The sequence below is a fragment of the Osmerus eperlanus genome, chromosome 7 (assembly GCF_963692335.1).
Source record: "Osmerus eperlanus chromosome 7, fOsmEpe2.1, whole genome shotgun sequence".
Lineage (NCBI taxonomy): Eukaryota > Metazoa > Chordata > Actinopteri > Osmeriformes > Osmeridae > Osmerus > Osmerus eperlanus.
In genome coordinates, this window is record NC_085024.1 from 5,616,625 (window position 1) to 5,685,973 (window position 69,349).

The window sequence follows — 69,349 nt, forward strand, 5'->3', positions numbered from 1 at the left end:
GATCCAGTATCCACAGATACTTCTCTGACCTGCCCCACCAATAACACAGCGGCTAACAAGCTCTAGACAGCCCTCCTTACAACACAAGAACACTCACAGCAGAGAAAGCCATTACCGCCTTCTCACCGAGATGTGATAGCAGCTCTTAGTCAGACGATTTAGCGATGATCTACCAGTTCAGACGAATGCAACACACAAAAAACCTGTGGGATCAACAACATCAAAAAAGATGTAAGCAAATATTTGAGCTCTGCCACGGCAGAAGGAACAGTGAACCTTTAAAGCTCTCAAAATAGCTCCGAAAAAGTCAGACACCAAGAAAAAGGCAAGACATCAAAAAGGCCTTTAGTCTTATCATGTTTCGGGTCTGCTTGCTGATGTTAACTGATGTTGAAACGCACTGCATACTTGCTGTTTGCGTAAACCTTTCTTCTGTCCTTTCCAGTTATTTCTGAGGACTATAAACAAAGCTCCCCCTTCTCCAGTGTGATTGATTGACATTTTGCTTTGCCTTAATGTGAACACGATGTGCCACCCCTCCACTCCCTCCCCTCGTCCCCCGTTCCCCCCGAAACTTCCGTCCTGTCAGTGTCTCTCCCCAGAGGAGGAGCGCGCAAACGGCCCAAGCTAAAAGGGCAGAATTCCGAGTATGCTCCGAGATTGTCACCTCAAAGGCGGCGCGATTTTTGTTTGAGAAGCAGATGGGACGGTAGCCCCTTTCACACCTATCTGAGCACGCAGAGGCCTTTACAAGGGCCCTGTCCTTGGATCTCCAGCCAGTGTGTCCAATCCCCGTGTAATTCCCGGGCACGTTTGTTCTGCACATTTCACGCCAGGTGGGGAGGGGAGCACAGCCATGCCCTCCCACTGCCCCATAACTCACGGGATGGGCCGAGCGAGGAGGCAGGTACCCTGCACATGAAAGGCCACAACAAAGAGCCGTTTGGACACGGAGCACGGCAGCCCAGGCCCCAGAGGATGATGGGATAGGACGGAGTGACACCTTGTGTGTCTGTGAAGTGAGGGTCTGTTTCTGCCATCAGGGAAGAAGGTCGAGCTCCACCTATTGACACCTCGGAGACAGCGTGGCCGTCAGGCTGAAGCTCAGCTCATCCATCAGACTGGCTGTGTTTACTATGCCATCTGGGGCAAGGCTGTTCTTCAGCGTCACTTCCTGTCAATGGGCTGGCTGAGTGACAGGCAGCCCAATAAGTATGAAGGCTAGTAGCAGGACAGAGGATCCAAACGGAAAACAGCATACTGGTAACGTGTTTATGTCGATGTTTTAACAGTAAATTGAGACAAAAAACGGCACTTTCCCAACCCCCCAAAAAGCACATTAATCTAACTTAAATACTCACGACAGCCACTTTAATTTTGCAATTTTTCATCCACACAGGAGGCCTCTCTGAGACATGAATGATTCATGGCCCAGCCTGCACTTGGACGTGAAGTGGAAACAAATGGAGACAGCACACCTCCCTCCCCTCCCCTCAGGGCTGTGGAGTCCACTGTGGGCCTAGATTGACAGGCTGGGAACCCCAGCCTCAGAGGTCCAGGTTCATCCCACCAGGCTCTGCTCAGATCAGCCGCAACAGGAACCAGCAGCCCCTTGGAGCCTCCTCAGTTGTAACTCCTCACAGTACGTACAACCGGGAGACTCAAGCCCCTATTACTCAAACATGCCGTACTGTACCGCCCACTCATATCTTTTAAGAAAAAGCCAAAGTAACAGCAATGGCCCCTTTTTAAGTTATGCTGTAGAGAAATTGAGTGGAGAAGAAAATGATTTGGAATGAAATTAGGTCTGAATGACCTATGAGCTAAACATTACACAGAATGTCCTCCGCCATTGGGGTGGAAAAATGAAGCCTGTCTAGATGTGTGTGTTTTGTTATATTGTTGGACAAAATGTTGTAATCCTGAGCAGAGGTCTGTCTAATGGAGTCAGGGGTCTGTAACCAAACCCACCGCAGTGAGAGTGGAGAAAGGCTTATATAACAAACAGAATAGTTTTGTGGCACCAGGGGTATATTCAGATTGTCTGTACAGTCTCTCCAGCTCTCTCCCGTCCAAACCAGCAGCCAAGAACAGCAGAATAAGTAAAGGTGTGAACACGTCTCTGGTGTTCTTTTTCAAGACAACACACCGAGATAGACTCCAGAACAGGGCGCCACATGCTTCTGTTCAACATCCAAAAACACACATGGGCCTAAACACACCTCAGCACTCAACAGTCCAAAACTAAAAATGCATAGCGGGCATAGGAATACATATAATGCACACGCACCATTCACAGGTTTTCACAAGTCATTCATCAGTCTGGAACATTGGCGAGTGGAAACCTGGTGAAGAAACTAACCAAGCAGACGCCATGTTTGAATGAAGGAAGTTGTTCGAAAAAATGCATTTGAAGTACAGTATGCTTTGGCCAACCGTCATGTGACATGAACACATGAAGTCTTTTTCTTTTTTTTCTAAAACAAACTAGAGATTTTGAAACGGGAGAAGAGTGCTTCCAGCCCGGCCTGTGCACTCTCCCTCACCATAACCTTGTTCCGACATAGAGCGGGCCATAAACAGGACCAGACCAGAACTGCTGGATAGCTGACCTCTCTCAGCCTCTTGGTCCGTGTCCACTATTCTCTGTTGAGGCTATTCTTGTTTCCTGCTATATAACCACTTACCACTCAACCTCATGACTAAATACAAGGAAATTACACCCAAGCAGTTGGGTGCACTCTGTTGCCTGGTAACATAATATCATGCTGAGGATTCATCTTGATATAGAACACTAAACACTTGTAGCCAGAGCCAAGAATAGACATACAACAACATCCACTGGTTTGCCATTTTATCCTGCGTACATTTTATCACGCAGTCCACTCTGAAAGGAGATTAAAGGATTGATTGATGGAGATCAGTCTTACTTTTGACAATCCTATTCTTTGGTTTTGGTACAAGCAAAGAATCCTTACCTTAACATAATAAATTGACAGCACAGCTTCTCAGCGTGAAAAATACAACTAGCCAATTGTGTTGTGTTGTTTTACACTGGAGATTGGCTCCCCCAAATGTACGATTATTTTCACATCTTTTTCCATTTGCAATTTATTTCTCCAAACTGTTGTGGAAAGAGAATTAATTCAGGGACGTGAATCATCTTGTACATTACATGACCATGCACTGTGGAATTACACTAGCTTCCTCTTTCCTCTAAAATGGTTTCAGATCCAGTCATCTCTAACCACTGACTGTTCTACTCCAACTGTCATTCCTCATATAGAAGGCAAAAGAAAAAAACACCCAAATGCCCAAATGTCAATTTAGTATTTATGGAAACGACCAAATACAGTAAATCAGAAAAATACAATGATGATATCATACCCTACTATTCTATTAGAGGGGTCAATTCATTAAGAATACACACACAAAAAATCTTAATTTAAACACAATCGGGAGCAATGATCAATGGTCCAATCGTACTGTATCTCTTACTCTCTCTCTGACCAAACTCAAGCAGTCTGGGCAGGCAATGCTAATGTTTTCTCTACTGATAGTTTTAATTGAGTGGCACATTCTGCTGAGTGACACATAGTCTGCCTACTTCACACCCCAAATGTGTGAAATGGAACAAGAACATTTGAACCGAATCAACACAGCAACAGCATGTGCTTTAACACTTTTTGTATTTTATGATTAGAAACAACAATGGATTAGGCTGCTCCAACTAACAACAGTAAACTCCTTAAATGCTTCGGCCTTCTTCCTATAATGGATTGTTCTCCAAACCCCATGAGGGAGAACACCACAGTACGACCGCCTAGTCCATAACCTCACTGCTGGCAAAACATTGCATTTATAAAATAATTAAATCCACTGTCAAACGAAACAGAAACCAGGAACTATTGGTCCAGTCCAGAATATTCCTTCCAGCATGTAAGACACATTTTGTCCAGTCAAGGAAAGTATTTTATGTCCTGCATCACTGAACACAAAGTCACTGCTAGTTTCTGTTAATGCAACTGACAATGTAAATAATTCAGCAGAAACATTGTGTACCTGTCTAAAGCTGTGTTTGAGCATCTCATTTAAGGCATTCTCATTGAAATGAACAAAATATAATGTAATTACTGGCTAATTGCTCTTACTAATAAGGGCCTATGAATAATTCAGCAATGACTAACAATACTTGTGAAATAAATTCTATCACACACGATTTTATCTACAGTAATCAACACATTTGGCACTATGAAATGACGTGTCAAACACAAGTGTAAGGAGCTGTTGAAATGACTCGCTCCCTCCCTGACATAGCTCAGATGGCACCTGCCCCCTCAAGCCATCTGAGCAGTGTGTGGACATCTGGGAGCCCACGGCGTGCCAAGAACAAGTCTGATGACAAAAATTAATAAATAAAATCTATCATAAATATTCTGAAGTGGGAAGAGGACAGAAGGGGTTATCTGCACATGGCCGCGAGGGGCTTTGATGTCAAAACATGAAGCATTTTCCCTTGTTTTGCTGTCAACGTGAAAATGTCATGCGTAGACTGGCAGTTTCCTGTTATCCCCCATTACAGCGCTGTAGTAATAGTCAACTGTGTCACTATTTGACATCTCTTGGACAGAACATTGGCAGGCGTAATCAATTGGGCTTTTCCTTATAAAGCCAGGCGATAGAGTATGGCCAATGGATTACCTTTGGAAACCCTACACTGGTGCCGGTCCACCCAACTGATAACTATTGAAAACATTCAGGATTCTTTAGTTGTAACTCCAATATTTTAGTTTGATTAGTTTGAGTGATCCAATCAGTATTGTTCAGGAGATACAATTTCAGTGAACAGGGTGTATTTTCAGCCAATGCTAGGTGCTATTCCTGGCCCATTTGCTCATAGTGTTTTGAATGAATACTTTTATTTATTTATATTCCACTACGTAGTTGTTGCTTGCCTTGTCACCAAAAAATTGCATTATCCAGAATAACCTTTGCACTATACACATGATAAATCACTCTTTGACTTTGACTTGATTAAATGTTTGTTACCTTTGTCAGATGCTTCAGGATGTGTTTTCAATGATGATGTTTCACTTGCTTGAACCGCAACTGCAAAAGCAAACACAGACATACTACATCTGTGAGATTAGTCTCAGGCTTACAGAAGCCAAAACGTTTCAGCTGCTGTAATGCAGATTATTGAATATTTTAGGTGAATCTATTAATGTATTACTAATGCATAACCTATAGCCTAACCCTATTCGTGCCAGCACATCTTCTAATTTTAAAGTTGAGGCAAATGAATGAAAATCATAAACCTACGGGCCCCCACTGTGTCCTTTATTGCTTATATACCATGTCTATCTGTGGAGTGAAAGAAACTCTCCCAGCTCATTGTTACTTCTGTCACGTCTGGTGAGATCATACATGTGGGCTACAGACTATTTTTAGATGGCAGCGGTATTGCTTGGTTGGAGCCTCAATCACTGCACACTGAATTCAATCTGTCCACAAGTGTAAAACAACAGGGATATCAAGCAGGCAAATATAATAATATTGCTATCCCGTGGGATGTGACAGTTTCATTATTGTGAGAACACTTCTTTAGAGTAGTCTACGTGCAGTTTGAGAAATAGATATGAAAATAAGGTTACATTGCGATTTAGTAGAACAACGTCAGTCAACTGACTTGTTGATATGGTGGGCTGCCGATTGTTCATACAATAAAGGACGAATGCACTGGAAACACTATTTAAACACTGGCGTGAACCACGTTTCTCATTCTTGGTATAATCGCATCATTCCAAATAGCTAAGCTACCTACCTTCTGTCAAATAAATCAACGCTGTGAGTGAACTCGATTGACCAGTAACGTCGGGAGTGAACTGGTAGGGCTCAAGGCAGAGTACACGTCAGGCGCTGGCGCGGTGTTTTTATGCTAGTGAGGATGCGATCAGTGTCTGAAGCTGTATGACGAATGTACTATAAATAGCTTTGGATAGAGGGCTGGAGAGATGCCACCATAACCAAGGTGCAGGCAGACCTAGCAACAGTAGTTATTAAATCGGTTTTACTGTGTATGCGCACAGTTACATTTTCTGAACTATTAGAAACGTAGGCTTCGTAGGTAGGCTACTGGGCATATCAGTATACTCTCAACTAACCTGTGATTGATTGCTGCCAAATCTTGTCTTTTTATTGGACAGTGCATTTAACTTTATTGTAGTAAACGTATTGTATTGTAGTGGAAGCATCTCTTGTCCAATGTGAGGTTCGTGCAATGCAAGTCTCACTCTCTCTCTCTCTCTCTCTCTCTCTCTCTCTCTCTCTCTCTCTCTCTCTCTCTCTCTCTCTCAATTTCTGCGACTGTAGTTCACTTTGAGGAGGAGAAAGTGTTCTTCGTTGTCGCCAGGAACAGTTGACGGAACATTGAAGCGGGGCTGGGGAGGCTGTGGTTAGCCTCGGGGTCACTGAAAAGACCCTCCCTTCCCCCCTCCCCCCTTCCACAGACTTTACTGTTGAGTCCCCGTAGTGCGGGGGAGAGGAGGCCACGATGAGGGATGGACTTGACTTACAGATTCTTATTATTTATGCGTGTAGACCTATTCCAGCGTCAACAAAATACTTTCAAGAAGATTAAAGTGTACCTGAAGGCTTGACATGAACACTTCATTGAATCCATTGAATTATTTACACAAATGACCTGTTGTTGGAGAATAAAGGACATCTAACATTTCTGTAATGCATCATACGCAATAGAATGATATTCATAAATCTATATCACATGTTGGTAAGGGACTACAATAATAACATCTTGCTCTCAGAAGAGCCACTAACACAGGGGTCTTCAACCTTGGTTCTCAGGGCCCACTGTGCTGTTTCTTTGAGATGTTTCCCTGCTCCAACACACCTGATTCAAATGAATGGTCGTCACCAGGCTTCTGCGGTGCTTGATAATGACCCATTCATTTGAATCAAGTGTGTTGGAGCAGGGCCACATCTACAACTCATAGAACAGTGGGCCCTGAGGACCAGGGTTGAAGACTGTCGAGCACTCTTTTTTAATACCACTGGGGTCCACATTCGGTGTGAAATGAAAGGAAACAGTGCCACCTCCTGCCACAACTGAAGCTACAGCAGTACGCTGCACAAAGGATGTCCCTATCATGTCGAGAAACAAAACTGTTTTGAAGTCCAGATTTTCTCCCACTGAACCTTTGAAGTCATGTAATTTCATACAGGGATGTTTATGCTCTTCTCCTGTGTTTTTAGTGCTAGGTATCAGTGCCGAGGTCTCTTCTTGTCCCTTGGGAGAATGGGTGGTGTGTGTCATAACAGCCGGTAGCACACTTCAAAGACAGGAGGGAACAAGAAGCCGTGAGCCTTCAGCCCAAACACTTTCCCACTCTTCTGATTACATCACTGGTCATCGGTGAGAATGCTGGAAAGGAGAGATGCTTTTATCTCGCCCAGGAGCATAGGCATGTACGATTAGTTCAGATTATATGCAGATTTGTCATCGTCATAAATCCACAGCTGTCTAGGACCTCACATTTTTATTTGTCACTTCAAAGCATTCTTTGCTGTCTCCCCTTGGTTTATTGTTTGGCCCGGTGGACAAATGTCTTTGGGGTTAGAATGGAGTAAGGGCCTTCCTTCCTTGATTTGCTTCTATTGTAAATACTAACATTTGACATCAAATCATTGACATCTATTTCAATGCAGCTTTTGAGAGGGAATGCATGGCTCAAAATGTTATCAGAATTCAGACATCAATCTTGCATTCAGGACGTGGCAAATGGAGGGAACAGCCCCAGAGCAGAGAACACACAGAACTCTGCACAGCACATGTCGATGGGAAGTTTAACACCTGGAATATTTCAACGGGATTGGCCACTGGCAGCGGGTGAAAAGGTATGGGACGATGAACCACTGCAGCTCCTGTTCTTTCCAACTCTCTGCCACTGTCCTGCAACAGCTGGGAATGACCCACCAGGTCACACCGCTTTCATCCTGGGATCTCCTCTGGCCAGCTGTTCGCCATTCCTCATTCTGACTGCCTGAGAGACAGAGGCAGTGGCAATGTGTGCGTGCGTGTCACCGTGGCGATGGTTGCCACACAGGACAGCACAGCTGGCACCTGGAAACGAAGCAGCCATGGCTGAGACTTGGAAGCAGCGCCCTAAAGAAAGCCGTCACTCCGCTTTACAGCCGGCGTACAGTGTTTCTGGAACCCTCCTGACAAGTTGACCAATTGAAAAGCCATTGTCATATGAAAGTTGATGATAAAATACCCCTGGTGGTATTGTGAACAAAAAAAAACTATTATTCCATTCCACAACAACAAGAACAACAAGAACAACCTGTTGCCAGTTTACTCGTGGCACTCCGGAATGAATCCTGCAGATCTGTGGCATTAGCAGAGTAAATAACCCATCCTGGCTTCCTTGGTAGGTTAGATATGTAGTTCCTTGGTAGAAAGCACAGGTGCTGCAGGTCAGCATGCACAGTTTACAGGGTGGGGAGTGTGGGGGTGGGGGCAAAGACAGGGTCAGGCTGCTCTTTAGGAGCGTGAGGTGCGGGGGGGGGGGGGGGCAGGGGGAGATGGGCGCGGTGAGAGAGGGCATCTGTTTTTTCCATCTTGAGGTGTTTACTCGCCTCTCCCTCCACTTTCCTCCTCTTAATTCAATTTGTGGGAACCCCCCTCCCACCCAGCTGCCCCAGTGAGACTGCATTCCAGCTGGAGTTACTGGGGCCTTGGGGAGGCTTAAGGACAGATCCAGGAGGATTACCTCCAGCAAAGGGGACCTACCCACCCAAAACCATCAGCACACCATGGCCGCCGTTCCACCGTTCGCCCCCTCCTCCCCGTCTCCTCGCCTTGAAACGCGAGAAGCTGGTGACCATAATCCACCTTCTTTGACAAGGATCCTATCTTCCTGTCTTACCCCCACTGTTCTGTTGGAACTCTGCTGGAACAGTTGCTCATTTACCAGAGAGTGATAATCACTGGTGTCTCTGTTCAGTCCTCCTACACAGCCTGGGGTCAACACCACTGCAGGGTCCAAGACTTCCAGTAGCTGTTCATGCTTCAGATGTTTGAGGAGGGAAGAAATGTGACCGTATCTGTTACGACCAGTCGATGGGACTGCAGAGGAATGTGACTAGATAGAACATGTCATTATCTTTTCTGTTAATTAGGATTGTGAGTTTGCAGCAAAACAGTTTTTCCGCAAACTATTTTCAACATATCTGTCTATTATAATATGAAAGATTCTTTCCAGAAAGCTATTAATTCAGCTGTTTCAACAAGAAAATGACAGAAAACCACACATCACAAACTGCCCAATTATCAAATATCCTTCAAATTCTTTTCCCATGGACAAAAATAAGCCAACGACTATTGGGGACAGGGGTTTTCGGCCATGCCTGGAATGTGCCACGACCACTGGAATCTCCATGTACTGTGTTGGCCTGTGAGAAACCATCCCATTGTGTGCGCCGCAGAACTCCAGTCTTGTGTACGAGCCTCTGGCTCTTTTCCACACTGGCATCTCCGCCAGTCCTGTCTGTGGTATTTCCACCATCCAGAGAAGATTACGCCTCTGCATCATCAGCTGTTGTCAGTAACATTCCATGGCAAGAGACAGCCACACTATCATTGCTCCTAAGACCCGTCATCCTCCTGAACTCTCCTATTTATCAACATAATCAACATTATCCTAAACCAACCGAACATGCTGTGCTCGCTAAAAGCCCTAAGGCAATATTGATTGTTTTACACAGATGTCTGTGCTGACACTGCACAGCAGTGAAGGACTTTGGGCCTCTCCAGAACTGTGTGTGTGGTAAGCACACACAAACTGTTTATGTTTTACGAACGTTTGTTGACTCGAGAAGTGAAAGTGTTTCTTTCCAGTTGTGTTTCCATCTGGAATCACACAGAGACATCTCTGGAAGCAATGACTCCGAACTGATTTTGTACAAGATGGATTTACAGTAACAACTATATCAACAACGGGAACATATACAAGAACAACTGTCTATGACAATACATGTTTTAGGAAACAGCTCAGTCATTGCAAAGGTTACCTAAGGAATATATAATCCACATTACCTTACTCCATGCATAATGTTAATTAAATATATATGTGGGCCTTAAGAATAAATGGGTGCTGTTTTGTAATTGTCTTTCAAGGGAGTAGTCACTAGGGGGAGGTATAACAGCACAATTCAGAGTATCCAAAAGTAAGTCCGAAAATCTCGATGACTGCATATGGGCTATGTAAAACAGTAGATCTAGTCTAATCCTAATTACTGGTTATAACATTCCAGGGCGAAAGAGTATAGGACTTATTGCCCTGTTCACACCCCGGACAATTACTCATGACCAAAGCCTAATTCCTGAGATAAGAGACATTTTATCAAAAGGACAAATGGACTGCGGTTTATCGAGAGGTAAAGCTATCTTATGAATTGTTGTTAACAAAAGTTGTTAAGACAGACACCATCCTCTGACCTTGTCCAATCAGGGAACTATACGGGAAGCATTTGCAGCAGCATCAGGAGATTCCAGGAACCAAGGTCTAATTGTCTGATGGTGATTACTGTTGAGGGCTGAGTAAGCTGCCGTTAGGTGGAACTGCTAAATTGCTGTGTGGAGCTCGGATGAGTCTTCGAGGATGGGCTAGACATGATGGATGAGTTTGGCTTAACCCCCCCTGTGTCTGACCTCATACCTCACAGTCTATTACTCTTTTTAAGTCATGTTGTATCTTATATCTCATTACTAACAGTTACTTAGAGGCTGTAAAACATTTTCTGTAATGGATATTTTATGTATTTGCTCAAACGGTTCGATAAAGACAAACAAAAGAACTAAAAAATTAAGCTTTACATCAAACTGTGTTTGAAACTTGGCTTTGTAGCCTATACTGTACAAAACATAGAGCCATACTTGAATGTTCAGGAGCTAGAACATCTAGATAGCTAATGTTGCTACAGTAAGATTGTCAAAAAACTGAGAACTTTCTCACGTATGATGTTAGACTTCATTTAAAATTTCTAATTTCATACACCTGAAATTGGATCGACAAACAATGAACCAAATTGTTCAATAATTACGTTTATACAACTCTCAATAGCATTATTTTTTACAGAAGAAATTAACCATAAAGTTGACTGATTATTGCACTTGTAGCCCAAATAGGCTCAGTTTTAAAAAACAGTGCTACATTTGAGATTTACCTCAATTAAAAGTGCAGTATGATGTAAATGATGAAAACCTTCGTACATCAAAATAGATATTTTGACCAAAACCCATCAAACATCAATTTGAGCTCATTCAGCCTGTTATTTGGTCAATGTTTACTATTCAAGGTGGAATAATTATCATCACTGCAAGTTGCATACGTTGCAAAAAAAAGAAAGGGTAACTGTAACGTGAGTACAGTTGAGTAAAGATTTCAATTTAGGCCTTCTGGAAATTGTAAGACCTCGTACTGTGTGTGCTGTGAATCCATTATAGCTTAAAAAATACATTATTCATTTCTTAATTATGTTGAAATTGTTGCACTTGGGAAATTGAGCATTAGAAGACAACAGAGAAAACGGATGACTTACGAATATTGTACAAAAATCTAAAACATCAAAGATCATTTGTTTTTCAAACTGGCATGTAGCAATATCCTATACCAGATCATATATTTGGATTGATAATGTAGTTTAAGCCTCCATTCTGTAGATTAAATCTACATTAAAGTGCTTCAAAGACAAAAAGCATAATTAATATTTGTGACATACAAAACTTGGCTTTCCTCATTGTCTATGGTCATAATGCTACAAGAAGGTAAAGAACATTTGACATCTCATCTTAATTACCCCAAGGGAAGGTAGTGCATTGTATAGTATTCACATCTCATTGTCCGGGACAGTAGTTCATCAATAAAACAACACCTTCCAACATCACATTCCGTTAGTTGGCACGATACATTCCTAAAATCCAGTGCCTTTCTGCTTCTCTGTCTTGGCTCCGTTTGCAGCCGTGGGTCTGTGGGGCTTGCCCCGGCTCAGGCCCCGGCTCAGGCCCCGGCTCAGGCCCCGGCTCAGCCTGGTAGTGATAAGCTGGCCTTGGGACAGTTTCCACAGCCTCTCTCCTCTCCTCTTCTCCGGGCCCTGGGGTGGAGCATCTGGTCTTTGTATATGTGGCTCCAGGGCCTCAGGCTCATCCGAATCCCCTCAGAGAGCGGTGTGGGCAGGGCCAGCTGTTAGCAGGGGCCTGGTGCTTTGGCTGCTCTGGAAGTCTAGTCTCCTTCTGTTGGGGATGCAGAGCTAGTCTCCTGGAGGATCCCACAGCTGCCATTCTGAAACCAAAGAAAAAAGACCCCCAAAATCTTAGTTTGACAAAAGTCTAACTTCCTATGATCCAAACTCTTCGTAAACATTTTTGTTTGAAGTCCAAGTAATACAAATGCACTGATTGTAGCAAGCCTTAACCCGTTCATAATGCTGGCCTGGTCTTTAACAAGTGTGCTACCCACCTGTATAAGGAAGGGCTGTTCTGTGCCCCTGACCAGACCGAGCACCTGAGGGTGGCTGTACGGAGCCGGGCCCGGGCTGGAGAGATGGGGGTCAGTCAGGTGGAGCTGGTACACGCTCCTGGCCTCCAGACCCCAGCATGCCTCTCCCCCATCCTGCCCCAGAGGCTGCCCTGAGTCCAGGCTGCTCAGCAGCTCCTCCAAGTCTTGAGGAGAGGCGTCCCCCACCACCCCCCGCCTCTGGGGACCCGGGGCCACACAGGTGGATAGCTGGGGAGGACAGCTCACTGACACCGTGTTCAGTTGATTGTTGAGGGGGAGGCCCGCGGTGGGTTCCCCCAGGCAGAGGTGCTGGCGATGGGGTTGGCTGGGCCTCAGCAGGCCCGGATGGAACAGCGGAGGGATCTCCAGGCTGTGGGCGGCTGATCCTGCCTGTTGGCTTTGCGAGTGGCCCTTGCTCACCTGAGCCTCGCTCACCTGCATGTGCATCGGTCTGGGACCTAGCAGCTGTGAAGGGATAGGCTGGGGGCTCCGACCCTCGACGGACCCTTGTCCGCTTAGGGGCGGCCGTGGGAGATGGAGTTCTTGGTGGGGTGTGTTCAGGGGGGATTTGAGTTTCTGAGGCCGTGCCTGGTACTGTTGGTACTGTTCCAGAGGTTGGTGGACCATAAGGGGCTGGGATTTTTGGGGCCTCCATTGAGGGTCTGGGAAGGGCTGTGGATGCTTGGCTGACGGTTGCTCCCCGGACAGCTGGTTTAGCTGCATGGGGATCTGCTGCTCCAGACAGGCAAAGCTGGGGTCCTGATCCCCTACCCTGGCGCTGTAGGACAACACACAGTCGGACCTCCCCAGAGACTGCTGCACGTAGGTCAGGATCTCATCCGTGGCGTCCGGACAGCCGCCTCGTCCTCCCAGGTCCACGTTGAGGAACACGTCGTCCTGCTGGAAGATCTCCAGGTCCTCCCTGCCGACGCCCAGGGTTCTCATGAACCTCCAGAGCTCCCCGTCCATGCTGTCCCCAGACGGGACGCCCTGGGGCTCCTGCTTGAACAGAGCCATCTCAGGCAGGGAGAGGAAGCTCTCCTGCCACCTGCTGGAGAAGATGCCCCCCCCTTCCTCCTCGGGCAGGCCTGCGGGCTCCTCCTGAGGAGAAGGAGCCCGTGCCGGCTGGTTCGCCGTGGCGACGCACACGTAGATCGATTCGTCCTGCTTCAGCAGAGAGCCCAGCAGCGAGTCTGGATCGAGGGGTTTGGCGGTCTGGCTGTTGAGGTCGTCGCTCCGTGGGGCGCCGGAGTCCCCCGAGAGACCGTCCCGGAGGGTCTTGGGGAAGGTGGTGTCGTAGAGCACGGCCTCGCCGGTGGTGAAACAGAAGGGAAGTTCCAGGGTCCGTTTTCGGAGGTCCTCCTTCCCCTCCTCCTCCCTGACATCACAAACCAGACATGGTTAGAAGTCAAATCAGGACTGCCTACTGTATTTTATTTTTTATACGTATATATATATTTCTTTTCTTTCTTTGATGCGGTTAACTGTGTGTATCAAAAGTGTCACAAAGCTACACTGAAGTGACGTACGTAAGGACTATCTGGGAAGCAATGATGCAGTCTGGCTGGCCATTCTTGTAGACCAGCCGGGCGTTGGCCTGAACCCACATCCAGCCACTGTTCTTGGTCAGCAACCTGAACACAGTCAGTCCACTCTCCCCGGTCTTCATCACTGTGCAGGGAGGGGGGAAACACAGCCAAACACACACACAAACAAACATTCAGTCTATCACAAAAACAGCTCTCTCTATCTATCACACAGGTGAACTTTATGAACTTCATGCCCAACCATTTTTGGATGATTAAGCAGAGCACACTTTGAGGATGCCCTTGAGTCCCTGAAACTCAAGCCGATGTTGTTTGCTTTGACAGCAGTTCAATGTGTTCAGCACAGGGCAGCAACATGCATATGCAACGTGACTGGAATTGGCTCGATCCACCGGTGCATGACAACGTGAGGAGAACATCGAGCTTACTTCGAATGTGGTACTCGGCGCAGTGCAGCATGTCTGCTGCGTGGATGAACTGGTACCCCGAGCCCCGTTCGCACAGCTCTGCCTCGGTGTAGCCCAGCACGATCTTGCCTCTGCAGGGGACGAGACAGAGCTGAAACCGCCTGGTCCAAAGGAAAACGTGTCCCTCGCCTTACGGATGGCATTATAAAACATCAACGATAGCAACGCAGCATACATAGCAACAGTCGCACGGCAACTGTGTACATTCGGCACGATTTCATCCTACACTTGGACGTGTTGTGTGTGCGTGGGCTTGTTTAGGGTTAACGGCAATGAGGCCCGCTGGGCAGCTACCCACCTGGCATCGCAGTCGGTAGGGGTGAAGTCCAGCTTGTGTTTGGTTCGGAAGATCAAGTTTTTGGTTCGGATTTCAAGGATGGAGGGTGGCTGCAGGGGGGTGGCCAGGGCAAACAGTGCAAGCTGGGGGGGGATGGGGGTGCCGTCCTTTGCCCTCTCGTTCTGACCGTGCAGGAACTTCAGATGTCCCTGAAGGTTGAGGGCCTGTAAAACCAAAAGCCGTCAAGCAGTCAGGCCCTGGGGATTTCGGAAAGGTCAGGGTGTCAGGTGGCTGAGCGGTTAGGGAATCGGGCTAGTAATCTGAAGGTTGCCAGTTCGATTCCCGGCAGTGCCGAATGACGTTGTGTCCTTGGGCAAGGCACTTCACCCTACTTGCCTCGGGGGGAATGTCCCTGTACTTACTGTAAGTCGCTCTGGATAAGAGCGCCTGCTAAATGATTAAATGGAAATGTATGCTCGCAGACAAAGACAATAAATGATAGGTAAACTAAGCTAACATTGGGAATCTAATTCAAATCGAACAATAGGGATGAGATGTTGAATGTGTCAGTCTGATTAGGTAACTTTGTTTTATGCAGACCATGTTTTATGTCAGTCATTCAACATGGTTCTTTTTTCCCCCAGTAGGGTTGAACAGGGGAAACTTGAGGCAATCCAGAGCACATCGCACACTTCTTCATATCGTTTCCCATTTTTAGATTTAAAAACCCGGTCAACCAGGATTGTGAGACTTTCTTGAATGGTAAAAAACAGTCTCGCCAACCTGAAAATACTGAGGTTATGGAAAAGAATAAAGATGTGCCGCTGACAATCTGAACTCTGAAATAAGTTATATCGCAGAACGACAATAAGCGAACACAATGTAGAGGTGCTGAATATGTAATAATACAATCATCTAAAAGCTGTAAAACTGAATCATGAAAATAAATTAAGAACATTCCATTTCAACCAAGTCCAAGTCAATCATTATTTCGGTTCTCTAACTCACAGTGTGAGGGAACAGAAAAGTACTACGATTTTGTGTGTTCTCCCAGCATGCACTATCCACTATCTCCATGATCTTCCAGATCTGGATTTAGCCTGTGTCCCTTCCCTGAACCCAAAGAGAATTAGCCAAGACTCTAAATGAACCCACCACATCCCCCTCCTCACAGCAACAAGAATGTAACCCCTTCCTAACTAACATGACTACACTGACTAATCCCAGACCTGGAGAGTGAGAGTCAATCCACTCAAACTAGATTACACTGCCGTGGCATCCTGTTTGGGACAAGTTTCTTTCCACCAACTTACAATGAATCCAGAAGAGTTGTCCAGCAGACAGCGTAACCTGCATACGAAGTTGCGCTCCAGGAAGGCAGAGTTCTCAGGTGGAAGGACCTCTGGGTCGTAGTATGTCAGTGGAGGCCCTGACTCGTCAGAACCTGAAAGATGGAAAAAAAAAGTATGCACTTCAGTCTTTCTTTTATTATAAAAATTGCAAGAAATTCCCATCCACAAGGAGGTCCTGTTTAAAGATGATGAATCATTATTCATATTGTTTTCATTTATAAATTATTCTGATCAGGGAAGCCATTCGAAGTGTGATCTACTGGGAGTTAATCACACAGAAGGGGCCACTGAAAAGCTGGATCTCTGCATCCAGGCTGATTATTGCCATGCATGTTGACCATCTGTACACAGCTGTCACACACACCCAGTGCAGGGGGCCTGCCATGCTGCCAGTCACTGGATCCTGTATGAAAGTGGATATGGTGGTGATGTATAAAAATGAGCCTGCTCAGGCCGCAGACTGGCTCATGTCTTCTCCCAGGCACCAGCTGTGAGGCACGGTGATCTGGGCTTGGCTGGGCCGGGCATGGGGGTGGGGGGTGTGGGGGTGCCCTGGGTTCAATAAGGGCTCAGACCCAAACAGTGGAAGTCAATCCACAGTTCCACGTGATGACATCAGAGAGTTAGGGGTTCTAGTGTCACTGAAAAGAGGACTGTCTAGATGCCAGTGATCTGATATCAAGGCTTTATTTTGATCGTGTTTTCAAATGATTCAGCGAAAACGTGAAAAACCTCGCCGGGAGAACGCTTACAGGTTCGTGTTTCAAAGACAGGCTACCGAATGGTAGAAGGGTGTGGATCAGGAGTGAGAAACTTCTCTCTTTTGGCTGACACAGAAGAGTTGAAAGTGTTCACGCATCATTTCTTTCCACACAAGTCACTTCCTTGTTTGGCTGCGTTCCTTTTCCTGTGCCATATCAGCATGCATGGCTTCGTCCCCTCATGTGCCCACACAGATACATCTGCTGCCCCTCGTATTTCTCAAAAGCAGCTCATCCATCCTGTCAACAACCGTGTTGTGCTCATGAACCAAAGTCGAGTAGAGTTCAAACAGATCACCCGTCTGTAGCCGTTTCACCGGACACTTGGCCTTACCTGTCACTAGCTGTCCAGTGTCTAGAGGGGCGGTAGGGTTTAGGGCCCAATGGAGCTGTCTCTGAAAGTCACCCCTGTCTTCAGTGTGGATGAGGTCGTAAGCACTCTGGTGGATGACATCTGACTGGGGGGGACAAAAACACATGGGACTTGAACCACATCCACATAGTGGTAGGACATGATGTTATATGTACGTTTACTTTGAATAGCCTACTGCTGTGCTTTTCACTGGCCCTTGGGTTCAACCTTAGTTTGGTCACATACCCCAAACAAGTCTATTAAACTTGCCATCTGTTTAGTTTCCGGCTTCCGTTCATGTTGAGGAAATACCACAGCAATCACGTTTGTCCGAGGGGACCCGAATTTCACACGCAAAACGTTAGGTAACACAAACAATGCGAATGATACCACCGAATGAGAGAGAGGGGTGGTGGTGGTGGGGGGGGGGTGACCTCAAGCTAATTTGGTAACTGAGGACAAGGAAGGTCTTTACCTGGTTGAAGCCGAGGTAATCCTGAATGTTTGAGGACACGTAGAACACGGTTCCGCCCGCAGTCACTACCAGTATGAACCCATTCAGCACCTGAGGAGGCAGACAGAAATGATGGGTCTGGGGCACAGGTACACGTCTACGGGGTTAGGAACCTGTAGGACACCTTTTCTTTTTTATCACAGAAATCTTTTATCGCCTTCATCTGGAATCCCCTTTTCTCTCAACGACAATGCTACAATATGTGGGTGTCATACTTTCCAGACACGGATCTTTTGAGAAGCTGAGAAGACTCAAAGTGTATGATTTACTTTGGGGATTACCCAATTTGGTAAATAAAAAGCTAAATATGTCATCTGAAGCCATGATCTAAAACTTAACTTGGTTTAAATAAATATGGGAAGGACAACATTTGGGAACATTCCTATTCCAACACAGCTCGGAACCTAGGCAAATATCACCAACCTGCAACAGAAGCTCTCCCTCGGGGAGTTCTGGTCCGACTTTTTTCAGGCTATTACCCTCTTTGGTGGTGGATTTTAGGGTCGCTGTAACACAATAGCATGCAATCTAGATCATGGTTACAGAACCACACAACAATTCACGACTATGAAAGAATGCAGACAAACCAGTTACCAGTCACAAAGACAAGCCACATGAAAACATAACAAGAATGAGAATATTAAGGCAAAAATAATTTTGTCTTTGCTTTTACGAACAATGTTGTGCAAAGATAAACGTTGGCATCAAAGGTGTTCATTGTCATCTCTATCGATAGTTAAGCTGTCTTGAGCCTGGAGTGTAGACGTTTTGTTGCATTTGTTTGAGGACTGGTCAAGCTTTCATTGCATTATTAAGGCTGTATACCATTACCAGACAAGTTGAATGAGAATTTTGATCCTACAAGCCTATATTGAATAGTAACTGCACCAGCAAAATTGTTTTATAGCTACAAATCCCCTGGCACTCCTTGCATGCAATACACCTCTATCGTGGTCCAAAGAATCGCCCCCCCCCCCAGCACTGGTTCACATCAGCCCTTGGCAAAGCCCCAAAAGCCACACTAAACAGGTCAAAGTTTGCAGTGTGAGCCAACAACTATCAAACTGTTTCATAAGCCTTTTCCAAGAGTCAAGAGTTCAACCAGTCTGCTGTAGATTACTCACGCAAGCCCCCCTTGCACATCCAAACATCCCCCCTCCCCCTAAGGAGTATGTGGAATCTGCAAAGTTCCTAAAACACATGAAACACAGAAACAAGCTAAACTCATGCCAAGCCCAATGAAAATGTGTGTGTTTAGTTCCAAACCCCCGCAAATGTAGAGAGTAAATATTAGTTCAAGTGTAACGAAGGAGGATTCTCTTTAAACAGTTATCTACAGCAGATACTAGAAAGCGTCAAGTCTTCTGCACCTTTCAGATAAATATTGCTCTGTAAACTGCAAGGGAGGATGTAGTCATGAGTACTACATGTCATTTCCCTTGGTAGAGGACCTCAATATCAGAATAACCACAGTATCAATTACAACCAATTAACTACATACATACTAACATTAATTATCAAACGAACAACACACACAAAAAATCCTTACATTTGTGCCCTTCAAGTACGATAATATAGCCTACATGCTACACCCTGGCCTTCAACCACAACAGACTGTCTACATAAAAACGTTTAGCCGAGTAGTCTCAAGCTTCGGCTAAGAAAGAGATCAGAGAGATTACACATTTATATTCTACTTTCCACAGGACTTCACACACCCTAATGGCATCCTGTTATTTCAGTGAGTTTCCTCTCCTCTTCCTTGCATAGACCATTGTCAACCCACTGTAGCACTGCAAACTGAGTAGGGGAAAACACACTGACTTGCAAAAAGAAATAAGGTATCACAATCACACTATTTAAGAGCGGTGAGATTAATCAATCTCTATGTAATTATGCTAATGGTGAGATAAGAGAATTAAGTCATGAAAAGTGTGGCCATAAGGAAATCATAGAATGCAATCAGGAGCTTACATCTATTGCCCATTGTGGCTCCTAAAAAACAAAAAAACACAACCAAACCACCATACTTTGTCTACCATCTTGTCTTACCATTAAAGAAACTCTTTGCACGCAGGTAGCTGACACAGAGCCTTAGGACAGTCAGTTTATCTAGTTTGGATATAACATCTCGAGGGAAAGGTAGCAGGTTGGCAATTCGCTCCAACTCCCCATTTAAACGATCCCGGTGTCTTTTAGAGGGATTAGTTGTAGCGCCTTCAGGAGCTGGCTTAACACTACAAGGAGAGAACGTCGTCAGTCACACTGTAGAATGATTAGTGAATATAAAGCTCGTATTTGTAATATAACATCGCTCTCTACTGAATATCTCAGACTGCACATGAAATGGGGAAAATAATCAGTTAGAAAGCTTGCCACTTCGACTATTAACTACTCCGTGCATTCATTTTTTTGTTACCCATCTTGATAATTTTGCTAGATAACTAGCTTTAAAAACCATAAAGTCAGTCTCAAAAATGCAAACCAACTTATTTATATTGACGTGGCTACTGTAGCAAGCAACTTGACAGTAGCAAGAATCCTACTTCACCTTTTCTGTGGCTTTTTCCTCTTGCGACTTGCATAAATATTGCCATTCGTATTCATTTTTCAAGTTCTACAGATGTGTCGATTGCCTCTTCCGACCTGCCAACTTTACAAATCTGTTTCCATAACACTTAACCGGCGGTGTTACATTTTACTTAGCTAATACTAGCAAGGAGGGGTTCTCGTCCTCTGCGTTTCAATACGCGTGCGTTAGTGGTGTTTACTTTCTGACGTAATGTGCAGGTGACAGATTCGCCGCGACCAATAAGTACTCGAATAACCTTGTAAATCAAAAGTGTAATTAAAAGGGGGCACAAGGTGAAATATGTTTTAACCTTGCCATATAAGATTGTTCACTATTATGTGTTAGTAGCACCATGTTAAACAGCATACAGGACAATTAGGCATTTTGAAGAAAACTTTACTAAAAAAAGCCTACTGTACAACAGTTTCCTCTGAATCCCACTGCTCCTCTAGACACAGTGAATTAAACTGTATCTGAAATGTTGTTTGTGTCTAAGAAAAAGCAATGCTTTGACGGAAAAATGAACAAATAAAATAAAAAGCAAAGCACATACAAATCCTGACATGGCTTGCCCTTTCCTCTTTAGCCCAATAACTTGTCAGTCTCGGTATTGCCATCTAGTGTCCAAATGTATTTTTTTTTCTTTGATAGAACTTAAAATAACGTTTAACAGTTTAGAATCGTATGGAACTATACATTTAGCAAGGATACATTCCTATCTAATTTTCTCTGTTCTTTTTACCTGTATCTACTACTATGGACTAATCAATTTATCGAATTTTATATATTTATTTTCTGCACAATGTAGGCTACAGTAGGCTCTACAATGTGCTTATCTGTGTTGTTTTTGTTGTGTGTGCGCTATCGAACCCCTCCTCGAATGAAATCCGCATAATGTAGGCTAGTTCCGAGATGTGATTTGACAGTGCTCTGAATTGAACACTCAACGACAGAGCTGTCAGTTGTGGGTAGCACGCAATTAACCACTAGCTGATCGTGTTATTGTGTTCCTGCCATTCTTTAGCCAATGAAATTGTGTCTCTCTGGGACGTCGAGTACGGTGGCGGTAATGTTATGGAGTTTCCTCTGCTTCATCTTCATCGTTGAAAAACACACAGCTAGCTAGCAAAGGCCTCGCAGTAGCGAACTGTTCACACGAAGAGAGTGTTTTGGGCATCAACGTACATTGAAAAGACGACGAACATCCATTTGCTCTGCATGAGATCATTTAAAACCATTGAAATATGGTGGTTCTCAAAATACGAGACCAGGTAAGTTACAAGTGTGCCAAAAGCTCGCTACTTAGCATAGCCTACTTCAACAGGAGGATGATTGTGCGACGGCTGTGTAGGGGATGACCCTACAGTACAGGGCTAGCAGACAACGTTTATAGTGTTAGCTACTGTAGCCTAGCTAAGTATCTAACTGAAAGGCAATGTGGTTACGCTAGCTAACTTGGTAGCCTGTCTTGTCCAGTAGCTAGCTAGCTAACTAGTTGCTCTAGTTTTAAGAAGCCAAGACCAGGTCATGTAATTGCGTGGCTAGGAAGCTAAAATTAAATAAGTGGATATCTAGTTAGCAACTAATGGCTAGCATAACCAGCTGTGAACTGGTAGCTAGCTAGACTTGAGCTTCCGTGCAACGTTTCAGTAGCTAGACCAGCTAGTTAGCACTGATGGCACGGGACAGTGCACAATTATTGGTAAAAAATTAACCGAATGTTACTAGTCTAGCTTGCTAACTAATAAACTGCTGAACACGAGCACTTGTAGACAGCTTTTTTTCTTCGGCCACCTTTTATAACTAGCTAGTGCCGATCACTAATGCCCACTGCACTGTCAACGCACTCTAGTCAGTTCACTAGTACTTGTGACGGATTTGTATTAGCCACCCTCACTAGTCTTAGTTGGCACTCCTGTTAATGTATTGTTACGGTCACTGAAGACTATTTTAGCTACCTTATAAATCGTGTTTATCAGTGGTGCCATGGGGCTGTAAGATACACAAATATCAACATGAGGGTATCTATTCTATTGTGTTTTACCCTCATCTAGCCTCATCTCCATCTAATGCATGAATGATCATGTGTTCAGACTCCATGAGAGAGGCCCAGCAGTTGCCAAAGAGATGTCTCCATGGTGATGGTATTAACTATGAGGTACAGGGTCGTGCTTAAAAGGCAAATACAATTGTGTACACTGATGCAGGGCTAGACCTCAAATGAACAAAATGTAGCTTTGTGTGTGCATTGCCTTAATCTGAAAGGGCTATACAGATATTTTTAATTGAAAGACTTACGGCACAACAAGCGCTTACTTGTTACACTGAATCAGCTTTTTAAGAGTTCAAACCTCAATTTTACCCTGCAGAAATTTGTGTATCGTGAAAACCGAATGAGGCATCTTAGGGACTGAATGGATTTTTATTCAACCATTGTTTGGAGGACAGTTTTCTTAGATCAAGCTGCATTTATCCTTGTATTAGATATTTGACATGGTATTGAGCCAAGTTTGTGTAGTCTGTCATGCGTAGGGTCCTCACAGCTCTCGTAAAGGAAGCATAAATGAATGTCCATTTCCTAAGTGTATGTGTATGGATAGTGTATAATAAGTTAGGGATTTGTTGTCAATTATTACAAATGTTTGTATAGTCTTTCCGTACAGGTCTAACTATAATATAAATATAACTGGCCTAGTTTTAGTTGGCTGTATTTTTTTTTGTCTAATCCTTGGGTCACTGTGAGCATGTGTTTCACAACACTTCAGTATGTCATTAGAAGCAAGCCTTCCGTTGGCTCAGATATGTGTGAATGCTTCTTTCAAATATCAGAATGCTCAGAACGTAACAGGCTCACAGTGTCAGTTTTACAACTGTCCTGCAAGGGAAGTAAAAAATGGCTGGCCTTATTCGGACAAGCGTAGAGGAGCATTGTCATATTAGGCTTGTGTATACCTTTTGATATTTCTGAGTTGCTGATTTAAGATGGCCAAGCATTTATTATTTCTTCTTCAGGCAGTTGCCCAGTGAATAAATCGTAAGCGATAGCTTTTCCCTTGTGTGTTTTCCTGTCAAGTCACGGGAGATGTGGAGCCGTCACTTCGAGGGCTTGGCTTAGTGGAAGGTTGCTCAAACAGCAGCATTAGCTTAATTAGCTGGGCTGCTGTTCAGTGAGATGTGCAGCCCTGAGGAAAACATGCCCTAGGTGGTTTGCACATTTATGTGAGTGTGTAGAAAGAAAAACAAATCCCGCTCACTGTATTGAATACTACATTGATTCAAATACAATTATATGAGATTGCTTTTTTCATTCGGGAGTCAGGTGGCTGAGCGGTTAGGGAATCGGGCTAGTAATCAGAAGGTTGCTGGTTCGATACTCTGTCATTCACCAAAAATTACGTTGTGTCCTTGTGAAAGGCACTTCACCCTACTTGCCTCGGGGGAATGTCCCTGTACTTACTGTAAGTCGCTCTGGATAAGAGCGTCTGCTAAATGACTAAATGTAAATGACTGTTAACTAACTTTCTGGCAACTTATTAGAAGTTGAATGCAGACTTAATAGTTAGATTCATGTTTTGTGGCGAGGCAGTGTTCCATTTGGCTAGATGGGGTTCCCTGCCTGCAGACTTATCATTTATGCCAGTCTCCTCTCCACCCCTTGGCAAGAGATGACAGCATGATCAGACACAAATTCTCCATGGGTGGCGTTACAGTAAAGATGCCAGAAATGACTCATAGCATTGCGTTGTGAGTTGGCATGTCCTGGAGCATCCTGGCATTGATCCTAAGGTGTCAGCATGTGAGTAGTGCAATGAGCTTCAGGCCTTTTGCAAGGAAATCATGATTCACCTTTATTCTAGGAAAAGGGCTCATCTTTGAGCGAGTTCCATTGTTACAGAGGAAAGGTTACACAAGGATTGTTCTCTGCGTTTTTTTTTTTTTGCGGAAACGTCTGGCGAGGGCATGCAAGGACGGGAAAGGGATGGTTGCGCTTGTGAAACGAAGCTTTTTTTTTCGGAATCATTTGACAATTGGCAGGGTGGGATGTTAAATATATGACCTAGAGCTCTCGACAGCGGTGGCAGTCTTTCAGCTATCTGATCAAGAGTGACCTCCTTTTCCCTTTCCCACCCCCTGTCGTGGATGCTGTCGTGACATGGGCCAGCTGGGACACAAGGTTACACCCCCGAAGAGGCAGATAATAGAACACTGTGCTAAAACTGTTCCATTTGATCAGAACTGAAGGTGAAATCCTACTCCCTCAGAGATGTTGGAGGCCGAAGTGCTTCAGGGATGTTCTCGCACCCTGAAGAGTAGGAATTCAGCTTTCTCCATCCTGACCAGTCGGATAAGTTGTGTGCTGGAGGGTAGTTCGTCAGCAGGAGGTCTGCGTGACCTCTGCTCTGTCAGGAGTCTGCAGATTGCTCTGCAGTGAGCTTGAACAGACCACAGATTTGGCCCAGTGTTTCTGCTTCCCTTCACGTGGCAAAGTGCATTTTTGTTTTGTGCAAAGAATAGCGTGTGTACTGACCAGCCTGATACCATTCAGATATTGTACTCCGTTACTCACTCTGTTGCTTCTCCCTTCCAGCCTGCTCTGCTGAAAGCCATCTTCAATGTGGACCCAGATGAAGTGCGCTCTCTCATATTTAAGAAGGAAGATGTAAATGTTCAGGTAAACCCAACAGGGACGAGCTCATCTTCCCCTGACACCCCCTCTAATCTGCTCCATTACTCGACTACCTTTCTAATGGTTGCAACATTTTAACGATAAGATCTTGTGGTTAACCAATGGATAGCATCATAAACGCCCCATGTAAGACTTTATTTCTATCGCAGGATCTTTAAGAATAGTGTTGAGGAAACAGCTGCAGTGGGCTTCTCTAATCCCCCCCCCTCCCTCCAAACCATTACAGGACAATGAGAAGCGGACCCCTCTGCACGCAGCAGCCTATCTTGGAGATGCAGAAATCATAGAGCTGCTGATTCTGTCTGGTAAGTTGTTGTTCATGAAAGGGGCTCATTAGAAGTTTGGTGACCGTTTTTTCAGAGGTCTGCTCAAATGCAACAGCCGTGGAATGTCAAGTTTGCATTAGGGCATGTCTTTTTGCGACATCATTTTTTGGTGTGGAAATGGACCCCAAATAATTAGTGAAGATGTTTTTGTTTTTTTTGTCCTATAGGTGATCTTCTTTTGTATCATTTTTTCCTCTCATTAATCTCTGTTGGAGACTCGTTAATGTGTACCCTGATGGTAGATATAAAGGAACAGTACTCGCAGTGCTTTCTGGATGTCCGTGTCTTGAAATAGGCCCATAAGTGTGTTTGTACATTCGCACTCTTTTGATATGTTGCATTATCGAGTGACATGACTCATAAGCCTGCCAGAGACTGAGGGGCCCTAATGGACTGTGTGTTCCCTCTCTTCAAGGAGCCCGTGTAAATGCCAAAGACAACAAGTGGCTCACCCCTCTCCACCGGGCGGTGGCGTCGTGCAGCGAGGTACATGGGATGGTCTCTGTCAGTCCCTCTTGCTCTGTCTTCTCGCTCTCTCTTTTGCACTCCGTTCTGTCTCTTTTGCACTCTCCGTTCTGTCTCTTTTGCACTCTCCGTTTGCTCTTCGACCATCTCCGGTCTCTCTCGCCTCTCCACCCTCTTCCTCTCCACTCTCTCTGTTCCTCCACCGCCTGCGTGCGTCTCGTGGGCCGCGCTGCTCACCGCGCGCCCCCGTCCTCTCCCCCAGGAGGCGGTCCAGGTGCTGCTGAAACACTCGGCGGACGTCAACGCCCGGGACAAGAACTGGCAGACGCCGCTCCACATCGCCGCCGCCAACAAGGCCGTCCGCTGCGCCGAGGCCCTGGTGCCCCTGCTCAGCAACGTCAACGTGTCGGACCGGGCCGGGCGCACCCCGCTGCACCACGCCGCCTTCAGCGGTCACCTGGAGGTCAGTCTGGGCCTGCCCCGCCCCCCACACGCCCACCTGAGCGCACTAGACCTGAGGGTTAGATGTCATTGAAAATGGAGAGGAAAAAAATCGAAATAAACACAGAACCTCAATAGATCGTCCATAGGGGCCAAGACGGTACCTTTTGTTATTTATCGCGGGCCGTGTTTGTGTTGAACCAAGCGCTGGTTTGCGTTGGGCGCGCGTCCTCTCACCGTGACCCTATACTGCTCTGTTGGTTTCCTATTGGATGCGTCCGTGGCCGTCATGTGTCTGACCCTGCGTCTTTACGCCCCGCCATCAGATGGTCAGGATCCTGCTGTCCCGAGGAGCCAACATCAACGCGTTCGACAAGAAGGACCGCCGTGCGATCCACTGGGCTGCCTACATGGGTAACCACCGCACACGCGTACATCCGGCCCGTACATTTTGTTCGCCTCTCCCCTCTCCCCATGAGAGGGAACAGGCCTTTTGTGTTCTTATCAACTTTGCGTCTTTGCTGTGCACACCGAGAGTCGGGTGTACTGTGTAAATGTTCTTCGATTTTTATGTGACTGTTGTAACTTAGCTGCCCCTCTGCATACCTGGGTTATCTTTTTAACACAGGTTAAAAAGATAACAAGCTGACATTCCCCTCCCCCCCCCTCTTTATCATTCTCTCTCTTCGACCTCTCTCTCTTTCTTCGGCGGTTCGCAGGGCACATCGAGGTGGTGAAGCTACTGGCGTCCCACGGCGCCGAGGTGGCCTGTAAGGATAAGAAGGCCTACACGCCCCTGCACGCCGCCGCGTCCAGCGGGATGATCAGCGTGGTGAAATACCTCCTGGACCTGGGCTCCGACGTGAGTCTCTATTATATGTTGTTCATAAGAGCGTTCGCTTGCATAGGATTGGGATTGTTATCTGTGGAAATCAAGTTTTGGAACCATATAGTATTTAGGTTAGACTGCTCGGAAACAGTTGAGAGGAGCAAGAATTCCAGTGTAGCTGTAAATGGCAGATAAACTTGCAACTTGAGTTCAGCCCGCTGCGTTCCTATTGAGCGGCCTGCTATTGACCGACGGGCCCCTCTTACTGTATTAGACTGCATCAACTGGACTAAAGCACTGAAGCCCTAATGGGATAAGGAATGATTTCCTGCATTATGGATGCAGAGGAAGTGAGGCAGCTAAGGGCTCTGGACAGTCAGTTCTGTCTGCTCAGGCTGTCTATAATGTCTATAATCTATAATAACCCATGACAATGGAGACACTGCTAATCTGACCCCCGCCATCACTCCCTTCCTCCCACCCCCTCCATCCCTCCCTCTTCAACCACTCTCCCTCCCTCCCTGCCCCTCCATCCATACCTCCCTCCCTCTCAACCCCTCCATCCATCCCTCCCTCCCTCTCCGTGTCCAGATCAACGAGCCCAACGCCTATGGCAACACCCCTCTGCACGTGGCGTGCTACAACGGGCAGGACGTGGTGGTGAACGAGCTGATCGAGTGCGGCGCCAACGTCAACCAGGTGAACGAGAAGGGCTTCGCCCCGCTCCACTTCACCGCCGCCTCGCGCCACGGGGCGCTGTGCCTGGAGCTGCTGGTGGGCAACGGCGCCGACGTCAACATCAAAGTGAGGCCCCGCGTTACACACCGCTCTAGTCGACACCATGCCTGTGATATCATCCACCCCTGGATCTCTGTCAAGCTCCGGGGAGTCTGGTTGTAGCTGTCCTCTGCCCCGCAGAGCCCAGACTGAGCGTGTCCCCCTCACCCCTCTGACCCGCAGAGTAAAGACGGAAAGACCCCCCTCCACATGACGGCCATCCACGGGCGCTTCTCCCGCTCCCAAGCGGTCATCCAGAACGGTGAGGCCCTGTGAAGGGCAAAAACACCCCCCAGACTCAGGTGGCTTCTTTAGTGAGGCAGGTCTTCAACAGACATCAGACAGAAACCGGTTTCCACCTCAGAAATAGAAACCACCTCAGCATGTTCTACTCCTAGCACCCTTTAGAGCCTTTAATACCATTACATCTGGGGGGGGGGGGGGGGAGAGATGAGATCAACGTGGATGCCCCAGTTGTGACCCTGTTCTGTGTACATGCATATTTATACAAGGTTACATGAATAAACATACTGACCTTATGACTGATTGCATATTTCATGTAAAAATGATATGAAAAATATCACAGAACAAGCATAGATCAAACATCCACTTTAATGAAGCGTGTTCAGTCCTCCGTCTGCGCGTCACATGGGCACACTGCGTGTCGGTGCACGGCACCTCCACGTACGACAACCATCTCCGGACCCCAGTCCGCGTCCGGGAGAGTGATGGCGGGCTCTGTTGCGTTACTTTGGCAGGCGCCGAGATCGACTGCGAAGACAAGAACGGAAACACGCCGCTGCACATCGCCGCTCGCTACGGCCACGAGCTGCTCATCAACACCCTCATCACCAACGGAGCCGACACGGCAAAGTAAGCCAGCACACGGCCCCCCTGGGGGTCACATGACCTGCACCTTCGTCGAATGGCCTCGTGTAATCACGGGTTTAGCCCGATGAGCCGCCATCTCATTACGACATGCGGGTGGAGTGCAAAGGATGCTGGGTAAACGCGACGGGAATAACAGTCTGTGATTTGTTACCCGTTTGCAGACGAGGAGTCCACGGAATGTTCCCCCTGCACCTGGCTGCCCTCAGTGGATTCTCCGACTGCTGCCGGAAGCTTCTCTCTTCAGGTTGGCAATCTGGGACGGCGTGTTCCTGGCCTGCATGTTCCCGCCTCAAATAACATGTTCATTTTATTCAAGCTGTTTACTACGCTCCTTAACCCTGTAAGACGCGATGTAAAACATTTTTTTCAACATCACCTTTAGCTCTCCATAAAACACATTTGCAAATAAGATTTTTTGGGGAACGACCACATTTTCATAACCAATGGGTCCTATTGTCTTGCCTTGCAATGCTATTGGATAAATTTGGTCTTACAAAAAAATAAATTAGCAATTAAAGGTGACGTTGTAATTTTACAACAAGGGGTCTTACAGGGATAAATAGGAGGCCTTTGGTGTTATTAATTCCACTTTTAAGGATATTAAAGGTTATCAGGTCAGGGATTAACAGATACTTTGTGTGTGTGGATGTTGCCTGAACTTGATAATGTCAGTGTAGTTGTAGCAGAGACTCATAACTGGAAACCTTCTATGAACCCAGACCAGGAGGGTCGTGTCGCGCTCATAATCTGTTCCTCTGACGCAGGCTTTGATATAGACACTCCTGACGACTTTGGAAGGACCTGTTTACATGCTGCAGCAGCTGGAGGGTGAGCAGAAGAGCCCCATCTCTCCTCGTCACACCACCTCCTCTGTGCCTTCCTGGTCTGGGGAGCTCCTGACTTATCTGCTGTCCTACACCACCTGATTGCTAATTGTCATTTTATAACCCCCCCCCCCCCCCCAGGAACCTGGAATGTCTGAATTTGCTGCTCAACACCGGGGCAGACTTCAACAGAAAAGACAGCTTTGGAAGGTGCGGAACATCACACCCCCTCACCTCCATCTGCATCGAGCGTTTAAAATAATGCGACAAACCGGGGGTGTAGGCGTGCTTTCAAATGTGGGTGGGGCGGCTGTTTGGGTGCAGCCATTAAATGTCATTTACTTCATAATAAGCGACTGGACAGATTTGGCGTTTTCCAAAACGTTGTCCCACCCCCGTATAATGAAACCTGTGCCTCTGTGACAAACGCACCCGAGTGTCCTCAAATGGTCTTAGCGGCGGCGCGAGGTCTCACCGTGTTCCCTCGTCCTCCAGGACCCCACTGCACTACGCTGCCGCTAACTGTAACTACCAGTGCCTGTTTGCCCTGGTGGGCTCCGGGGCCAGCGTCAACGACCTGGACGAGAGGGGATGCTCGCCGCTCCACTACGCCGCTGCCTCGGACACAGACGGAAAGTACGAGTTTGGGGGGGGGTTGTTTTCATTTAGTCATTTAGCAGACGCTCTTATCCAGAGCGACTTACAGTAAGTACAGGGACATTCCCCCCGAGGCAAGTAGGGTGAAGTGCCTTGTCCAAGGACACAACGTAATTTTGCACGGCCGGGGATCGAACCAACAACCTTCTGATTAATAGCCCGACTCCCTAACCACTCAGCCATCTGACCCCCACATTTTGTCCATTTACTTGTCTTCCATGTTGTGTGTGTGTGTGTGTGTGTGTGTGTGTGTGTGTGTGTGTGTGTGGGGGGGGTTCTGTATTTTCCACAGTCAATACAGGTGTCATGGCAGAGAGCTAAGTCTTTTTTTGTCGTTGGCTGGTTTCACAGGTGCCTGGAATACCTGCTGCGAAACGATGCAAACCCTGGGATCCGGGACAGTCAGGGCTACAACGCCGTCCATTACGCCTCGGCGTACGGACACCGCCTCTGCCTGGAGCTGGTGAGACGCACCACGACACTGCGGGGGGGCCGGGAGAGGCCAGGGGACGGCCGCTCCGTTCCAACACATTTGTTGTTTGTTGACACTGGTGAATAGGATCACGTGGTCGGGGGGTGCGACCGGGGGTTAATGTGGCGTGTGGCTTTTCTTTGCAGATCGCGAGTGAAACGCCTCTGGATGTGGTGAGTGCAGACCGAAAGCGGTCGTTCTTCCTCTTACCACAGTGTTGTTTCGTCGTTGCCGTGTTCCATTCACTCTTTTAGCCTGTGTTGCGTATAGAAACAAACACATTCTTGCATGTCAGGTGTTACCTATTTTCTGAGATTAGGAAGATGACTCCTCCCACCTCTGCTCCTCAGCTAATGGAAACGTCGGGGACAGATATCCTGAATGACTCTGACGTCCGAGCCCCTATTAGCCCGCTGCACCTAGCTGTGAGTACTGCTGGAAGATTGTTCTTCAGATAGATGGACTTGTCTGTTTTGTATATACATGACCACACAAGTGTACATTTATTACATATTTTAAATAAAAAAACGCAAAACGGTTATAGGCTGTACCAAAAATAAAACGTGTTCAGTTTTCTGTCCGTGTGTCATAGTTTGGTCCTTGTTTGTGTTCAGGCGTACCACGGCCACCACCACGCTATGGAGGTGCTGGTGCAGTCGCTGCTGGACCTGGACGTGAGGAACGGCCAGGGGCGCACGCCTCTGGACCTGGCCGCCTTCAAGGGCCACGTCGAGTGCGTGGACGTCCTCATCAACCAGGGGGCCTCCATCCTTGTGAAGGACTTCACCCTGAAGAGGACCCCCATCCATGCTGCAGGTAGACCCCCCCCAGACCTCCAGAGCTTAGCAGGCTGGCCGGCTAGGAGGATCCCCCCCAAGATCCCATCTCAGTGGGGGCGTACTCCCCCATGTCCCCCTGCTCCTGAGGTTCGGCGCCGAGGCAGTAGTTAAGCCATCCTGTGCTCAACATGTGCCCTCTCTCCCCCGCCTCCTTCAGCCACCAACGGCCACTCTGAGTGTTTACGCCTGCTGATCGGAAACGCCGACCACCAGAGCGCCGTGGACATCCAGGATGGCAACGGACAGTAAGGGAGGCCTTCTGATCAGGGACACTAAAGTATATATATATATTTTTTTTTCTTGTTTACGTCTTGTTCACTATTGTTTTCCTGTCGTCCTCAGAACCCCTCTAATGCTGGCGGTGCTGAGTGGGCACACTGACTGCGTGTACTCGCTGCTCAATAAGGGAGCCAACGTCGAAGCCAAAGACAAGTGGGGGAGGACCGCTCTGCACAGGGGGGTGAGGAGGAGGTCTCGCTGGTCATGCACACACACAAACGCATAGTAGAAGTCCATCAGAAAATGCCCTCCAACAACCACACATCTGAGTGTGAATCTTTTATTTGTAGATTTTCAATCTGGTTGGACTGGTTTGGACTGGTCTGTTTTTCTAGTGTACATGGCTTGACTTAATTGAAGTCAATTACATTATTTTAAGAAATCTTATCTAGTGAAATGCTATTACTGCCGTGCCAGCAAAATGTACTTGTCTTCAGCATAAGCAAGCTCATTACAAAAAAATAAATAAAAAATTAGTACTTTGCAATGTGGTGTGTATTCAGCTCAATGACCCGGCGTGTGTGTCCAGGCGGTGACGGGCCACGAGGAGTGCGTGGAGGCCCTGCTGCAGCACAGCGCCAGCTTCCTGATGCGGGACTGTAAGGGGCGCACCCCTGTCCACCTGGCGGCCGCCTGCGGCCACATCGGGGTGCTGGGTGGGCTCCTGCACGCCGCCCAGAGCGTGGAGACCCTCCCCGTCATCACCGACAACCAGGGCTACACGCCTCTGCACTGGGCCTGCTACAACGGTAGGAGCTGGGCGGACCGCCACGGTAGCTTGCCGGATAAGCGTGTATATCATGTAGGCTTGAGGCCTCACCGCCTCAAGGGGTTCAAATCCGGCCTTGGCCGTTTGTGGCGTGTTTTCCCCTCACTCTCTGTCTCTCTCCCTACCTTTCCTGTCACACTTCACTTACAAACTATCCAATAAAGTATGAAAAATGCAAAAAAAATAAAGCCCCTGTCCAGAAACTGTCCCGTCGTGTTCAAACTCCACAGTGGGTTTTGTCGCCCTCGTTTCACAGCAGCCGTCCACGTGCAATGTCATTCACACCGTGACGTGAGAAGAGCATCTGTCTGCTCTGGAGAGTGTGCCTGGGGTTCATGCGAGCATGTGTCTTCTCCGCAGGCCACGACACGTGTGTGGAGGTGCTGCTGGAGCAGGAGATATTCCAGAAGACGGAGGGCAACACATTCAGTCCCCTCCACTGTGCCGTGTAAGGGCCCTGCTCCGAGCAGCCGTGCGGTTCCCTCGGTGTCTGGTGGGGGTGGATGCTAACGGGGATTGCGCAAAGGCTAATGGCGATGGCTGGGTTTTCCGGCGAGGCTAACTGCACGTCTCCTTTTCTCCTCCAGGATTAATGACAATGAAGGAGCAGCCGAGATGCTAATTGACACTCTGGGTCCTGCCATTGTCAACTCTGCCGACACAAAAAAAAGGTAGATAAATATTCCACTGTTCAACGCTGCGCACAGGGTCAGAGTAGACACTGGGGTAGTAGAACCAGACATGGCCACTTGTGGCACGGCAGAGTTGTACCTTGTTGACAGAGCTTACGAAGTGTAGACGACAGGAAGTGACTGTTGTCTCTGCCGTTGCGTGCGGGACCAGGACCCCCCTGCATGCGGCCGCCTTCACCGACCACGTGGAGTGTCTCCAGCTGCTGCTGAGCCACAACGCCCAAGTCAACAGCGTTGACGCGTCGGGCAAGACCCCGCTCATGATGGCCGCCGAGAACGGCCAGACCAACGCCGTCGGTACGGGCCTCCCGCCTCGCCCACTGGAAGGGTGACTTTGTAAAACCTGTTTCTGAGGTGCAGGTTTGTAACAGGATTAATTAGTGGGTTTTATTGGGGGGGGTTTCCTTTTGCAGAGGTGTTGGTAAGCAGTGCAAAAGCAGACCTCACCCTGCAGGATGCCGTCAAGAACACTGCCTTGCACCTCGCCTGCAGTAAGGTGAGCAACGTTGACTTTTAACTAGTGCTGTCAGTCAAACGCGTTATTAACGGCGTTAACGCAAACCCATTTTAACGGCGTTAATTTTTTTAATCGTGAGATTAACGTTCTTTTTGGCCTGGCAAACTTTGTAGTTTTTTTCACATGCTGTTGCGACGACTACTGACGTTAGAAAAACTACAACACCACACCGGATCTAGCTAGACCGGAAACAAAACAGGCACGCCGCACACACTCTTTAGCCGGCTTGCGAGCTGGCTAAAGAGTGTGTGCTAACGTTGCGTTTTGAGAGGATAGCGAGCGCGAGATGCCAAAATGGATGCCAATAAGATTCCGAATGGAAAGGTTACTTTTAAAAAGTTGCCAAATGGTTCCATTGACAAGACCAAATAGATCTGTGTGTTTTGTCGTTGTGAACTGAGCTATCATCGCAGCACGTCCAGTTACCACTTGATGGCCAAGCACACAGCTGATGCGAATTCTCCGCCCCCCCCTCGTGTTCCTGCGCCTTCATGGTCTCCTCCTTAGACACGCGTGTCACAATCCATGCCACAGACGTGCGGTGCTCTTCTGACAGCAGTTTCAGCATCTTGAATCAGTCTGATGTGTGTCACTCACCTTTCAAAGGGGCATGAAACCAGTGCCTTGTTGATATTGGAGAAGATCTCCGACAGGAACCTCATCAACTCGACGAACGCAGCCTTACAGACGTGCGTATCTTTTTCCCTTTGTCACGTTGGTCACCTGGCTTTTTAATGCCTAATGTCAGTTACCTTCAAGGAATTAAGTGGTAGCAGCTTGTTCCAAGTATAACATCTATTAAATGTACACATGTACCCATTCTAAATGTGTTTATTTTTTGGGTCAGGCCCTTGCATGTGGCAGCTCGAAATGGTTTGACTGTGGTCGTGCAGGAGCTGCTAGCTAAGGGTGCCAGCGTGCTGGCTGTGGATGAGAATGGTAAGTTCCAGGATTACAGCTGGCACTGTACGACGAGTTTGAAATCTCTGTGTAATACGGATACTCGGGCCCAAGCCAAGGATGCAGCTGCAGCCACGGAGCTGAGCGTACAAACGGAAAAAACAGTAAGCACGTGATCATGTGACGTATCTCCAGCCTGCTCTGACCTCTTGCTGTTACCCCGCCCCCCCAGGTTACACCCCTGCCTTGGCTTGCGCCCCCAACAAAGACGTGGCTGACTGCCTGGCCCTCATCCTGGCCACCATGATGCCCGTGTCCCCCTGCACCCCAACGCCCAGCCTGCCCTTCAGTGCCATTAACCACTACACCACCACCAGCCCCTCTAAGAGCGTGACATTCGACAGCCTGCCCGTGCTCCGCGCCGACCACAGCTCCTACTGCAGCTTCAACAACATCGGCCGCCACGACGGCTTCTACAAGGACGAGGAGCTCAATGACTCCGACTCTGAAACGTACTGACGACGGGGCGGCACCGTGGGAAGAGGCCCACACGCGCGCACTCTCACACGCATACAAACACACACACACACACGCCGTGTCTTAAATCACCACAGCCAGCTTGGGAAGGCAGAGGAGGTGAGAAGCTGCACAGGAGCCTTAAAGAGACCCAGATGGACGGAGGGAGGGAGGAGCTGCATCAGGCTGGCCCATACTCATCCTGACCTCATCCAACCCCAGGTGCCCTTCCAGCAGGTACTAGATCTGAGTAACTGCTGCTTTACGAGCCTGCTAGGTCTTCAACAGGAGAAGTGGTGTGGTGTGGGGAGGGGGCAAGCAACAATCTTATACGGCAATAACATGTAGTGGAAGGATAGTAGCACTTCACCGAGTACTAAAGAGACAGGGACCAAAAGATTCAGAAGCATTGTAAACCTAATTTGACTAGACAGTGGATCAAGCATTTTTGGTTAATCTGAAAACGATATCTATGTTTCATAATTCCGATTTTAGTGGGGAGTTCTAACTGAAGTTTTCGCACACGAAGAACACACTAAGACTCAGTCTGTAATACAAGTGGGGGGGGGGGATCATTTATTTTTTAAGAACAACATTTTAATAGACTCATGTCTTAAACTCCTTAGACTGGAGAGTTAAAAAATAAATAAATAAAAGATCATAGTATTTGCTGATATGAGTAGTTTAAACAGATTTTGAGTGTGTGCAGCAGGTCTTTTTAAGTTGATGAACGTGACATTTGTAAACTGTCCATTGCCACCTAGTCTTTTAGAAATAAGTTATTCATGTATTCTTTTCTGTTCTATTTATGTCATTCATTTTGTGCCTTCATTAGTGACTGAGACGACAAGTGTAGGGGCAGCTCTAAGACTAGAACAATGATGCACACTACAGTAAGTACTACAACATTGTGAAAAGCACTGATACTATATTAAGAAATATAAGGCTACGCTTGCCTTACTTTGAGAGGAGAAACACTGTAAACCAATGGTAGGACAGCTTTTGATTTTCATTAGTTGGAAAAAAACTCATTTTCTTTTGATCATATATTAATCAATGTATCTTGACAGGTTTTGCTTGCTTTAACTTCGGAAAATGAAACCACTCAATCCTTTGTGATTGCCTCTTTAAAAACGGCTCTTCTTGGTCTCTAAAGATTGTTTGAACTGGAAATATGTACAATATGGCCAGCTTTGTCAAAAATACAACAAGAGGTTGCTCGAACCTTTTTTTTTTTCCATTTAGAAGGATGAAACTAGCATGTACATATGAAATTGTAACTGTGAATTCGATACATCCATGAATTCTTTCTGTACCTGAGATTGCTGTATATTTTATGAGTAATAAAATAAAGAAATGAGTTATTTAATACTGAACTGAGAATGACCTGTTTTTTTGCTTTGTTTTTACAGTACATAAACCAGGTTGATTTAATGAATCTACAATAGTGGTAGGCATACACTACAAACAGGAACGTGGAAAAGTGATTATAATAAATTACAAACGATGGTACCGCGGGTACGGTTCTACATTTATTGTTTTAACTGCACCACGGGTAATCCTTTGATGCCATTGCTATCAGCCTAATTTAAATAGCTGTGGTCCTGTGAAAAAATGAAATAAGCCAGAATGGTAAATTGGGTGAAACGATGCTCTCAGCTCATGATTCGATACGTATTACGATACTGGGTGTACGATACCATTTTTTTATTAAACAAATTCAGATAAAAGATTTATTTCCAAAACATTTAACATTTTCAATAATTTTCTTCGTTGTACATACAATTTAGTTAACTCAGTTCAATCATTTCTGTGAATGCAATGAATGCACACATGAAGCAGGTGCAGAGTAGGTCACGTGCTGGTAGCTCAACCAATAGGATCAAACGGACGTCATATTGTAAAAATATTGCCATAACTCTACGATACATATTGTACAATTTTTGTATTGCGATATATTGTTCCACGATATATTGTTACACCCCTACTATTTTATTGAATGTCTAATTCAAAAACTGATTATTTTAGGTTTTTTTGCCAGTGCTAGTACAATCTGATTTGATTATTTGATATAATAATAATGATATAATAGATATTTGCAAAGGTTTTGGGGGATTTTGAATGGAAGTGACTAAATGACTAAATGTAAGTGCGTAAGCGTCCAACTGTTTCCGATTACAGATTTGAAATGTACCAAGTATGGCCTCCTATTATCATACGTGGTTGATGAGGGAAAGGAATCTTTTAAAAATGCTGTTGATTCGCAAATAGACCATTAGATATATTGAATAGTAAATGCTAGTATGCTTCTATGGTTCCCTGGCAACCTACATAAAGCACATGCTGTAGGCTACGTCAATTCTCCAACTGCTGTTGAATGACCACATTATTACTGCAGCATTTGTATAACCTATTTGAGTAATGTCACCTTTTCCTGTGTGGAGGTTTATTTCAATTAGCAGGCAGATGAGGGGCCAGTAAAAGGGAGGGAGTGATGTATAACATGATTGTATAAAAGCCAAACAACGCCATAAAGGCTGTGAAGCACAGAAGATTACATACTTTTTTACATTCACATTAACAGAAGAACGATATGTGAGATGATGCATTTGATTAGGTGTCAAATATATGAATGTTGTGACAATTCTTTTTACCCGTACACTGGTTGTTGGTGTCCTGCTAATGGGTGTGTTTTGTTTTTATTTTGTTTTAATGGATTTTTCATACTAGGATGAGACTGATTTCCCAGACAGCAGCTGCTGTGATCACTGTGTGCATCGTCTCAGTCATATCAGTGCCTGCAGCAAACATAGAGGAGTGGAAATCTCTCAGCAACCCACAGAACAGAGCTCTGGTAAGTCTTCTACATCTCACACCATTGTTGGTTTAATGATTGGAACTGTTTAATCATGTATGCATGAATGGGACTTACTCTAAATGTGGGATATTCTTAATTTGTATAAACAGAATATAACTTAATGCATCTGTTTATTTCTTTACATCTCACGGATCTTAAGTAACTTAATAATTGACTCTAGTTGCATATTAATTCATCATCATTCTACTTGTAAAATAAAATGAATGGACACCTTTAGTTTTTCCAGATTCTACAATCATATCTTGAAAGTAGAGACATGAACTCACTGGAACAGCAGCAGCAGGACTTCAACAGCAGACTCCCAGTATCCAACTTGGAAAATTACCAGCTGCATTTTCCAAACAACATATATGACGTTTAGTTAAAATCAATTTGTAATGTAGGCCTATTGTGTGTTTTTTTGTCTTGTATGATGTTAATGAAGTGTTCATTATATTTGTGCAGACTTAATAAATAATTTACTGCCATGCAATGACAATGTTCAAAATTATTATTATCATTTGTTTTTATATTGTTGCAGTAGTATTGCAATAATACTCTAGTAGCCTATGTTAAGTGCAATTCAATTTCCTGATTATTCATCATGTCAAGTACATGATATTATCATATTCTTGATATTATCAATTATATTATTATTATTTGTTCCATCCATTTTTTGCACTCTACCTCTTACTGTCGGTCTGTGCATCATCAAATTGAGAAGCAAAGTGTTTTACTTTTACTGTAGAATTATTTACTTGGAATGTTATTGTAAATGGATGCAGTGTTGCATTGATGTACTCTGGTGCACCGATTGGCTGAGAATCACCCGGAAGTGATCTGCTGCGGGTCGTCAATGTTTATTAGTTTTGTAAAGTAACTGGAGATATAAGTTATTGGTCACAACCATAGTTTTACAGAATAACGGTACATAATACAAAACGGACGGATTACATTTGCTAAACGTGGACATAACATTTGAAAGGCTAGACAGATAGACGTAATAGTGGAAGCGTAAAATCAAGGTTCGGGCACATCCATGGAAGAGGTTACTGGGGCTCAGCTTATTGCTGAAGCATTAAAAGCTCAGGTAAGATTGTATCCATTCCGTTTGTTTCGTTGAAGTTGTGATTTATTTGAGTCCTTGCAATGATACAATAAACTACGCAGGAATTAGCCTAAGTGTGCCAAAGGTCATTGAACTTAAGTTTGACAGCACAAGCATACACAATTTGTGGCCAAATGTTTACTCTGAAAACTGAAAAATGTGACATGTGAATGTAACTTTCTTTTCGGCAGAATGTAGACTATATGTTTGGAATCGTTGGTGTTCCAATCATAGAAGTAGCAATGGCTGCACAGGCTTCAGGAATCAAGTATATAGGGATGCGCAATGAACAGGCGGTAAGAATAACTAATTTAGAATCACTAAATATAGTGTGCTATAGTCCATCTAGTCCTAATATTATATCTAATAGTTCATGTGTAACACCCAACAGGCTTGTTATGCTGCATCTGCAGTTGGATATCTTACTGGACGGTAGGACATAGGATAAATAAAGTTCTTAGGTGCCAAGGAACCCAAATTATACTCAATATTTTGACATAATTTGTTTGTTTGTACATTTAGTACTGTCTCTTTTTTTCTTTTCTTCTTCTTCTAGTCCAGGGGCCTGTTTGGTTGTGTCTGGGCCTGGCCTCATTCATGCACTTGGTGGGATGGCTAATGCCAATGTGAACTGCTGGTAAGACTTTCAAAACATAATACCTTACATATTAAAGATTTGTCTTTTATGCTTCAAATCCCTGTCAGTTTGTTAGCAGGTCTCTCATTGTTTCACTCTCATTCACTGCGTCTGTCTGTGTAGGCCTGTGGTTGTCATTGGAGGCTCCTCAGACTCTAACCAGGAAACAACAGGGGCATTTCAAGAGTTTCCTCAGGTAAGTGTTTTTTTTAGCTTTTTCTAAAAAGTAGCGTCTTAGTTGAACGAGTAGTTGAACGAACACGTGTCTTTCAGGTTGAAGCATGCCGACTGTACAGCAAGTTCTCTGCCCGGCCAAGTAGTCTGGAGGCCATCCCCTCTGTTGTCGAAAAGGTCATTATATCTATCTTATTCAGACCTTCAAGGGCACAAGTTTGCAAGACTGTACTACCAAGTCACACTTAATGTTTTGTTTTTTCCCCAAAGGCGGTACGCACAAGCATGTATGGACGCCCAGGTGCCTGCTATGTGGACATATCTGGAGACATGGTCAATGCTATGGTGGACAGGGCCAAAGTCAGGTGTGTTTTTATCAATCAAAGTTGTGTGGGATTGCCTTTTCTGTTAAGTGTTGCTGCAACATTTCTTAATCTAAACTTTTATAATTTTCTTTGTTAATCATTTATTTGATCGTTTTCCTTGTTTTATCTGTGGCCAGAGTGGTATCCTGTTGTCCACCTCCGCCAGTGAGTTTGGCTGACCCTGTTGCAATCACCGAAGCACTCACTGTCTTGAAAGGAGCCAAAAGGCCTTTACTAATCATTGGCAAAGGTAGCAAACAATCTCCTATGTTTACTTAATCTGTACCTAGTCTATTTATGACTCAGGTCACTCGGACCAAAGGCAACGGCGATGGTACAAGTCATGAATGATTCTGTGTAATGGCGCCCCCTACAGGTGCAGGCCATGGGAGAGCAGAGGTTTCTCTCAGGGAGCTGGTAGAAAGCTGTGGTCTTCCCTTCCTGCCCACTCCCATGGGGAAAGGAGTGCTGCCTGACGACCATCCCAACTGTGTGTCTGCTGCTCGATCCAGGTCAGCCTAGCTCCCCTCACCAGCCTGGGCAGTATCTCCTCCTCACTCGCCACCTCTCACAGCATCTCACAGCGACGTGTGTGTTTGTTTATAAAACGAAGAATGAGTGTGGTTCCATGCAGAATTTCTCATATCGAACACCCTCTCTCTCTGTCCATTCTTTTTGTCTTTTCTCCATTTTTTTCCCTCTCTCCTCTGGTTTCTTAATGGATGCTTCTGATGTCCAGAGCTCTTCTCCAGGCAGATGTTGTGGTGCTGTTCGGTGCCAGGTTGAACTGGATCTTACACTTTGGCCTCCCTCCAAGATTTGACCCTAACGTAAAAGTCATCCAGGTAATAAAGGGCCGAACACGCCGTGTTTCATTGCAGAAGTTATGCTTGATCTTTCACAGTCCTGGACGGTAAGTGCAAGTGTGTTGTGAAGTGAAATATTAACATTCCCTACCATAGAGGTGTTATATAAAGAAAGTCTGAAATCAACTTTAGGCCCGCACATAATTTTTTGTACAGCCGCCATAGTCCTGGCTGGCCAATAGCCAGATCTCCTGCTGTCAGAATGGACTCCACATGCTTACCGCTGGTATGCTGTAGTAACATAGCATGTGTGTTATTTCTATCCAGGTTGACCTTTGTGCAGAGGAGATGGGGAACAATGTGAGGCCTGCTGCTGCTCTCCTCGGGGACATCAACTCTGTTGTTACTCAGGTAAACTCTGAAAACCCACATAGATCTCCACCCAATCCACATAACACCTCATCTTTAGTACCTTCTAAGTATTTGGGAGAGTTGCTGTTGTGTTAAACTGTTGCTACTGTCATCAGCTCCTTGAGCACATTCGCAAAGATGGCTGGATATATCCACCGGACACCGAGTGGTGGACAATCCTGAAAGACAAGATGGCCGCCAATGCAAAAACATCCAAGGTGTGAGTTACTCCTCCTAGAATTTCTCCTCCTAGAATACTCATTGAGAAGTTTCTCCTCCTAGAATAAAGTACATAATTATGTAGATATTCTGTAGATATGACACTTTTCAGGGCCACATACTGCACAATGACATTGTCTGTGTTGTCCAACTTCGAGTCGGGGAAATGTTGTCAAAATGTTTGACTTAATTCTTGCCTCTCCAGGCTCTGGCTCTCCACTCAGTCATGCCTATGAACTACTACAACGTGTTCCACCACATCGCCCAGCTGCTGCCTCGCGACTGCATCATCGTCAGTGAGGGTGCCAATACCATGGACATCGGACGCACCATGCTACACAACTACCTTCCCAGACACAGGCAAGGCATTTTGGCATTCTCAGGAAGAGGTCAAAAGTTACATTCACCTCACGTTTGTTGGCTTCTGCCCTGTTTGGTCTAGGGATGCAGCGAATCCAGATTTTTGGGGCTCGGCCGAATACCGAATCCACTGGTTAAGATTCTGCCGAATCTGATACCGAATCCTACTCCCATCCTCAGTCTATTAACACAGTAAACAATGAAGTAAACAATGTCCACAGCAGTGTTTTGTGTTTTCTGGAAAAAAAAAGAATAGGCAACATTATGCCAGGAAGACAAGTGGGAAAAACTATTTTGACAATTACCATATGCCTATCTCAAGATCCAATCAATATCCAAAATATTAGACTTTTAGATTTCTTGAATTTCTTTCGGATGTTTCATACACAAAATTTTTAACAGCAGAGATGTTGTGTATTGTTTAGGGTCGTTGCCACCACGAGACAAATCGGCATTGCAAATTGAACATATAGCTCGACTTAAATCGCCTTCTTTTGACTAAAAGTATTGCCAAACAACACTTTTTCTGCTCACAAGTTCCATTTTCACTTTCTCTCAGCCTACTGCATTGAACGGTCCACCTACGTAAACACCTTCCCGTAATCAACGGCGGCGTCATTATGTCGACCAGCGTAGCGTGTGTAGTGCAAGCATAGGGTTCGGGTTCGGTGGAAAAAAATTTGAAGGTTTGGCCAAAACCGAACCCCGTCAAAAAGCCCAATATTCGTCTGAATCCTGGATTCGGTGCATCCCTAGTTTGGTCATCGCCTTGAATACTGTTATGTCATGTTAGGTGGTTTCTCATGAATGTCATGACCCTCTGGAACTCGTGTGGATGTGTGGCCTTGTAAGCTAACCCGGTGTGTTTGTGGGCAGGTTGGACGCCGGCACGTTTGGCACCATGGGGGTCGGCCTGGGCTTTGCCGTCGCGGCTGCAGCCGTGGAGAGGGGGCAGGGCACGGGGCAGAGGGTGGTGTGCGTGGAGGGGGACAGTGCCTTTGGCTTCTCCGGTATGGAGGTAGAGACCATGTGCAGGTGGGTAGCGTTTCGCTCATCTCTCTGTCCCGCTACCTCCTCACCACATAGACCTTCAGGTCGAGGAATGATTCACACTATCATAACAAATCAAATGTTATTTGTGTATCCCTTTTTACATGGAGTGTCATAGAGGGCTTCACATTCGCTAATAGAACTGCACCCTAAATCAGCCTAAACCCTCAAGGTTCAGATTGTTACTATCCCCTCTGTAACAGGTACAAGCTTCCTGTGGTCATCATTGTGGTCAACAACAATGGCATCTACAGTGGAATGGACTCTGAGACGTGGGAAGTGATGGGGAAGATGGGAGATCTGACCACAGTGTAAGTCACATGACCCGGGTGTCCTAATGCGCTGTGCCTCAACACCCTGCAAGGATGTTCTGGAGGATTCCACTGATGGGGTTCTCAATCTGAATTTTTTTCTGGGTGCCCCAGTAGCTCACTGGATGGGAACACGTACCATTAAGGCTAATCCCAGTGTATGGGCCAGGGCTCGAATGCAGGCCATTTTCTGCATGTCTCCCCCCCCCCCTCCTCCCTGCTTTCCTATCTTTCATCAACTGTCCTATCAATGAAATGAAAAAAAAAAAAGATATATACTGATCCTGTTTTGTTGTGTCCACCCCAAGTGCCCCGCCAGTGACCCTGCTGCCAGACGCCCGCTACGATGAGGTCATGAGTGCATTCGGGGGCCAGGGCTTCCTGGTGAGGACGGAGGAGGAGCTGCGGAGGGCCCTGCAGCTCAGTCTGAGTGAGTGGGAGCGGCCCAGTCTCATCAACGTCCTCATCGACCCTGCCTCGGACAGGAAGCAACAGGTAACGGGGGACTGTGGTACGCTTGCATCGCAGGCCTTCCAGCACGCTGAGAGGTGTCTCTGAGAAAGGGGAGAAGATGGACATTCAGGGAAGAAGATAAAGTCAGACAAAGTCTGACTTTATCTCTGTATCTCTCTAGGGCTGTCTATCTCTGTAGGGCTGTCTCTATCCCTGTAGGGCTGTCTTTGTAGGGCTGTCTCTATCCCTGTGGGGCTGTCTTTGTAGGGCTGTCTCTATCCCTAAGGCTGTCTCCATCTCTGTAGGGCTGTTTCTGTCTCTTTAGGGCTGTTTCCATCTCTGTAAGGCTGTCTCTTTAACTCTGTAAGGACTGTGTGACTGACAGCAGCGTTCGGTAAGCCTCGACTCCAGGTGCACTTCAGAACCATTGTCGTCCACAGACAATCCCTCCACATCACACCGATCTGGCCTTTCTATTTGAGGAACCCCTTAATTAGAGGGGTGAACCTCTTTTGTTTATGTGGAAGGTATCCAAGCAACCCCCATGCTTGAGGATTGGATGCCATGGTGACAGTGGGACACTTGAGCTGGTCTCTGGTCTGCTGAAACACAGGGCCCACAGAGGGCACACGGGTCGCGGACACAGCCAGGGCCACAGAGCTGCGCCTCATTTAACATATAGGATAACACAGGATATTGGTTGTATTTGATCAAAATACCTTAGTATACCTTAATATAGAGGAGCTTCAGGGATGTCACATTTATTCACATGTCACATGTAATTTGTGATAGAACATTCTAGATTCTAGATTTTCAGGCATAGCAATACCTCAGGAATGTCTCTCACTCTTCCATGTTTTTGTTCTTGTTTGTTGTCTTGCTTGCTGTCTGTGTTTCTAGGAGTTTCCTTGGCTCACTCGTTCTAACCTGTAGACTGAAGAGGCCTCTGCAGCAGATTTCCTGAGACACACCAGCTTCTTCCTCCAGGATCACAGCTCAAATATCAAGTGTCTCTAAACGTTTATGTATGGAGAGATCTATGAGGCTATGTTTGTAATTTTTTATATGCAATTAACTGTTTCTATGAAATGTTGACAATAATCCATGTTTACTACACAGTAGTATTAAATCAAATTCTGTATATGATTGATGTCTGAACTATTTTCGTATAAATCTTAGCATTTCAAAATGTAAAATTCTTAAAATATATTGTAGCATTTTACGTACTTAAAAAATTTGAATTTGAATAAGCTTTGAAATAAACTTGTTGCACCCCTGACCGATATCCACATGATTAAATTAGGCTATACTCTTTCTGTAAATGCAGACAATTAATTGTGTGCTAGCTGAGGTCCGGGGTTGTTGGGGGACCAAATCGATATAACTCAAGAGAACGATTTGCTTTTCCTACTGCGTGTCAACTGAGAAGTCTTGATCTGCAACGTCTGTTGCATGAACATCAGACGCGCACTGATACATGGTAGACTGTACAGATGCTAATAAAAACGTAGGCTAATGTCTGATGTAATGCGTTTTAATTACATGTTGGAGTTATTACATGTTGGAGTTACAGAAGCTTTTTCGTAAAATAATATAAATCTCATAAACCTACTTCTCAGGATAATTTTGTATTCTATAGTTAAACGCTTCAAAGCAAGGTCATATTATAATAGTGTTGTGCAGGTATTTTGCGTTCTATTGCGAGAGTAAGCTGCGCTTAATTTTACGAGAGCGACTTGCACGTAGCCCGCCAGTGTATGGCTTGTCTCCAGCTTTCAGTGTCCAATAGCATCTCCCACAATGTGAGCCCTTCTCATGAGTATAACGAAAAACAAAGGCACCCCTGCAGTAGTAAGGTTCTAATATTGGCACAAAGGGCAGCTGACTCTTGTAATTTTAGCGCACACTGATGCAGGGGGAAAGATTTAATGGGCATTGGTTGGCATCCCCCCCCCCCCCCCCTCTGCGTGGGGATACTGAGAGAAAGAGAGAGGGAAGGAACGGTAGTGGAAGAGTGTCAGAGAGTGAGATTGGAGTACTCTGCTGTGGATGAGAATAACAAGTTACAGAGAGACTGCTGTACTGAATGAAGAACAGCATGAACCTCATATCGGTTGGATTTTATCTTTCACTATCTTTTTGTTATGTTTTATCACAGTCCTCTTTTTTGGACATTTTATCATTCCCAGCAGGTGAGTGCATGCATTTATTGCAGGTGTGTGTGTGTGTGTGTTTGTGTGTGCGCGTGCAAACCTACATGCCTGCATGTGTGTGTAGCTTTTATATGTGCTTGTGTGTGTTTGCACATGTGTACGTGTCTCAACAATACATCCCATGTCGAATGTGTCAATTAATTCTTGTATTTCTTTTCATTTGTGGACACAAGAGTGCTGTCAGAATGGAAATATCTCTATTAATAGCAAAGCCGTCTACAGTTTCTATGAGGAGAGCATATGCTACTTCATATCTGTATCTAGCCAAAACAAGCTGACTGTCTGTCTGATGTTTTGACAGTTGATGGATTTCCACTTTGTTACTTTTGCTTTTGACAGCAGATTTCAGGTTTCCCAAGTTTTGTAAATGTTCTGGCTGTGGTTGTAGTTGTACAAAAGGGTGTCTTTTGTCATATCGTTGGTACGATGTTCAGTTGCTGTGTCTGTGTTAAAAGATCTGCTTGTGTGTGAGTGGATCTGGAGAAGCCAGAACACCTGCTTGTTTGAAAACTGCCAGGCTTACATTTCTCCCAGACGAGACACATCCATGACACATTATCTGCCATATTTCATCACGACAAATCATTTAGGGGTAAGTGGAGATCTGCAGACGCCGTTGTGTTTCTCAAATGACTAACCCTCCCGTCCGTTCGCTTCACACAGGTCTCCAGCCCCCCGACCAGCAGAGAAGATTCAGCCCATGCTGCTTGCTGAGCCCGCCCCCACCCCCCCTGTTCCCACCTCCCCCAACGCTTTGGCGGCGCCACGGTCAAGTGAGTCAAAGTCATGTGACTTCTCCTCATGTGGTGTCCGATTGTTGATGTGTCCTTGGGTGATATCCCAACTGCCCCCCCCCCTCTTCCCGCCTCTCTCTTGCCCCCTGGCTGAGAGCGGTGGTGGTTTGTCATGGCATGAGGTGTGTAGGAGGTGCCAGCTTTGCTGACGGCTCGCCATAATGCTGACTGGTGTGCTTCGGAGGTGAGAAGTAGAGGATGTACTTACAGATGCCAGCCTTCCGCACGATGCTGGGCCAAAGTGTTGAAGTATCTGTGGAGAGATTACTTTTCGAAACTTGCAGATAGAAGAAAGATTTAAAGATCATTGATTGACCCCCCCCCCCCCCCCCCCCCCCCCAGCCAGTTGTCTCGTGTTACCACCAATGAGTGTGTCGTCTGCAATCTCAAATTCATTTAGTCCATCCTGTAAACAAGCTGAACATGCCGAAAAATTCATCAAGGAATTTTCGGGAAACACATCATTATTTTAATGCTTGATTTGCCTAGAACAATGAATTAATGCCAAGAAACGGATTCCATAAGGAGACAGATGTGGAGAAGGGACTTTCCTGTGCCATCGGCCCCGCCGGCACGCCTGGCCCCCCTGGCACTCAGGTAGGAGCCCAAGCCTGGACTCGCCCTTTCCCAATCCCACAGTCAATGGTACTCCAAAAATCCTATTGTGAGCTAAATGTATGAAAAGGTTTACCATCAGTGGCTAATAGAATATTCTCAGGTAGTCTATTGTGTCCTGCAGGGTTGCCTTAGCTACGGGCTTAGTTTAGTTCACAGGCGAGGGAGGTCATCTTAGTGAGGATGTGAGAGACCCGGTGCTTTCCAATCCGAGACCCGTGTGAGATCCTGCAGAAGAGGGGACGGGGATTACTCCGACCCCTGCCACACAGCAGCCCATTAACGCTCTCCATTTAGCTCCGACGCAAATAGCCTTTTTCCACTGACTGCCAGTACTCCACACACACACAAACCATTCTTAGAATCAGCCCAAACAAGAGTCTGTCCGCTTGGAAATGTGTGCACGTGTGTGCGTGCGCTTTGTTTCCGTTCCACAGCTATGGTCAATGTATTGCAAGAGAGCCTATCGCTATCCAGTTCCAGAACCCTGTCATCCAAATCATGGAGCTAGCCTATACCAGAGAGGAAGCTAGCAAGGCACATTTCCAAATCAGTATTGATCATTCAGCTCTGTGTCAGGTAACTGAAACTGTCGATGTGAAGCAGACTTTAGGGAACTCTAATGAATTGGGGTTTTAGACACGATGGGCAATACGTTGTGCAATAGCAATCCAGTCTTGTCTAAAAATACAGTTGGTGATAGCTGTGTTTGCTTCCTTCAGGGTCCCCCTGGTTTACCAGGCTTGAAGGGGTTAAAGGGAGAGAAGGTACGTTTGGAAGCTAGAGTTGCCACTCTAGGAAAATAATTTATGAAAGATATGGTCGTATTTTCTTTTTATAATTCAGGATTCGTCTGTCCACCATTAGAGGACAACTTTAATCCCTTTGGAACATTGCTTTTAAAAAGGACTGCATGTAATTCAATTTGAAATGTTATCCTTTCATTCTGTGCAGTAATACAGTTGCCCTTTCAGTCAGCATTTTATTGATTGCACGTTCATGGCTGCCATGACAGGAAAGAACCTTGGTGTAAATGTCTTGTTTCTCTCTCCCCCTCATACACATTCTGTTGCTAGGGAGAAATTGGAAGACCAGGACAAAAGGTGAGAATCACCATTAATCACTCTGTTTTCTATACTAAGTGGATTTGCTCAGAAATGAGATTGAGGGCCTGCTGTAACTCATATGGGCGCCGTGTGTGGGTGTAAGCTGCTAGGCGCGTTATGAGATTCCGAGCGTCGGCAACCTTGACAGGATGCACATCCTAGAGGACGCAGAGCTGCGGAGATGTGGAGGTGCAGAGAGACAGAAGCCCTCTGGATGTCCACTAACAGAAGGGCAGATCCTGATCACTCTCAGACCCTTTAACCCATCCAGCTCACAGCCTCCAGCATCTAACCCCCAGTCTCTAGACCCTACTCCCCGTCCTCCAGCTTCTAACCCCCAGCCTCCATACTATAGTCTACAGCCTCTAACCCCCAGCCTCCAGATTCCAGTCCCCAGTCTCCAGCCTTTGCCCATCAGCCTTCAACTTCCAGCCTCCAACACAGCCTCTATCCATCCTCCAGTATGCCTGTCTTGTGGCCCCCCCTTCCACTTTTAGAAAGACAGAAGGACTGGCAAGACAGAACCATACACACATGCATCTCAGGGCAAGGAGACAGTGTTTGATGAAGGCCATCAGGGGAGAAGTGAGGTCCTGAACGATCAGTGGTTGTGGTTTAACCGCCAAGCACTCCCGATGGGAACAGGATCGTGGCTGCTCTTCAACTGGAGGAGCCTTGCAGCATTGCAGTGCAATTTAGCTTAGTGCTTCAGCAAGGCTATAAATCATTTTATTTCCCACAAGCAGTGGGTCCTGTTCTATATTCAGCCCATCATTTAATTAACGAGAGCAAAGTGACAGGGCTCGTTAAAGTAATTCTCCCTCCACATGTGCTACTGGTGGACACACAACAGACAGGATGTCAGCATCTCCATCCTGTCCGACTAAGCACAATAAATACACACCATGTGCCCGTTTAGTCATTTAATTCCCCTCTTTTATAAACCTGGTGGTCAGTGATGGCTGTCTGCCGCTCATACTGGATCAGATCTCTGATTCCATAAGTGGTTGATTGATGCTAGGTCAGGATGTCGTTGGACAGTTCTGTCAGCTCAGCTTCTTCATCTCAGGACCGGGTTCTAGTGGTTCTGTTCATCTCCCCCACAGGGAAGAACAGGTCCGCCTGGTCTCCCAGGGCGACAGGGACCTGCTGGATGGCCTGGACCCAGCGGGCCCAAAGTGAGTAAGTCCCATATCATCTGGCGCAGACCTGTCAGTAAAGCTCACGTGAAATATTAAACTGTGCGTGTGATTGAATGGGAACAATCAGCCTATCCCTTTGTGTTTGAGGTTTTTTTGTAGAACATGTCAGATAATACTTTATAGATAAGAAAACTGTATTTTCTCATGTGTGTTTGTGGGGGGCAGGGTGAGAAGGGGGACTCTGGATTGATGGGTCTGCCTGGAGCAAGAGGGCCATTTGGCCCCAAGGTATGTGAAGGATCCTATATGAAAATCCCAACAGCATCATTAACAGACATTAACACCCCAATCTGCAGGACATATAATTAAAATCCAAATGTGTGTGTTCTATTCTAGGGTTTACCTGGATACAAAGGGGAAAAGGTGAGTGGTCGCTCCTATCATCCTGATGAAAGGACTCTGGTCCAGACATCATCGGCAGGGAGTGGGTTATCATCATTATGTAGGATTTTCCAGTGGTCAACACTGTGGTTACTCTGTCTGCTGTCTCATTAGGGTTCCCGTGGAGACCACGGGGAGAGTGGAATCAAAGGAGACAAGGTGGGTGGAGCTACGACATATCTATGAGATCACCAACACGGACACAGTCAACGTACCGTAATACTAATAGGAAAGAGACATGTATTAATGTTCTCTTCTTTTCCCACGCTCAGGGTTCGATGGGATACCCTGGGATGCTTGGACAGAAAGTGAGCAATGCATTCATTTAGGAAGAACTATCAACGCATTTCCTTCCTTTTTCCTTATTATCACCAAAGTTGTATCGCAGTGTCCGCTGTTTGTGTGGTTGTTGACCTGAGTGAATGACTTGGTTTGTCAGGGTGAAATGGGTCCGAAAGGAGAACCGGGCCTCTCAGGAAATAGAGGCCCGACCGGCCGCCCAGGGAAGAGGGGTAAACAGGTGAGGGATACATTGGATTTGGACGTGATATCATATGTTCCTTGGGCTCTGTCAGGAAGTCGTGTCGGCTAAATTTGGAACACCTTTCCCAATCCTCTATTTTAAGTTTCCCACCGTGCAGTGTCACGAGATTTCTGCGAAACGTTTGGATCTCTGGAACACTGTTGTTGTTTTCACATCCGTGCATCTGTATCCAGAGCTGAATCAGAATCAGACGAACCCATTTTGTCAGACTGACCCTGACAAATACTGTGTTAGATATGTTATCTATGTGATCGTCTGTGTGATCTTCAGGGCGGGAAGGGAAATGCAGGAACCACAGGCCCTCTAGGGCCCGCGGGCCCCCAGGGGTCCCCCGGCCACCCTGGTCCTCCTGGTCTACCAGCCTCAGGTAGGAACCTGAGATCATGGTCAGTGTGTTCTGGGATGGTTCTTTTGTGTATGGGATTGTTTACTGCTGCTGTGCAAATTCTTATATATTTTTTATATATATATATTTTTTTTTACTGTATTCTGTAATTATGCACACGGTATTACCTGAACGCTTGAAATTCATCACATTGAATTGAGTTGAGTCAGACTCTGGCCTAATGGTTTGTTGGGAGCACACATTGTGGGCTCTGTGTCTGTGCGAAAGGCCGTCCTCTCAGCGTGAAGATCTCGAGCCCCTCGTGTATTACAGCAGATCAGGAAATAACAGCACAGAGCGAATTTAGCTTCGGGGGAACTCGATCCTCCCGAGGTGAACCAGACACTTAGGGGAGGGGAAGTTGGAGTCATGACATCATGTCCCTAAAACGGATTCATAGAGGTCCACGCTACTTAAAGATTTACAAACATGATGTCACCACATAACCAAAATGACAGCTGCTGTCTTTCTGTGCAAATTAAGTTGATTGCTTTACCGTCTTGATAGATGAGACCGAGATAGAACATTTCACAGAGGTGTGGTTGTGTTTACGACAGCTCCAGATCTGTCAGTTCGGCCTTGTACCTACATAACAACCTCTCGGATCACACACTCACACCTCTCTTGTCACAACAAAACTAAGAGTCCTTAACTGATTATTGAGGTTCACCTCACCCAAGGTTTGATACAGTACATATCATTTATACACCATAAATATGAGAGATGTTTACAATCAGTATTGATTTGTTTACATGTGTAGGGGTTTACATGGTTGGTCTGAAAGGTGAGAGGGGCCTACCAGGACCCCCTGGGCGATGTGACTGCAACTCTCTAAGTGTCAAAAGCCCCCCGTTTGACGAGCATAACTCCAGGAGCAACTATCCTAAAGTGCCAGCGGTAAGCAAGCAACGGGAATAAACTTGACTCAGGAGCAAATGTCAAACTATTGTTTCTTACACACTGTGGCTCAACCTCTGATGCTTGCTTTTCGCTCAGATATTTGTAGTAGACAATGAAGAAGAATTAGACCGCCTTAACACTGACAACGCACTCGCCTTTCGGAAAGACCAAAGATCCCTGTATTTCAAGGACATTGACGGGTGGCTGCCAATTCAGGTAACTCATTCAAATGTCATCTCACCAGAGTCTGTCTGAAAAACACACATGTCATTCCAGTCCAATGACTTGTGTTGTATTTACACCATGGATGAGGCCTGTCTTTACGCAACTTGGCTTTCTCGTTTATCTCTAGATTTCCTTTTAACTCTGACCAACTTTTTCTTTCCAGCTCACACCGTTCCAGTCTATGGAGAACGCTCCGGACGACGATGGTTACTGTGGTGACGGGATTGTCCAGATCACCAACGAGGAGGAGTGTGACGATCACAACCGCGTCGTCACCGACGGCTGCGTCAGTAAGTCACATGATCGCAGCTAAATGTCACAGCTTTACTGGGTCTTCTGTGGGTTCACACTAAGGACTCATGTCACAGAAATGCACACATGCACAGAGAAACATACACACAAACACACAGGCATAAAAACACACGTAAACACACTAGCAAACACATGTAAACACACTAGCAAACATGTCATCTCTTGACCTGCCATCATTTCTATTTGCAGAGTGCAAACATGCGTACTGTGGAGACGGCTATCGCTGGGAAGGGGTGGAGGAGTGTGACGGAAAAGACTTTGGCTATCAGACGTGCAATTCATATCTTCCAGGGTTCGTATCCGTGCGCCTCCTTGTGTTTTAACGCCCCCTCACAACTGTGGCTAGTCAGCTGAAGCACTGTCACTAGTCACTGAACGTGTCACTGACTGGGTTTGATATACTTTCTGGTTCCAGGTCATACGGGCGCCTTAGATGTAACGCATACTGTGTTATCGACTCTACAAACTGCAAGTACTTCACATGAGAACCCAGTGGGACGGTACGGTGGGTTCGCCAGGATCTTGTTTGCTTGAAGCAAAAAATTAATAAAAATAAGAGAGAACATAAAAAAGAAGAACAACACTGCAAACAAGAGACTTAATAGGAAGTGGCAACATACAAATCCACAACAAAATGACAAACACACTGTTAACGTAACTCCTCTGCTTTATCGCTGCTGAGAAGCCACGTAGCTACTGGGGGTGTTGTTGTGGGGTCACCCACTCACCCAGTCACAGGACGATTGCACTCTGTCTTAAATAACCCATGCAGGACTAAAGATGCACCCTCCCCACCCTGCCTCATGAGACCAGAGCCTGTCTAGGATTGGTCAAATGAAGGACAGCCAGCCAGCCAATTGGGGGAGCTTCAAGAGACGTGTGGATGGAGGGGGGGGCGGATCCACACACACTTGTACCTCGACATAGCACTGTTAAAAAGGAGACCCTTCGGGATCGCCCAAGCTTGGGTGCTGGGCACTGAATGGCGACGCTGCGCAGCACTTGCATGGGGCTGAGATTGCTGTAACCATGGCAACAGCTCTCACTACCTAACGCATGTAACCAACCACAATACTTATTATCGTCATGTAACCGCTTTGTACTGTATACCTTAAGTGTATATATATATCTCTGTAATAATATCAACATCTCTAAATGTTTGCGTGGAGTTGTCAAAAGGAGGCATATGTTAAGAAGCTGATGTCAGGACAATATAGACTGGACAGGACTTTTCTCCGACACGATGTAGAGAGAGCCTCCTCTTAGTGAGCGGATAAGACTAGAGATGGACAGTGGAAAAGTCAGCCTCACTGACAGGCCAGGAGATTTCACCATAGGCCTCTCCTCTCCTGGAAACAGAACAGGCCCTCTTCTAGCCTGTGGATGGTGCTTCACAGAGGCCGTCAGAGTCCAGACAAAGTCACCGTAGCATTTAGACATTTTATGAACTACTCAGGAACCTCCAGGTAATGTAGCTCTGGTTAGGCAGCAGGTGGTGCAGATCTGCTCCGTCACTGTAGATGTCGAGACAGATTCTGTACTCTGGTGATGCACAAAAGTTAAAGGAACTCAAATAAGTGCTTACATATGATGTTGATGTAGTGCTTTTTGGGCATGAAGTTTGACTGCAAGTGTTGCATTGTGAAATGGTGTATTACGTGACGGCTGGCGTACTGTTATTACCGGTTCTTAAGTGTTGCGTTAGCGAAGGAGGAACGGTTTATAGATGCTGCTCCAATGGAATAAGAATGTGGAGAATGTGGAATAAATCCCACATTCTCATAACTGTACTGCTTATACCTCTTCAATTGGTCCTTCTGTCATAACCTTCCCTGGAGCTCAGATGTTGAATTCTAAATGATGGAGTTCACAGTAGAGATGTAGTCTGCTGTGTCCTGTGTACTAAGTGTCTGAATGTGGAAATAAGATGTTTTCAAAAAGCAATGGGTCGCGATGCCAAATGAAACCTTTCACCGCCCTACACTGGTGAGAGGTTGTTTAAAAGAGGTCAATGTTGCTTGTTTAAAAGATGATGTGCAAACAGGCCTTTGTAATTTCAAGACTGTTCTAATGCTCTGCTTGTTTCTGATCCCTCACTCATGACTCGTGAGTTAGAAAAGCAACCAATGTGCCAAAGTAGGCTGTGAAATAATGCCCATTTCTGTAAACAAAGCTAACTGTCGACATGAGAGATGTCTTAACTTGAGACTGGAAAAACACGGACAGCTCCATTTAGTCTCAGTGCAGTGAAACGTGATATAAATGTATGTGTGGGAGCAGTAAATGTGTTACTTATTCCTCTGAACGTAAACACAAATATTGAATAATAATGTTTGGCCAATATAGTACTGTATTATACTGGTTCTGTATGCTGAACTGTCTAATGCTGCAACACATCATAGCACGTTAGTTTAAACAATGCTTGATGCCGTATGCTTTGTCCTACTAAGAGATTGAAAACTGTCTATTTCATAATCCACACATTTTATACTGTCATGTACTTGTGGACAAAATAAAAATCGTATAAATGACCCGTCCTTCCCTATCGGAACTCTGTCTCCAGACCCAGGTTGTTAGTCAGCAGTGCTGAGTAGACTTCTCCCTGTCGTTAGCCACGGACAGTGATTGGGAGGCTGTGCGAGGGGGTGGACAGATGGTGATAGGAAAGCTATTGACGTTCTCTCAGAGACAAGTCCCTGCTGCAAAACACCCGATATACTTCAAGCAGAGCAAAGGTGCTGTCAGCAAGACACCCCCGTAACGCGCTGCATCGGATGTGCTGGCATAACTGACGAAGCATAGGTCCTCCTCTGTACGGGGGCATGGACCAGGCAATGTCCTTTCCAGAAAGCCCTGATGGAGAGTTCAGGACTGAGGCAATGGTTGAGGCAGAGGGCTGAGGCAGAAGGCTGAGAGAGGACTGAGGCTGAGGGCTGAGGCAGAAGGCTGAGAGAGGACTGAGGCTGAGGGCTGAGGCAGAAGGCTGAGACAGGACTGAGGCAGAGGGATGAGAGAGGACTGAGGCTGAGGGTTGAGGTTGAAAACAGGCAGAAGGCTGAGAGAGGACTGAGGCTGAGGGTTGAGGCAGAAGGCTGAGAGGGGACTGAGGCTGAGGGCTGAGAGAGGACTGAGGCTGAGGGCTGAGAGAGGACTGAGGCTGAGGGCTGAGGCAGAAGGCTGAGAGAGAACTGAGGCTGAGGCAGAAGGCTGAGAGAGGACTGAGGCTGAGGGCTGATGCAGAAGGCTGAGAGAGGACTGAGGCAGAGGGCTGAGAGAGGACTGAGGCTGAGGTTGAAAACAGGCAGAAGTCTGAGGCAAAAGGTTGAGAGAGGATTGAGGCTGAGGGCTCAGGCAGAGAGCTGATGTAGAAGACGACATGGCAGGCAGCCTGGGGCAGAGGACAGACTGGGCTCTGCCCTCTAACTCTATTACCCTGCCATATTTCTCTCCCTAATCACATCAGTCATTTGCCTGCAGAGATGCCCATGTAAAAGCTTACATACGCAGTTTTTATTAACCCTTGTGTTATCTTCGGGTCGTTCTGACCCATCAGTCATTGTGACCCACCGTCTTATTGCGACAACTTTACCGCATACAAAAACAAAGTGAAGCATTTGCTTTTAACCGTTGGGCTGTCTCAGACCCCCCACATTGCGAAGGTTAAAAGAAAATTATTTGTATTTGTTTTTGTATTGGGTAAAATTGGGTAAACACAACGATGGTTCGTTATGAACCTTTGGGTCATGTCACCCGAAGGCAGCACGAGGGTTAAGAAGGCCAATCGGATTTTGTGGCAGGTATTTCTCCATACTGCAGCTGGATGACAGCGCAATGGATTCTACTGAGATCTTAATGAAGAGATCCGAGGTGAGCACACAACAATGTTTCATCTCTCTTCCCTCCCTCTTCCTCCACTCCACATGAGGAGCGGCACGTCCTCAAAACACCCCCTTTAAAGACAACCCACCTGGGTGACCTAAATCCCACTGAACCTGCCTGAACCACCACAGGATTTCACCTGTCAACCTCAGGGTCTCTGAAACAAAGAATTGAATTTTTTGGCAAAATTCTCTCTGTGGCCGCCGCTGACTGTACCAGAGAAACAGGATTGTTTTGGTATAGGTCGAGTGGTGTCACGTTACGGCGGCGGAGGAAGGCCTTGGGAGCTGGAATCCGCCAGGGGCCCAGCTGTCGACCCGGGCCCGGTGAAAATCCCTGACCTACAGGGAGGAATGGCCGGCATGCAGGGTGCTCCGGGTCCTGCTCTGGAAACACAGTCCTGCATTCAAAACACTCTCTTACACACCACCACTGTCAGTATTGGGGACTTGTTTCCACCCAATGCCCCCCCCCCCCCCCCCCTCACACAAACACACACACACCTTCTGTATAATGTAGACTGGGCTACAACACATTGTTTACTTGCCAAATGAGTCATTTTAGGATTCCTTCAGTGAACCCAAATAGTGTAAATCGTAAAGTGTTTGTCTTCAACACATCATGCACATGCTTGTCAGCTTGCAACGCTATATAATCCTCTTCATTCAACTGGTTCCTGAAAGTAGATAACGTTTTTCCGTCTACAGATACAGTACAGACAAGAAATGGATTCACAAAAATACCTGTACAAAAATGACAGTTTCTCACCAAGTTTAATATCACATTATGTAAAAACATCTCACCTACATCCATACTGTATATAAAAAATCTATTGGAAATATTACGTTACAATAGTGTTCCCATGATTAACATTAGTAAAATGCAACAGTAAATCTCTATTGCACATATCAGTTGAACCATTACAAAAATGGTTTTTGTTGTTCATTGCCTCTCAGTAAACTCAAGGGTGAAGAAATACTGTTAATAACTTACACTATTGGTGCTTCTGTAGATGAGAATATTAAACCTTTACTTGTAAAAGAGAATTGCTGCTGGCTTTCTTTATGGAAGGCTAACTAAGTGCTGTATGAAAGAGTAATGCCACTAGTGCATCTTTATTGTTATATGTTATTACTGCACACTATCTTATTGGCTGTTAAAAGACAGAGAGAAGAAACCAACAGGATCTTCTAATGATGGTTAATAGTATTACGCTTAGTCATTTAAATCAACGTCTTGTTATTAGCATCAACAAACTCGCCTCAAACTTTATCTCTAGCCAACAACATGCAATTAACCATGCCCCATGGATCCAAGAGTCCATGCATGTGACACAAAAACTAAGACTTAAATGATTGATATTACAACATGAACAATGAACACTTAAGTTATTAAATAATGTCACTTGGTAAACATGGATGAGAAAGGACCCAAACGGTCCATGAGGCTGTGTAGAGGATGTCCCTGTAGATGTCTAGCCAAGCAAGGATCAGTCATGAGACTGCTACAATAATGCTCTTCAGTGTGGTTGGCAGCATGAGCACATGGCCCTCATGACACATCCCTTTGGTCCCATTGGCAAGTCTATCTGGTGGAAGTTAGCTAAATCTTCTAGGTCAATGCTTGAAAACACAAATATATAAGCCCTTGTCTTGACCGGACAAAACAAAACATGTGCAGTTGGCAATCCAGAACTTAAAAAAAGTTTAAAAAAAAAGGTTAAAAAAAATGTCAGTGCTGAACTAATAAGAAACAAAACCAATAAACAATACTAGAATGCTGCAGCATGTTGAAAAGTAGAAAATGTATGGTCTCTGGACAAAAACACCTACTTTCTGTGTGTTTATGTTTATGATTTTTAAAATAATTTTAACAGAAAAACGTTTATGCCTTATCATTGGCTAGAGTTAACATGAATATCTTCCAATGAATCATTGCCAGAGGAAGACCCCAAGCTTCACATATCATACAACATAGTAACCTCAGAGACACAATCATAGACTAAAAAAGACAAATACCAGTTACAACTCCTATGTTAGAGTTTGCATAATAGAGTATTCTTCCAGAAAAGCCCTTGGATGGAATGACTCAACAAGGGTCCAAAAACCAAACAACATGACTAACCAGGCTGTCTCTCGATTTAATGTGTAAAAAGCCAGTTTAAACTTCTCAGGGTTACTGATTCTGGATCTGAAACGACTCTCGGAGTCTAAACCTTCCTCTGACACCACAGCTGGACACTATCATTCCAGTGCAGCTGTGGTGTCACTGCCAAACAGAGCCAGTTTGTCGGGCTGGACGTGTCCGCCAGCACTGGGTGAGGCCTACAGCGAGCACACCCCACGACCTCCGGCCTCTGACCCGGCCTCTCCTTCAGGGCGAGGCTCCTTCCAGACGTGGGGCCTCTCTCCGTCTGTGACCGAGCTGGGGGATGGGGGGGGGGGTGGGGGTCACACAACCTCGTCTGACTCCAGACTGTACTCGCTGTACAGGGCGTCCAGGATGGACAGCTGCTTCTCCATGGCGGGCAGGTACACCCCCAGGTCTCGGCGCATGCCCAGCGTGAAGCCGTCCTTCAGCTCGTCGCCCGCTCTGGACACCAGGGCGGCGGCGAAGCTGGCGTGCGACGGCGCGGCTCTCAGGGCCAGCTGGACACAGGAAGCACGAGCGGTCAGGAGGGAACTCTCTCACAGAGGGTCGATAAAGGGGTGAGGGAGGTGGTACTCACAGCAAACACGCCCCGGACCACCCATCCATGGTAGCGGCGCAGCGTCTTTCCATAGGCGCTGTCTGAGAAAGAGAAGAGTCTTTTTTTTTGTCATTTGGAACAGGTACAGGTTCTATGGAATTCTTTGGTCCTGCTCCTATTAAAGATAGCAAACAACCAGAACGCTGATTAAAACGTTCGGAAACGTATGCATATCCCTGGGGGGAAACGTACCCCCATTTGAGAAACGCTGGATTAGAACATAAGAGCAGTAGTTAGTTCATAATACGTGAGGTAAATCTTGTAAAAGTATGTGCCATTTTTGGGGCTCGTGCAAGTTTGTCTGCGCGTGTGTATTTGTGTGTCTGTATGTATGTGTCTGTGTGTGTATATATGTGTGTGTGTCTGTATGCATGTGTGTCTATATGTATATACATATATATATATATATGTATGTGTGTGTGTGTGTATATATATATGTGTGTTACACGGACAGCTGACTCACTGAGTGCCCCCTGGATGTCGCGCGCCCCGGCGTTGACCTCGGACAGGAACTCCTTGAGGAAGCTGAGGCCTCGTCGGAGCCACAGCAGAGCCTCCGTGGCCGAGTTGCGGACCTGGGCCACGCCCGTCTGGACCTCGTGCAGAACGATGCTCTGCAGCGTGGGGAAGCTCTCGGGGTCTGACACCAGCTTCTGATGGATCTTCTAAACAGCCACAGCACACAGGATGTGGGGACACAGTTGGCGTGAAGGAGTGGGGGATTTTGCTCTGGGATGTACTGTACAGTAAACTGTACGGGTTTTGTGCATGTGGAGTGCATACTCAAATTATTATACGTTAGTTGTGAATCTTTCCTGTAAGTTATACCAGTACAGACAACTGAGAAAGGCGGAGTTTTACCCTTCAGGCCATGAAACAATTAAGATGTGGTAACCTGTTTGCACTGCGAACATTTGCGACTCGAGGCCTCCTGACATAAAAACAGGGGCATAAGGCGCCCCTATGTGGTCATATTGAGTACTACTAAGAATGGCAACGTCGGTGAGACTATTACTATTACTATGTTCTATAAACATAACTCTTTTATCATAAGCAACAAGAATATGTGCAGGCACATCTTCACAAACTTTCGCACTCACCTTGATGTTTCCTACAAAATCCATTTTAACCGGAGCAAACACTGTGGACCCCAGCTTGTCTGAGGAGAGAGAGTCCTTTGTCATTGAGCATGTTGATCATTTAGCAGCTGTGTCACTGAGGTTATATTCCCACTAAACCATTGAGCATTGACAAGAACTTCAGAACCTGATTCGTTTACCTCAACCCAGACCACAAATAAGTACCACATGCAACCAGGCACAGTGAACTATGACAGAGCATATAGTCAGCTAGTAAGGAGAAGGCAGAGAAGGGTCCTGTTGAGAGCGGACCCCTCATGTTAGGACAGGTGAAAGGGGGAGACTGCGGGAAGAGCGAGTCCTTCTGTACGCACCACAGCTGTCGCATTGACATGCGTGTGGCAAAATAACGAGTCATACTTCTTTGTTTGGTATGAAAACAAAAGCGGTGACAGGTGACCACGGTTTAGCATGCAACCCTCCCCACACACACACGCACACCTACATACCTCAAAGGTCATTCAGTCAATTAGTAAAAGTATGAAGAAAGCCTCATAAAAGAAGTGAAAGAGTAATGACATTCAGGGAGGCTTGGGTGAGAGACAAAACAAAAGACTTGGCAGAGATAGGAACGGAGGCGCATGCACTAATGATCGGGGTGGGGTGGGGGTGGGGGTGTTTTAGAATAGCTTCCACCAGCCTCATTAAAGATGGGGAGTGACGTCAACATTGAACATCAGGCAACAGAAGAAACAGGAAGATGAGGCAGGCAGGCAGGCGAGGAGAGAGACTGAGTGTGACTGTCCTACCTAACACAGGCACTATCGCATAGCAAGAATCCAAAAAATCTTGAGTAGGGATACCACAGTCGTCGTCCAGTCTTATATCACTAAATCTAAAAATTGAAACAGATTCAAACAAAATAATATATTAGAGAATGGTGCCAGCATTTCAAACTTTTATTAGAGCCAATGAATCAAGCATAAATAAATAAATACAATCAAAACCAAGACCAACATAGAAAGGATCCACCAAAGTGCATGCAGTTGTGTCAGTGATGGAAGGGATTGTTCTAGAATCGAACTCTAAATGAAGCTGAATACAGTTGCTGTTAACTGGAATGGAAACTCCTATGTGATATGGTAACCACCTAGAATGTGCTTTTCTGTTTCGTGGCATCTGGCTGCCTAAATAACGACGTTACTGAATCTTGTGCTTCAATACTGCATCTACACTTCTTCAATACTGCAACCACACACTGCTACACAGCAACAGTCTTGCTACATAGCGACGGTGAATTCCTGATGAGCAATAATCAAACGCCATTATATGTGAACATCGTGGCAATGACAGCTTTCTGCCAAGTGTTCAGGAACACTTAAGGGGTTTAGAGTTGGGTGAAATCAAAAGAAAGAGGAAAGATGATTACCAAAAAAAACTTTACAAACCCAAACATCAGGTGAGGGCATCTCTGTGTCATGTGATCAAGAGAGAACACACTGAAGTAAAACAATCAGCATTCTCCAAATTTGATTTTCAGACTGACTTGAATTCTAGTCATTTCACTTCTTAATCTAAAGGTTTGTTCTTTGGGGGGGAAAAACAGACCTTTGCTTGAAATCCAAGCACTGTTATTGTACTCTTAATGGTTAACATTTCAGACGCAACATTAACAGAATACTGTATGAATACATACTAAACAACCTCAAGTAATAGACATCTTGTGGTACTGATGTCAGTTCGTAATTTTAAAAGACAATATGATATCAACCATTACCAGCACCTGGTAAAATAAATAAGGATTCTGTGTTCGTTCTAACTGTAGTGTTTACGAACTGTGAATTTTTGACCGCTGAGTCACCTAGAGAATGTGACCCTCCTGAGGCGTATTGCCATACCTGTGGCTCATTGTGCTGAAGAAGGTTTCCACCTGCTCTATCTCTTCCTCCTGCTGCTCCTCCTGCTGCACAGCACCCTGGGAATGTTGCTCCTCCAGCTTAGACTCAGCCTGGTCAGGGACAGCTTCCGGTTGGTTCTGAAGCAGGACATGGCTCTTTTCCTTCTCCTGGGTAATGTCCACTTGCTGTTTATTCTTCACTTCCTCTTCTTCTTCCTCCACCTCCTCCCCCAACTCTTCCCTGTCTCCAGAAGGTTCAGTCTCAGAGGGGTTCTGGGTAATCTGGGGAGAGGTTTCTGGTATCTCCTCAGGGACTGGGCAGTCCTCACCAACTGGACAGTTCTCTATGGACCACAATACACACACACACACAGACGTGCACCCAAACTTTTAGCTTGGTCCACAGCCAGACTAAGTTGAACATTTGTCATGTAGAGTAATTACATCTTGGCTTGTTAGTTAATTAGGGTCCATTAATTGAATATATGCAAATGAAATAAAGTAGCAGGAGATTCATCAATGTCCACCCTCTAAAAGGCATTACTTTAACCATGACTGTGTACCACCAATTAGCCAAGATTTCTGCAGGATAGTTCTCCTTTATGGAATGCAATATAGGTCTTATGTGTAAAGAGTCCAGATGATAAAAAATAATATCAAAATGTTACAAAGATAAACATCAGTCGATCAGGGTATTCTCCTTTATGGTGTTCAATTTAGGATTAATTATTCAGATTCATAGTGTATCCTGTGTGTGTGTGTGTGTACGTGAATGCGTGTTGGGGGGGTGGGGGGTTTGAACCTGTTGGGTGTGTTTGTGTGCTCTCTGGGACTGTGTCAGGCCCATCCAGCTCATCTGGTCTATCTGCTCCAGAGCTCAGACTCTGGTTGTCCGGTTCTAAAGCGCTGTCCAAGATTGCACTTGGGTCACCCAGTCTGAAAAACAACAACACAAAGATGGTTGAGAGAGAGAGTTACTGTATGTAGCAATGTGTTAAAGGGGGGATTATATGAAAAGCATGTTAAGTGCTGGTATTGAATTTTAGAAGAGCATGACCTACTTTCCTCCAAGGATCTGATTGGATTGGTTGACAGGTTTGACCTGTCAAGAACAAAAAACATCACATTTTATCCATGTCCCTTAAGTTTCAGGCATTAAACAATTCATTTAGGTGTGTGATTTGCACTCATAGCCTTCAGTCGGAATGACTACATTAAACTTCATACTGTTATATACGCAAACATTCCACTGTCTATGTGTCTCCTTGGTTAAAAGTGTATACTGAATGAATATATCTGCTAAATGAATACGTTCTCTCAGGGTGGGTTTGGGTAGGTGTACCTTCAGCGGTTTGACGGCTGCCACAGGGGGGGACCCAGGGGGGTTCTGTGTGGTGAGCTCAGAGGTGAAGCTGTGGTTAGCTATCTGCATGCACTCTTCCAGGGTCTTCAGGAAGGTGGTGCACGTAGACTTCAACATGTTTCCCGTGTCCTCATCCGCCTGAGAAGGTTTCACACAACCTACTGTTAAAAACTGTAGTGGCAGTGGAGAGATGTAACATGGCCGGGATTTCCCTTGTTCCTCGAGCCAGTCCCAAATTCTTGGGTTACCTCTGCTGACTCCCTTGGCTCGTCGCTGTCCTTGATCTTGTTGACTTGCTGGAGGAGGAGGTCACAGTACAGACGCAGTTCTGACATCTTGGTTTTCAGAGCCTCTGTGCTCTCCTGCAGCTCTGAGGGGGGAGGGAGAACAAAATGAGACCAGGAAGAGGGAGCTGGCCTTTGAAGTTGTTGGAGAAATGGAATGGTGCACACATCAGGTATTGGGACTTAGTTGTCAATGCTATGAAATGCTGTATTTGACGGAATCCTACAGAAATCCACCTTTCTCTCTCTTGGTTCGGTTGTCTGTAAGACAGGCTTTTGCGGTTCCCAGGGCAACCAGCCATTTCTGTCTCTCTGCTGTGTTGAGGGCTCGGAGGTAGAAGTACTGTTCTCCAGGGATGGTCAGGTCAACTCGGGTCAAGTCAGAGGGGTGAACTACGGTGACGTGAATTAGATGGCAGGAGGAAAAAAACACGAGTTAGCTAACACATTTCCTCATAGAAGGAATGTAATGAACACGTTTATTATGGTTCTATTATAGCCATTTCCCTTTAGGGGTAACCTATATCTACTAACCTTGTATTTCACAGACTGATATTTTAATGCTGCCCTTGCATCCTTTCCAAGCATCTTCTTGAGAATCGTAGTAAGACAAGGTCCCTCCCTTAAGCACAAACCATCGAGGCTGCCAGCCTGCAAGAAAAACACTCAATGAAGCACACCCCAAAAGCCGGTGACGATTGGATCTTGCTAGCACTTCTTCTCGCGAGGCAACCAGTCATTCCTTATGATGTCTTGCAAAATCATAAATTGGGGTGAATTAGCTCTCATATCATAATCTTGGGTTTGCAACTGAGCATCGTAACATAAAAGCTAGCCTTACGTTATGTTATGTGTAGTGATCATTACAGTCCCTAAGTACTATGTTGGATTCTAGCTAGCCTACCTACGCTAGCTTTCAGTATGCAAAGGAGTTCAGCAAAAGCTAGCATATGTTGAATACCGGTATACCGAGCTAGCTGGCCAACGTGTTAGTATGAAATAACCCTGTCTCTCGCTTACTTGTTAGCCTTGCCTTGCTATGCATCTTGCTAGCAGAGATGACAGTTCACACTAGTGAGCTAACACTAACCTTAGTTCATTAGCATAGCACCCATACCTAACAAGATAGCTAGATTAAGAAGACTAGGCCTACATACCACTTATGTAATTTGTCCATTTATGCAGTATACCCTCCATTGTTTATCTCTTCTTGTGGTTCATTACTTGTTATTTCTATGTAATTACAAGACGCGAGTTACAGCTGATCTCAGAGGCTGCTCAGCGTATCATTTTGGAGCAGCTGTGCATTTTCGTCATTGGGGCTGTGTAGGTAACGTACGTAGCATTGTACGTGAATCGGATGCAGTTTGATCGCGTAAGGTCCTCCCCTGCCTTGTGACATGTGAGCGCTGAATCGTTGTCAGCGCCAATGAACAGTAAACTTTTAGAAATGGGGCGCAACTTACACACATTCTAAACCAATCGTAAAACAGGAGGAGGCTCCCAGCTAAGCAAGTGAAACATTTGTTGCCACTGTCAAGTAGGCTATAGAAGTTGCTTGCCACGTAGCTACTTGTAGCAATGGTGGCTAGGGCATCCATGCAAGTTTCACGCATTGTTGTAGTTTTGTCATTTCTGAAAGTGTTGCATAATTTTTGACAAGTAGCCTAGCATAGCCTAGACTACAGTTGCTCCTGTAGGTCTACATCAGTTCATACATTAAATGCTATACTGACTGTTTCGCTTTTTTCGACTTTATCCATCAGAAAACACGTGCGACCCAGTGCACTAGTTGTATTCAAGCAACATAATCAGAGCAAAATCAAATAGGGCCTGCAGGTCTGGACTGGCCGTGTGTTATTATTATAAATAAATACAAATTGCATTATGCCGCGGCCGTTTGACCGGCCATTCGGGAAATCTCGCGACTCTCCCGACGGCCAGTCCGACCCTGGGCCTAGGTGTAGTACCCTGTAGGCTACAGCTCACCCTCACCATTCCCTACTACAAATCTGATCCTCTCTTGAGATTCAACTAACCCCTAATCTTTCTCAAAAGCCCACAAACTTGTTGACTAACTCAATGTTGTCTTAATGTGGTTGATTAAAACAGGGTTGTATCTGTATGGCTCTTGACAGCCGCGAGCCGCCACCACGGGGATAAGAACCCAGTGGTTCACTCTGGGCATCAGGGAAGTAATCAAGGGTTGGGAATCCCAACCAATTTGGGATAAGTGCTTGAAAGACGTGTTCCGGAGAGAGCAGAAGCTGATCATCCCTCCAAATCTGGTTTACAGAGTCAAAGTTAACCTAAATGAGTTCGTTCGACGGGTTCGTTTTTATGTGATCTGCAAATTCATCATGCCAACTCATGAATCCTAAGGCAAGATCATCCAGTGATGCTCCCCGCTCCATCCTCACTACTCTAGATTAAGATCATAAAAAAGTAACCAAATTATTGACGCTCAGGAGGATAATGACATATTATACTTATGGCCTATATTAAATATTATTAGATACTTTCATGATCTGCCCGGGAATGAAAATTGCAGAATGTATGGTATTTTCCCCAAATTCACAATGATTATGTTTACGTAAATTACAGGTAGCTAAATTAGATGTAGGCCTACTAATCGTGTTGCAGTCATAGCTGGATAATTGAAACAGACTTTAAACGGTAACTTATCTGTTAAATAACTTAATGTAAGCTAATTGTAAGACTAAACCAGATGCATTAATGTTAAAATGGTTAGGCCTAGGCTCTGTAAACTCAACAAAAGATAAACAAAAAATGTAGATATACATTTTCCACTTGTGCAGTCACTGATAGCTATGGCGAATGATGTCAAACGAAGTTTGCGCTTGAGAGTCTTTTTTTTAACATTATACGCAGTGGCGGCCGGGACTTTGCAGAGGCCCCCCCGCAAAGTCGCAGCTCGAGGCCCCTCCCCTAAATCCACTCAAAATGTATCTCCATAAGGGCCGGAGTGGGGCCACTTTTCAGCCCGGGAGTTTCAGGCCCAAGACCGGCCCTTTTTTTTGTATACCAAACAGTGTCAGGTGTCAGAATGCGGAACGTGTGTAGCCTACTTTAAGAGAAGATAGACTAACGTGACAAATGTCAACAACAAAAAAATCCTCAACCTGCCCAAAAGTGAAGCGGCCCACCGGCCCAAAAGTGAAGCGCACCGGCCACCGGCCCTGATCTACATCCTATCTTATACATTGTTGTCTACCTTTAAATATAGCCTATATTCACCAATGTGAGAGAGAAATAAAAAAGTTTCAAAATAACAAAAGCACAACAGCAGCCTATCTGTGTGGCGTCCTCCGGAAACCCGTCGGATGTCGAGGCCACTCATTGTTGGCTATAAGCAATGGCGGAGCCAGGGGGTGGCCGGGGGTGGCCACGGCCACCCCCCGTAGAATCTCGGCCACCCCATTGGCCACCCCAAGCACCACATCAGAGCGGTTAAAAGTTTTGACGGCTGTGGAAAAATGCGGAACCTTTCTCGCACCGCTAGTACACTGTCGGACCCTTTAGCCACGCGCAGCGCGCACACATCCTGTATTTGAATTAAACGGCTCAAGCATGGCCTGAGAATGCCTGTTACCACCTGACGCTTCGACCGGCACCTGCGGCTAAGTGAAGAAACGCAAAACAGAAAGGTATGATATCATAATGGATGTTGTTTTTGTCTTCTAATAACTGTGACTATCCCACCCATGACTATCTATTTTGCGAAGTTTAGAAGCAAGCTAGATCGGAGGAGAACATAGTAAACTGTTAAAATTGCTATATGCTATGCTGTATTTGATAACTACGTTGCCAGAACGTGTTATGATTGTGTCAGGTATATACAGTATGCATTTTGGATAGGTGTCATTAAAGAGGGAAAAATAATGAAGAGGAAGAAGGCAGACATAGCGTCCTTCTTCAGGGCAAGTGGAAAGAAGACAGCTAAGGCAAAGAGCTTGTCATATTTACATTTGTTGTAATTCAGCAAATTGTATTCAGGATGTTATTTAATTTATTTTCCTATTTCTATACATTAGCTCAGTATTTTATACTTTTTGTTATTTAAAGATAAATCCATATTGTGATCAGACTTGATTAAAAAAACATTGCACTTCTAATTTTGCATCCTTGTTTTGTATTCCTGATGATACACTGAGAGAATTGACTTGGCTTGTCGCCATAAACTGAGGACATCTCTACTATAAAATAGAGTACCTTACTGTCATTGCATATCTCTACAACCATTGTTCGACTCAGTCGTACAATACAAAAAAAAACACAAATAGCAATCGCTAAATCAACACAGTTTAAAACCAAGTATGAATACAGAATAAGTGTATTCTTTTTTTTCACCTGAATTCCGAATAATGTTGAGATGTTTCCTATATGTGTCTAAAATAGCTCTGCATCGCCTGGTGAGACACATGCTTGCCACCCAAAAATTATCACTGGCCCCATCCTGGCCACCCCAATGGAAATTCCCTGGCTCCGCCACTGGCTATAAGCCATAAAAGATAGAAACTCGTTTTCTGTCAAAATTTATATTTTTGTTTTTTTCTATAGTTAACACCCTAAACTTCATTGTAATGTACAAAAAGTATATAATTACTTATGAAAAACAGTTAATTTCAACGGTTTTTAGACATGTCAGCTAGCAAGATTTCCAAATAACTTGCTGAGAAGTTATTAATGTAGCCTATAGCCTACTTAAACCTACATTTACATTCACAACGTGATTATGAACAAAATGATTTCCTTTCCATATTCGCCACAGAATTAGAATGAAAGTGGAATCTTTGTGGAATTGTGGAATCTTTGACTGGAATCTTTGTGGAATCTTTGACGGCAATTTTCTCCCTTATCACTTTTTGACACAGATCAACTTTAAAATTATGTAACTTCAGTTGTGATAAAGATATTGTTGCCAGATTCAGGGATTTTGAGACTATTTAGCCCATGTAAGTGGATGAAGATCTGTTACGTTGCTTACATTACGGAATTACTTTACCTGGCAGTTTAAACTTGGGGCTCTCAATGAGCGCCCTCAAAGTGTTTTCCTTTTTTAATATATTTTTTAATATAGGCCTAGGTTTTTTGATATGCAGGGCGGGGCCCTTGGGGATTCGGGGGCTTCCCAGCCGCCACTGGCTATACGTTAGTCATCCACTGAAATAAAAAATAGTTCAATAATTCTTCACTAGAGGGTGCGCTTTCCTTGTCCTTGCCCCAAAAAGTGGGGAGTCAGGTGGCTGAGCGGTTAGGGAATCTGGCTAGTAATCTGAAGGTTGCCAGTTCGATTCCCGGGCGTGCTGAATGACTTTGTGCAAGGCACTTCACCCTACTTGCTTCAG

The 69,349-nt window shown here is 45.6% G+C and overlaps 5 protein-coding genes across 8 annotated transcripts; 3 read left to right on the forward strand and 2 right to left on the reverse strand.

Moving 5' to 3' along the window:
- Positions 1-11,039: 11,039 nt before the first annotated feature.
- Positions 11,040-20,608, reverse strand: ahr1a (aryl hydrocarbon receptor 1a). Of its 2 annotated transcripts, XM_062466737.1 has the most exons (12): positions 20,400-20,608; positions 19,901-20,085; positions 18,272-18,354; positions 17,810-17,899; positions 17,317-17,440; positions 16,183-16,313; positions 14,891-15,093; positions 14,554-14,663; positions 14,108-14,249; positions 12,879-13,956; positions 12,540-12,845; positions 11,040-12,362 (listed from the first exon to the last, which is right to left on the reverse strand). In XM_062466737.1, exons 1-12 carry the CDS (start codon positions 20,453-20,455, stop codon positions 12,303-12,305), a joined length of 2,568 nt encoding a protein of 855 aa, XP_062322721.1. In that variant the 5' UTR covers positions 20,456-20,608; the 3' UTR covers positions 11,040-12,302. The 2 variants fall into 2 exon arrangements, with proteins under 2 accessions (XP_062322721.1, XP_062322720.1); XM_062466736.1 differs by having other exon boundaries at positions 12,540-13,956.
- An 830-nt stretch (positions 20,609-21,438) lies between these two features.
- On the forward strand, positions 21,439-36,677 carry ankrd28b (ankyrin repeat domain 28b). The gene is made up of 28 exons (XM_062466735.1): positions 21,439-21,691; positions 25,009-25,092; positions 25,334-25,412; positions 25,849-25,919; positions 26,161-26,361; positions 26,666-26,753; positions 27,059-27,201; positions 27,760-27,972; positions 28,129-28,207; positions 28,704-28,818; positions 28,998-29,080; positions 29,601-29,664; positions 29,802-29,870; positions 30,156-30,296; positions 30,669-30,780; positions 30,936-30,962; positions 31,140-31,214; positions 31,404-31,605; positions 31,786-31,873; positions 31,971-32,088; positions 32,437-32,656; positions 33,037-33,124; positions 33,264-33,347; positions 33,520-33,665; positions 33,782-33,864; positions 34,492-34,574; positions 34,733-34,824; positions 35,018-36,677. Exons 1-28 carry the CDS (start codon positions 21,665-21,667, stop codon positions 35,302-35,304), a joined length of 3,162 nt encoding a protein of 1,053 aa, XP_062322719.1. The 5' UTR covers positions 21,439-21,664; the 3' UTR covers positions 35,305-36,677.
- Positions 36,678-38,993: 2,316 nt separating this feature from the next.
- hacl1 (2-hydroxyacyl-CoA lyase 1) lies at positions 38,994-45,351 on the forward strand. Its single transcript, XM_062466738.1, has 17 exons — positions 38,994-39,248; positions 39,458-39,562; positions 39,658-39,698; positions 39,823-39,903; positions 40,027-40,099; positions 40,177-40,254; positions 40,348-40,442; positions 40,580-40,692; positions 40,819-40,954; positions 41,182-41,287; positions 41,576-41,659; positions 41,776-41,877; positions 42,084-42,238; positions 43,115-43,273; positions 43,492-43,599; positions 43,908-44,094; positions 44,953-45,351. Exons 1-17 carry the CDS (start codon positions 39,198-39,200, stop codon positions 44,983-44,985), a joined length of 1,707 nt encoding a protein of 568 aa, XP_062322722.1. The 5' UTR covers positions 38,994-39,197; the 3' UTR covers positions 44,986-45,351.
- Positions 45,352-46,045: 694 nt separating this feature from the next.
- Positions 46,046-54,492, forward strand: colq (collagen-like tail subunit (single strand of homotrimer) of asymmetric acetylcholinesterase). Of its 3 annotated transcripts, XM_062466739.1 has the most exons (17): positions 46,046-46,244; positions 46,929-47,038; positions 47,549-47,656; positions 48,397-48,441; positions 48,751-48,777; positions 49,887-49,958; positions 50,148-50,210; positions 50,319-50,345; positions 50,478-50,522; positions 50,636-50,671; positions 50,803-50,883; positions 51,178-51,274; positions 52,053-52,189; positions 52,289-52,408; positions 52,581-52,707; positions 52,919-53,021; positions 53,145-54,492. In XM_062466739.1, exons 1-17 carry the CDS (start codon positions 46,139-46,141, stop codon positions 53,212-53,214), a joined length of 1,374 nt encoding a protein of 457 aa, XP_062322723.1. In that variant the 5' UTR covers positions 46,046-46,138; the 3' UTR covers positions 53,215-54,492. The 3 variants fall into 3 exon arrangements, with proteins under 3 accessions (XP_062322723.1, XP_062322724.1, XP_062322725.1); XM_062466740.1 differs by lacking the exon at positions 46,929-47,038; XM_062466741.1 differs by lacking the exons at positions 46,046-46,244; positions 46,929-47,038; positions 47,549-47,656 and adding an exon at positions 48,085-48,253.
- Positions 54,493-57,362: 2,870 nt separating this feature from the next.
- plekha8 (pleckstrin homology domain containing, family A (phosphoinositide binding specific) member 8) lies at positions 57,363-65,297 on the reverse strand. The gene is made up of 13 exons (XM_062466742.1): positions 65,138-65,297; positions 64,515-64,631; positions 64,218-64,373; positions 63,945-64,066; positions 63,676-63,834; positions 63,395-63,435; positions 63,136-63,269; positions 62,335-62,677; positions 61,246-61,331; positions 60,458-60,516; positions 59,821-60,022; positions 59,337-59,398; positions 57,363-59,256 (listed from the first exon to the last, which is right to left on the reverse strand). The coding sequence occupies exons 1-13, from the start codon at positions 65,175-65,177 to the stop codon at positions 59,059-59,061; spliced, it is 1,719 nt and encodes a 572-aa protein (XP_062322726.1). The 5' UTR covers positions 65,178-65,297; the 3' UTR covers positions 57,363-59,058.
- Between the last annotated feature and the right edge of the window lie 4,052 nt (positions 65,298-69,349).

Excerpts from the sequence above, each read along its gene's own strand:
- ankrd28b (XM_062466735.1), top strand. The coding sequence starts at position 21,665 with ATGGTGGTTCTCAAAATACGAGACCAG. Across the intron at positions 33,666-33,781 it reads CGGCCAGACCAACGCCGTCG|AGGTGTTGGTAAGCAGTGCA; the intron begins GTACGGGCCTCC and ends TTCCTTTTGCAG. Across the intron at positions 33,865-34,491 it reads TGCACCTCGCCTGCAGTAAG|GGGCATGAAACCAGTGCCTT; the intron begins GTGAGCAACGTT and ends CACCTTTCAAAG.
- ahr1a (XM_062466736.1), bottom strand. The coding sequence starts at position 20,455 with ATGAATACGAATGGCAATATTTATGCAAGTCGCAAGAGGAAAAAGCCA. Across the intron at positions 17,900-18,271 it reads AGGGAGAGCTTCTGTTGCAG|GTGCTGAATGGGTTCATACT; the intron begins GTTGGTGATATT and ends CTGCCTCCTCAG. Across the intron at positions 17,441-17,809 it reads ATTACCTCGGCTTCAACCAG|TCAGATGTCATCCACCAGAG; the intron begins GTAAAGACCTTC and ends TGTCCCCCCCAG.
- hacl1 (XM_062466738.1), top strand. The coding sequence starts at position 39,198 with ATGGAAGAGGTTACTGGGGCTCAGCTTATTGCTGAAGCATTAAAAGCT. Across the intron at positions 41,878-42,083 it reads CCAATGCAAAAACATCCAAG|GCTCTGGCTCTCCACTCAGT; the intron begins GTGTGAGTTACT and ends TTGCCTCTCCAG. Across the intron at positions 44,095-44,952 it reads CCTCGGACAGGAAGCAACAG|GAGTTTCCTTGGCTCACTCG; the intron begins GTAACGGGGGAC and ends CTGTGTTTCTAG.
- plekha8 (XM_062466742.1), bottom strand. The coding sequence starts at position 65,177 with ATGGAGGGTATACTGCATAAATGGACAAATTACATAAGTG. Across the intron at positions 64,374-64,514 it reads ATCAGTCTGTGAAATACAAG|TTCACCCCTCTGACTTGACC; the intron begins GTTAGTAGATAT and ends ACGTCACCGTAG. Across the intron at positions 60,023-60,457 it reads ATTTTGTAGGAAACATCAAG|AAGATCCATCAGAAGCTGGT; the intron begins GTGAGTGCGAAA and ends GTGGCTGTTTAG.
- colq (XM_062466739.1), top strand. The coding sequence starts at position 46,139 with ATGAAGAACAGCATGAACCTCATATCGGTTGGATTTTATCTTTCACTA. Across the intron at positions 52,409-52,580 it reads ACGGGTGGCTGCCAATTCAG|CTCACACCGTTCCAGTCTAT; the intron begins GTAACTCATTCA and ends TTTTCTTTCCAG. Across the intron at positions 53,022-53,144 it reads TGCAATTCATATCTTCCAGG|GTCATACGGGCGCCTTAGAT; the intron begins GTTCGTATCCGT and ends TTCTGGTTCCAG.